General features: G+C 36.8%; 4 protein-coding genes and 1 long non-coding RNA gene across 7 annotated transcripts; 2 read left to right on the plus strand and 3 right to left on the minus strand.

The window, feature by feature from the left end:
• Nucleotides 1–6,719: 6,719 nt before the first annotated feature.
• Nucleotides 6,720–12,986, minus strand: LOC131022926 (uncharacterized). Its single transcript, XM_057952467.1, has 14 exons — nucleotides 12,756–12,986; nucleotides 12,427–12,477; nucleotides 12,086–12,162; nucleotides 11,663–11,750; nucleotides 11,221–11,496; nucleotides 10,860–11,108; nucleotides 10,669–10,752; nucleotides 9,909–10,109; nucleotides 9,464–9,514; nucleotides 8,630–8,706; nucleotides 8,406–8,493; nucleotides 7,912–8,187; nucleotides 7,500–7,748; nucleotides 6,720–6,977 (listed from the first exon to the last, which is right to left on the minus strand). Exons 1-14 carry the CDS (start codon nucleotides 12,873–12,875, stop codon nucleotides 6,891–6,893), a joined length of 1,974 nt encoding a protein of 657 aa, XP_057808450.1. The 5' UTR covers nucleotides 12,876–12,986; the 3' UTR covers nucleotides 6,720–6,890.
• Nucleotides 12,987–16,330: 3,344 nt separating this feature from the next.
• Nucleotides 16,331–18,584, minus strand: LOC131022540 (NADPH-dependent aldo-keto reductase, chloroplastic-like). The gene is made up of 7 exons (XM_057952048.1): nucleotides 18,375–18,584; nucleotides 17,953–18,003; nucleotides 17,721–17,797; nucleotides 17,543–17,630; nucleotides 17,171–17,446; nucleotides 16,825–17,067; nucleotides 16,331–16,620 (listed from the first exon to the last, which is right to left on the minus strand). Exons 1-7 carry the CDS (start codon nucleotides 18,492–18,494, stop codon nucleotides 16,534–16,536), a joined length of 942 nt encoding a protein of 313 aa, XP_057808031.1. The 5' UTR covers nucleotides 18,495–18,584; the 3' UTR covers nucleotides 16,331–16,533.
• LOC131022541 (uncharacterized) lies at nucleotides 16,919–17,926 on the plus strand. The gene is made up of 2 exons (XR_009101328.1): nucleotides 16,919–17,057; nucleotides 17,199–17,926. It is a non-coding gene; the product is annotated as an uncharacterized LOC131022541 (long non-coding RNA).
• Nucleotides 18,585–38,343: 19,759 nt separating the features above from the next.
• Nucleotides 38,344–44,015, plus strand: LOC131022543 (CASP-like protein 5B2). 3 transcript variants are annotated; one of them, XR_009101329.1, is made up of 5 exons: nucleotides 38,383–38,889; nucleotides 39,664–39,796; nucleotides 40,263–40,523; nucleotides 40,783–41,848; nucleotides 42,911–44,015. XR_009101329.1 is itself a non-coding variant. In XM_057952050.1 (3 exons), exons 1-3 carry the CDS (start codon nucleotides 38,759–38,761, stop codon nucleotides 40,461–40,463), a joined length of 465 nt encoding a protein of 154 aa, XP_057808033.1. In that variant the 5' UTR covers nucleotides 38,344–38,758; the 3' UTR covers nucleotides 40,464–40,694. The 3 variants fall into 3 exon arrangements, 1 of the variants encoding a protein (XP_057808033.1); XR_009101330.1 differs by lacking the exon at nucleotides 40,783–41,848; XM_057952050.1 differs by lacking the exons at nucleotides 40,783–41,848; nucleotides 42,911–44,015 and having other exon boundaries at nucleotides 38,344–38,889; nucleotides 40,263–40,694.
• Nucleotides 40,713–43,664, minus strand: LOC131022542 (wall-associated receptor kinase-like 20). Its single transcript, XM_057952049.1, has 3 exons — nucleotides 42,890–43,664; nucleotides 42,699–42,755; nucleotides 40,713–41,838 (listed from the first exon to the last, which is right to left on the minus strand). The coding sequence occupies exons 1-3, from the start codon at nucleotides 43,662–43,664 to the stop codon at nucleotides 40,769–40,771; spliced, it is 1,902 nt and encodes a 633-aa protein (XP_057808032.1). The 3' UTR covers nucleotides 40,713–40,768.
• Nucleotides 44,016–72,089: the final 28,074 nt, after the last annotated feature.

A 72,089-nucleotide genomic window follows, 5' to 3' on the forward strand; every position in this document is an offset into this window, starting at 1 on the left:
ATGATTTTTGGTATCATCAAAACAAGGGTTAGGATATTCCACAAGGTTCCCAACAGTTGGGAACTTAATGAAATATCCTAGCCCTAGTTTTGATGATACCAAAATCCTTAAGTCTTCTTTGTAATAGACTAGAACATTTCGAACTCAAGTGTTGAAGTTTCTTTTCTAGTTTAGCTAGTGTTCTGAAGACTGAAAACCGGAGGAATGAAGAATGAAGACCGAAGGACTGAAGACTGAAGATTGAATAACTCAACTGTTGTTCGCAATTAAAGGCAGAAGTCAAATACTGATATTTGACTAGAACGAGTTTCTCAACTAAAGAATCAGTTATGACTGATTCATCTAATGCTGGCTACGTGGAATCAGCGAACTGATACTAAAGTCAAGTATCAGTTGACATTCTTCCTCGGAGTGAACCTCCAATGTTAAAAGGAAGCCACACAATCAAAGTACAGCCGCATTAAATGCAGAGATACAGAGGATCGTCATTTCTCTGCAGAGCATTCCTTTTTGGTGATTACCGTTTCAGAGGCGCCTTACCTTCTATACCTGAGTAGCCGTTTCTCACCAAACAAGGAACCTCGAAGATTGAAGCCTCAGCAAAATTCGAATTACTCTCCAACGGATGAACTCTTGAAGACCATCGCCGCCAACGGATCTATTCAAGGCCTCTCCTATAAATAGAGCACGAGGATCACTTCAATCTTCACCGATTTAAATACACAAGCTGAAACGCTGCCGAAATTGCAACTCAGCCAATCAAAGCCTTCCAAAGTTTGAATCGAAGAAGAGAATCACAAAGCCAAAATCAATCCATTGTTGATTACATATATTCTCTTAGAACCTTAGGCAAATATTGTTTATCCAAATCCTAAGTTACTGATTACAGAGAGTCTGTTCTCTGTGATCTAGTTGGTAGTTTTCGAACCTCCTTTCAACTGAGCGAAAAGAGTGTTTGAAGTTGTGTGGAGTTCAGACCAGTGTTCTGACTCCAAAGAGATCTTAGTGCCCAGTGCGCGCTAAGTGTGTTTGAGAAACCAACCCAGTGTGTTGGTGCTGAAACGTGTGGTTTCAGTTCAAGCTTTGTTGTGCACCCGTAAGCATAAGCCCAGAGTGTTTGTCAGTGTGATCTACTGACCGTGGATATAGGAATTGGATTCCGAACCACGTAAAAATCCCTTTTATCGTTTATCGCTTTCAGTATTTATGTAACACCCCGCATTTTTTTACCTGATTATAAATTTTTTTTGAGATTTATTTTTAAGAGCACCAAGATATAAAAATAAGTTATTGATGAGATGAGATTTCTAATAGGTTGAGCTATTATATTTTCGATGATAAGATTGGAGAATGAAATACTTTGAGGAATTAAAGATGTATAGAGATGTTGTTTGAACTTTGAAGAAGTTAAAATTTTTCTTTTCTTTCTTTAGTAGGTGGCAGCTCTGGCGAGCCGAGCTATGGCGTATCCGAGATCTGCTCTGGAAGCAGAGCTGATGTTGAGCCTAGCTCTGCTCTGGAGACGGAGCTGAAAACCCGAGCTCTGCTCTGATGACAGAGCTAAAATTTGAGCTCTGCTCTAGCCGAGTCAGTTAGCTCTGCTCTGGCCGAGTCAGTTAGCTCTGCTCTGCCGAGTCAGTTAGCTCTGCTCTGGCCGAGTCAGTTAACTCTGCTCTGCTGAGTCAGTCAGCTCTGCTCTGGCAGCAGAGCTAAAACCGAGCTCTGCTCTGGAGGCAGAGCTGAAGTCGAGCTCTGCTCTGGAGGCAGAGCTGATGACGAGCTCTGCTCTGGAGACAGAGCTGAAGACGAGCTCTGCTCTGGAGGCAGAGCTGAGTCGAGCTCTGCTCTGGAGGCAGAGCTGAAGTCGAGCTCTGCTTTGGAGGCAGAGCTGAGTCGAGCTCTGCTCTGGAGGCAGAGCTGATGACGAGCTCTACTCTGGAGGCAGAGCTGAAGACGAGCTCTGCTCTGGAGGCAGAGCTGAAGTTGAGCTCTGCTCTGGAGGCAGAGCTGAGTTGAGCTCTGCTCTGGTGCGGAAGAAGTCAAAGCAAGTGGATAGATGGATAAGATATTTATGCAAGTGGATAATTAAGCATGTGTTATTATCCAATACTTGATGGCTAAGTAAATGAGGTTATATATGTATAATACCTTTCTCTTTCATCCTCACCATAGCAGCAGTCCCTTTCATCTCACTTTTCTCTCTCTTTCTCCATCAACACCTTCCATTGTTGGGCATAACCAAAGCTCCATAGATCAATTCTACACCATAGAAAGCTCTTAAATCATGCTCAAAACATCATTATCTCCATAAATCAAAAGCTTGAGTGTGATAGAAAGCTTGGTTTCAAGAAGGAGGAGCTATACTTTTCCTCTTCAAAAATCATAGAGTAAGCTTCTAAACACATGAACCTTTTTTTTTAAGCTTGATAAACATGTAAATGGAGGATCAAAGCATGAAAACACCACCTTATCTTTTCTTTGTAATTTTCGAAAATACTAGGGTTGGAAGTCTTCTAAAATTTTGTCGTCTTCTAACTAGTATATGCATGCTATTGAGGTGTTAATTATTGGTCTTTGAGTGAAAATCATGATTTGATTTTAAGATATGGTTTATAATGTGTGATGTTGGAAAGTTGAAATTCATGAAGAAAGTAAGGGCTAGAGTATAAAAAAATGAGCTTATGAGATTGTAGCTATGATTGTTGATGGATTAAAATGATGATTGATAAAGATTATGATGAATTGGTTTGATAAGAAATAAAGTATGCTTAGCTATATGTTTAGGGTGGACTAGTTGATAAGTGAATTGGCTAGCTTATTTAAGCTACTGACTTGATTGATTTCGACGGGGTTTTCGATACCCAAAAATCTTGAAAATTTTATGGTAAGTATATATAAGTGTTAGGAACGTTCATGTAAAATTTGAAGTCTTTTGGACATCGTTTGATACCCTTTTAAATTATGAAACTCCGACTGCAACTTTCTACCGAAAGTGTGGAAGAAACAGATACAAGAGCCACTTTTCTAATAGTTTTCCGTGAGTTTATGGTTTCCAAATTTTTATATGAGCACGATGAGCATGTTATCTAGCTAGCCATAAAATTTTAAGTCTTTTTAACAAGATCTACTAGTTTTCTAAAATCAAATATTTCAGTTGCACAAAACTGTCGAAAATGGTAAACTGTAGGAAAATGGTCATATCTCTTAAACCACTTAGAGTTTTGCAACCTAATTTTTTTTTAAATGAAACTAGACGTCAAGAGGTTTCAAACGGTATGAGTCCCAAACCCAGGAGAGTTCCGAGGTAAAGCAGTTTATTGCTTGAAGTTGGGACAGAGTATATGAAGTCAAGTATGTTTTTTCACAAAGTACACCTACCTTTGAATTAGTAAATTGCATGTGTTAATAACGATAACTATACACCTTAATAGTTCATAAAAATGCTAATGGGATACATATATATATATATATATATATATATATATATATATATATGTGTGTTTATATATATATATATACCATTTTTTTTTCCGAGTTTAATTTACTTAACCAAATTGGTTCTCTTGAGATATTAAACCACTTAGTAATATCATTAAGCATTATGTGAATTATCGAGTATATATTAAAGAATGTGATATAACCTCATAACTTTAGTTTGTGATTGCTAAAGGTTATATGGGTTTGTGTATTTAGAAGTCTTTCCTTAATGAACAGATTAACTTAAAACTTTGGTATGTAGTTGATAAAGGAATCAATGAATAATTAGGAAGTATTATTATAAAAGTGTTTTGGTTATGAAGAGTGATTAGTTACAAGGAAGCAATGAGAAGGGAAGACTAGTACTTAGATGAGAATAGTAAACCTAGTGAGGATTTGTCTGATTGACGTTTATTTTACATGAATCGTCTATGCCAATGATGATATCTGAAGACACGAGTCAAGGGCATAAGTAGGATTTCTCCGAAGTACGAGGACCAAAGCTAAGATTTCCAGGTGGGCATTACTTTCTAATACCTCTATTACAGGCTTTCTAAATAATGATTTTGATGATGTCTATAAGTTTTAAGATGATTTGATGATAAATTGATGTTTGAACTAATTAACTTGCTGAATTTTGATGACGACGAGCCTGTATGTTACCCTCTACGGATGAAACGATTTCGGGTCCTGCCAAAGGCGGGATTGTGTACACGGAGGTAACTGTGAGCTGTATACCGGGTTGGCCGGTCAGAAATGACCGTGAGCCGACTGTCAGGTCGGCCGGTTACGGTGCTTGAGAAGGAGGCCTACTTATCAGTACCATGATGATGATAAGTTGTAGAAGTGGTACTACATGCTAAGTATTTATGACTGCAATCTATTTTTCATTACTTTATGATGCTTATAATTTATCAATTGCTTACACAGGTTCTTTTAAAGAAAAACTCCTGTGTGATGTATAAATGGCAAGTTAATTGTATAGCTCTAAGAGCGAGCTTGTTTATTTTCGGCTTATGTCCACTGAGTATTTTATACTCAGCCCTGCATGTATTTCTAAATGTGCAGGATAAGCAAGGAGAGAGATTGGGGGATCGCTGGAGGGCTGTTGTTCATCGACGACCTTTCTAGTACCGTATTTCACTCCTATACGGTAGTGTGATTAGTTGAAGACTAGCTATGAACTTAATTAGGATTGTTACTCTCAGCTATATGTCTTCATACATATAGTCTGATCACGTTATGCTGTGCTACCCTGAACATTATAAATCATTGTAAATATTTAACTATACTCCCTTTGTTTTCGTTGACTAGAACCTTGACACATTTGAATGTATGAAGCCGACCATGTTTCTATTTAGTTTGATGATATTTTATTGCTTTAACTTGAATTATTAGTAACTTCCGCTTGATGAGTCTTCTAGTTCGCTTGTTTTTACCCTATCTTTTTATTAGTCGTATCGATACCCAATCTACGCTATCACTGGCTAGATGACGGGCTGCGACAATTTACTTTCTTATTTGTGCAAAATCTTTTTGTTAACTGAAACTGACTAACTGCAAAGTGAAACTAAATCTTGACAAAGTGCTTAATCACAAACGCTATTTCTAAAGAAAAGTTTTCCGCTGCCAAGTGTTATTTGTCTGACTGATTTATCTTTGGATAGTTAGGAGGATTCTTTACACTTCTCTGTTTTACAAACTAGATTGAAGCCTAACGCATATCAGTTAAGTCTTGGACTTAACTGATATCTCTTTACTGAAGAGAGATTCAGTATCAGTCTTCAACCTTTGGAACCAAAGTTTTCCTTAACTATTTCTTTAACAAAAAAGGTTGTGCTTATTGTTTGACAAAAATAGTCTATAGGTGTATTCCCCTCATACACCTATTCTAGACCTTCCGGGACCCAACAAATAATGCCTAGCACTCAGCTCCGATATTTCAAGCTCCAAATGAGTGATGCTTAGAACCCGGCTCCGGTCTCTCAAATTATAGACAAATTTTATATAACAAGCTTCATATAAGATAATGATTAGAAGTTCGACGTACAAAAGTCAAATGTGATATTGCAAGCTACAGACAAGACGATTGTGATGCCCGGGGGCGAAGTACGGAGTGATCGCCGGTGCAAAAAGAGGCACGGACAAGGAGCGACTCCGATTAAGACTTTCAAGCAGAGGGGTACAGGGATAAACTGGAACACACCCGAACGAAAGGGATTTTGAGAATATGCAGGTATGAGACTGCATATTCAAGGAGAGCTTAAATAATTTGATAGGTGCTACTCATATCAACAAGATGCATTTTCTTTTTCTGGTGCCCATGTGGAAGAAACTTCAAGGTTAAGCGTGCTTGGCTTGGAGCAATTTCAAGATGGGTGACCCTCTGGGAAGTTTCTCGGGAAGCGTGCAAGTGAAGACAAAGCACGCTAGAAAAGACTCGTGTTGGTCTGTGGGGACAACCGTCAAGTTTGGAACCGGGTTGTTACAACGATACTCAAAAGTCTTGTAAAGTTCAAGATGATGTTCATATATAAGACGTAGCTTAAATTTTGTTTATCAATTTATAAAAATTATACTCCTATAAATTAGTAAATCTTTCCTATATACGATTAACAAAAAATACGATGTGTCAATCCTTCATCATATCATATGTCAAATATGCCTAAATCTTTTTCTTCTTATTTTTCTAAAATCTCCAACCTCACATCAATTTTTTTATGAAATTTCAACAAATAAAAATTTATATAAAAAGGCAATCTATTTTAACTCTTAAAAAAATAGCATATAACTGACAAAAAATATTGAGATATTATAACTTGAACTGTACAAGTAATTATTTTGGTCAAATAAAATTAAAATTTAAAAATAATTTATATAAAAATCATTTCATATGCTATAATAAAAAATAATGTACAATGATAATTACAATATAAAGTGATTCCTCGTCGAATTTCAACGAGTTACACCCTGGTATAGTATATAGATATAGATTTAAAGTTAAAACCATAAAATTTGAATCTACTTGCAATATTATTTATTTGGATATACGCGCTGTTACGGCTAACTTCAATATTTATAAACCTTCTTTCGATATATTTAATTCTAAATTTATATCACACTGATAGTCGAGTAAGCCCTCCCTATAAGGTGCAATAGATGTTCAAACTTGTCTTCAATTGTAATTATGTGAGCAAAATAGCATCATATACCTAGGAATGAATTTGAAGTGAAACACAATCTACACAAAATAAAATGGAGCAAAGCCAATTGGTCGTTAAATTGTTATAATTTCAGGCCAGCAGACTATAACGTTTAGACAAGCCCAGTTCATGACCATACTTCCTCCCCTAAATATGGAGTAATTAAAACATGACACAATCATAAATCTTCGCAAATCAACTACAGCTCACTCAGATCTCTCCATCCCACAGTTCTTCAACTGTTTTGTACTGGCTGAGGGTTTCATGGACACAAAAAGTGCCTCTGACCAATCTCGCCTGCAAATTAGAAAACAACGATGATTATGTTAGTAATTAGATGTCGTACAACATAGTTTAAACGATAGATCGAGTTCATGTAAGGTATCTAAGCAAGAAGGATCCAAGAAACCAAGGAAAACATTTACGGCACATCACATGCACAAATAGAGAATGACTTAATATGTACAACATTTAAGAGTATGTTCTCTTTGGTTGTAAAGTTATTATCTCTTTGAATCTCTCCTTTTTTCTCCTCATTTTCTATAATTCACCCTCTCTCTGAAAAGGAGGAATAAGAACATGTGAAATTTTCTTTTGTAGAAAATGGTGTAAAAGAAATGAGGGATCTAAAGGGAGATATTTTTTTATCCCTCGTTTTCTCATGATAAATTTACAACAAAGAACAACACTCTAAATCATATTCTGTCACATTCGAGCAATGAATTGGGCAATAAGTATTTCAACAACAGTGCATCGCCAAAACTAGTATAAAGATTTGGAAGTTATATAGAAGTTGGAACAGAAAATTTGAGAACTTGCCTGCTCGATTTCAGAGAATTTGGAAAATAATTCATCTGGTATGGACCAGCTAAAAATGTCGAAATTCTCTTTGATCCTTGATTCGTTAGTGCTTTTGGGGAGTACGCTGTGACCCATCTGCAAACCCCATCGCAGAGCAATCTGTGCAGGAGTCTTACCTAGTTTTTTAGCAACAGAAACTAAAACAGGGTGCTGGAGCACTTCGCTCTTGAGCCACGAAGTGCCAGGAGAACCCAACGGCGAATATCCCTGAAAAGATATAACGAGCAGAAGATTCAAGGTCACAGTAGGTGACTAAAATCAAATATAGCATAGTAGCTCAATAATGAATAAAATTTCAGTCCCACAAGGCTACCAAATGAAGTAAACGTCAACAATTGTGAACAACCAATTCATCAAGTAATCAACTCACAGATAGGTGAACTCCTTTGGATTTACAAAATTCCCTCAATTTGGCCTGCTGCCATGAAGGATGGCATTCCACCTGGTCAACAGCAGGGGGAATACGGGCAACATCCAACAGATCACCCAGCTTTTTTGATGAGAAATTGCTAACTCCAATAGCCCGGGCCTTACCGGAATCATAGAGCGCTTCCATCGCCTTCCATGTGCCAGGTATATCAGTAGGTAAAAAGTTTTCGGGAGCAAGGCCAACGGAATCCTTCTTACACCGCAGTGGCCAATGAATCTGCAAATCAACCAGTTTATTTATCAACTCTAAGAAGCATAATAGTCACACATTCACTGACAGCGACAGATGACATAAGTCAATAACATCATTTCAAAGTGGCATAATATGATCATTCTGTTGATCTATACCTTAAAAACAATTGATCATGAACACCCCCATTTTCTTCAGTATAGAATGGAAAGAACTTGATAAACATTACTGTTAAAATTACATACGAGGTACAAATCAACATAGTTAAGCTGCAATTCTTCCAGCGTTTTGTTCAGTGCCACAGGTACGTCTTCAGGAGCATGGTCTTTAGACCTGCAATTATAAGAGTGTTTAATCAAGAATACATTGGTCTATATACAAAACTTCACCATCTCGTTTCACATTGAAAGAACAAGAAAAAAATATTCAAAACAAATCCCAAAAATATTGTTTATCTGGACATGTTTACCAGAGTTTGGAGGTAATAAACAAATCCTCCCTCTTCACAACTCCATCATCAAACAGCTTCTTCAGAACCAACCCAATCTGAGAAGGAAAAAACATAGATGAAGTATCCCCATTTATTACAAAAAATTAATTACTTTCATAGACTTGTGTATGTTATTGTGTTCTATGTTTCCATAAGCATTATTCCTGAACAAAAAGGGACCATGTCCAGATGTCTTAATAAATGCTTAGATAACTATATGGCTGCGTTTACTTTGATGGATAAATTTATCCATGGAAAATGATGGATAACAAGAAATATCCACCCTTGAAGTGATAATAAGGAAGGAAAAATGCTCTTGTGTCAAATGTTGGAAAAAAAGGAGATATTTAAAGGCATAAATTCTTGTTATCCATCATTTTTCATGGATAAATTTATCCATCAAAGTAAACGCAGCCTATGAGAACATAGGTATTTATTTTCTCTGTTTTCTTCAAAGTAGACTTTCATTGAAGACCGAGTAAAATTGTAGCAACAAGCAAAGCAAGGACCACATCCTTAACAGATGATTTCTTATATATGCAGTTATAAACATATTGTGTCTAGAAGCAAAAAAGACTCACACTAATTCTTGAATACTTAAAAAATAAAAAAGAATCTGTGTCCTTTCCTAAAAAAAAAAAATGTGTCATTTCCTTTGCATATCACCATTAAATGCCAGCATAATTCTTTGCCCATGACAAGTCACTTGCACAGAAAATTAGCTATTATGAATATTTTGAATAATGAATCTTCCCCGACAATCATAAAAGCTGATCTTGATTGTTAAATAGGCAGTAGAACAAATTTCCTTACCTCTTTCTCATTGTTATAAGCTCGAGCACAGTCAATGTGACGGTATCCATTCTGCAAATAGAAATTGAAAGACATCAAAGAATGGTAATTTCCATAAAATGAAGAAGAGACATTTTCACTATTTCGACCAGAGTCAAACTTAGCAGTCACACCATAGCTGATAACATCATTTCTTAAATTACACAAAACTTTAAAATATCTCCACAAAATAATTATCAAATCTCATCTTTCACGCGGTAGGGCAGATCGTAGACATAGGAATATATTCTGAATTTCTGATGCACAGTCAGTAAAAGACTTCTTCGATACTTATTTCACAGTCTCTTCCTTTAGGCAATTAGGAACAGAACAATAAACACCACACACGATTCAGAAATTTCGGAAAGCCATCAAAAGAAATCAAGTTCAATCTAAACAAAAAAAGTTGACCTAAAAAAGTCTCTACCTTGATTGCTGCTTCAACAGCTTGACCGACGAGGCCGGGTTCGGACTGCCACGTGCCAAGCCCGACCGACGGAATTTTAGCTCCGGTGTTCAATTCCAAGTATCGAATCTCTTGAACCATTCTCGACTTCTCTTTGTTTTTCCTCTTCTTTTTCTTTAAGTTTCTGATTTTATAGAGGGAAATCGGATGCTGAATGCTGAAATGTCAGTATCTAAGCGAGTGTGAAAATGAAAACCAGAAACGACAAGAGAAAGCGGCACCTTTGTTTATTGTAAATTTTTTTTTATTTTTTTTAAGAAGATCAATAATAGTTCTCCATTTATCTTCCATTATTTTAGTAGGAGGGAGAAGAATTAGTTTCTTCTGCAATCTGTCCAAAGCAGGCGGGCCTGGTTATTTCCTTTCCGGAAAATAAGTAAGGGGACTTTTGTTTTTTATTTCTATTTTTATTTTTAAGTGCTTTAAATAGATTGAAACAACAATGCCTTCTTTTTCGCATTTGTATTTTAATGGAGCTAACTGGATTGATAGGAAGGAGACATTAAGGTCTTCCTTTTTCTTAAAATTAAGTGCAAAATATTGTTGTTATGTAATATGTTCTCCAATAGCTTCCATTATTTCACATGTCATGTATGGATCTTTTTATTGAGATTTCTAATGGCACTGAGGCGGTGTGATAGCAAGATATCTTGATAATTATTGTGCAGCATCAATTAACAGGGGGATAGAAATGCAAGAAATGATATGAAAGAATGCTTTAGATCTCTCCATCCCAAAGATCTTCAAAGCTTTTGTATTCACTGAGTGTCTCGTGGACGAACCCGGAACCCCTAAGCAATCTTGCCTGCAAATACAAAAATCACAGAAATTCCCAATGTAAGTTGGGGTTGAAAATTGCAAGTGCTTAAATGCATCCAAGTGTAATTTAAACAGATAATGAGCATAACTTGCCTGCTGAATTTCAGAGAACTTGACAAACAAATCATCTGGTATGGACCAATTGAAAACATCAAAGTTCTCCTTAATCCTTGATTCGTTCGTGCTCTTTGGAAGTATGCTATGACCCATTTGCAGTCCCCAACGAAGAGCAACCTGAGCTGGAGTCTTGCCCAACTTCTTTGCACTAGCAACTAGAACATGATGCTTGAGGACTTCGCTTTTGAGCCATGTCGAGCCGGGAGAACCCAGTGGTGAATAACCCTAAGAGTTATGGAAGTTCTAGTTATACGACATCCAGCTCAATCCATGGACAATAGAAATTCTACAAGTCATAAACTGAATGAAGAAGTCAATGAAGATTTTGAAAACTCACAGATAGGTGAACTCCCTTGGATTTACAGAACTCATGCAATTTAGGCTGCTGCCATGAGGGATGGCACTCAACTTGGTTGACAGCTGGAGGAATGCGTGCTACACTCAATAGATCACCCAGCTTTTTTACAGAGAAATTGCTAACCCCAATAGCTCGGGCCTTCCCAGAATCATAGAGTGCTTCCATAGCCTTCCATGTGCTAGGTATATCCGAAGGAACAAGGTTTTCAGGTGCAAAGCCAACAGAGCCCTTTTTCATCCTAACAGGCCAATGAATCTGCAAAATCATATAGTTGTAGTTTTATCCATAAACCACTCACTGGCAATAATTTTCTACCAACTTTTAGAAAAAGATCAGAGTATCACAATAGTTACGATTAATAGTTTCCACTTTTCCATTATCACTGAGTTGGCACGTACAATTAGTTTGATTTAAAACCTACCAGGTATAAATCAACATATTCAAGTTGCAATTCTTCCAGTGTTTTTCCTAATGCCACAGGTACATCTTCTGGTGCATGGTCATTACACCTACAGAATTTGGAAGGTCAAGTTATTGACCTCAGAGATTGACAGCTTAAAATCAAGAGATTGATGCAAAAACAGAATTATAAAACTACCACCAAATAGAAGTTGCCAAAGTAAGAATGCAACTTCACAATATTATATCATATTCTTAAGCTCAATCTCAATTTTAAAAACAATTAATTATAATCATCCTGATCGAATCAGCATATTTGGCATATCACCTTCACATATAGCCATAGAGTATTCAATACACAACAATAACAATGCGGGCATTAAATCACTAAGTAACTGTACAAATTGTACATAGGCATTAACTCTACAGAAATAAAATTTATTACCAGAGCTTGGAGGTAATAAACAAGTCCTCCCTCTTCACAACTCCATCATCAAACAACTTCTTAAGAACACCACCAATCTGGAAAGGAAAATTGGATAAGTCTATATTATATTATATACACATAATTATTGTCCCCTTGAACTTGTTTTTGTATGTATTCATCATTTTGTATGTCATGGTTCAGGTTAATGAGAACATCACTTATTTCCAAGCCATTCTCACATCAGAAACAACACATCAGTGCTCTCGTTTTGTAGTTTATGTCTAAGTGCAACAGCCTATAACTCAAATAACATTAATCTTTCTATCACAAATCAGAGAGTGCGTAGTATATATATATACCTCCTTCTCATTGTTATAAGCTCGAGCGCAATCGATGTGGCGATACCCAATCTGCAACAAAGAAGTAGTACATGAAATTGAATGACGCTACACTGAAAAGCTCATGAATCACATATGTACACTATCTCGTAACCATGAGTCCATGACTGATGTTGCACAAATAAATGGAAACCGTACCCATGAGTCCAAGACTAATTTACTCAAACAACACTGAATTACATTTTTCACGACTTAGATCAACGAAACGCAGATGAGATCTGATTCGATTCAAAAGCTAATTAGAACTAGATAAATTGAAATTGAACTGACAGAGCTCATGCAGGCAATACCTTAATGGCAGCTTCAACAGCTTGACCGACAACGCCGGGCTCCGACTGCCACGTACCAAGTCCAACCGATGGAATTTTGGCACCTGTGTTCAACTCGAAGTATAATATCTCCTTCGGCATCTTTCGTTCTACTCTCTACTCTCTAGATCAGACAGAAAAAATGGGATGAAAATGGCGAGAACTATCGAGAAAACAAAATGAAACTGCAGTGTGAAGAGTGATGATGGTTGGCACTTACCACCAACCAACCTTTAAATATGAGAGTCGAGAAGCCAAAATTATATTTTCCTCTGTCACAACGGTGTCGTTTCGACGCGGACCCGTTTCTGTGGACTGGAACGGCAGTTCGAAGATTCGTTTTACAGGCCCATTAGGCAAATTACTGATTTTGTGGGGTCGCTTCATCAGATATTTATATATTTATTTATAGACATTTTTTTTTGAGGAAACTTTATTTATAGACATTGGTTAATGGTTACAATGATTAGGAATATATTTAAATTAATGAGATACTACTATTTATTACATTGTTGACTAGAGATGTATGCGTTATGAAGGACAGCGACAAATTAAAGCTCCAAAATGTACATAATGACTCGCAACCAAATTTATTGGACGACTTGCAACGATTTTATTAAATACACAATTTAAGAGCACAAAATCATCCGGACACCCGAATAGTATCCTATTCGAATCTTGACCCGAATTTGATTTAATTGGACTATTATATTCGAATGTCAAGTATTGATATCATTTCGATATAGTATTAGTGTCATTTCAATATAGTGTTAGTGTCATTTTCGAAATAGTGTCATTTGTAAAATAAAATAGTGTTAGTGTTATTTTCGTAATAGTGTCATTTGTAAAACAAAATAGTGTTAGTGTTACTCCAAGATTGTGTTAGTGTTAGTGTCATTTTAAGAAAAAATTGGTCAAAATAGTTCAACTTGATCAATTGATCCGAATCGGGTACAAACATGAGACCACCTCATTTAAGAAAAAGGCGATTTTTGTTCATAATTTCTAATAATAATAATAAATAGTAATCAAATTTACTATTTTACTCTTCAGCCATAACCTTCAAAATTAATAATAAACCTTCAAAATTAATAACTAATAAATAATTGGGTGATTATATACATAACTCCATTATTTTCTAATAACCCATAACTTTCAAATTAAATAACTAATAGTAGTAAATAACAATATTCAATGTTATGGTTTCCATTTTGCCTGAGAAAATGACTCTACATAGCTAACCCTTTTTTTCACGGTTGGAGTTTGAGGACAAACATGTGTATTATCTTGTTGTTATGAGATTCAATAAAATTTTAGAACAAAAGGATTATTACCTTACTTATTGTGTTTTAAGAACACTTTCTTATGGTTGTAGATGCCTCAACTGTACATCCATTCATTGTAATCCACTTCTTAATAATTGAGATTAAATTAATTGATAATAGCTCGTGGATTGTTTAGATGTGGAGATTCCTGAGTTTTTATAGTTACTGTTAAAGCTTAGAATGCTATGATAAATTCCGGCCGTTGAAGTTGGCCAAATTATTTTGTGATGGGGTTATATTTTGTAGGGTTATTTATTAAAAAAAATCAGTTGAATTTTGTGAAATAAAATGCGATGTACATTCTTATGGGACAGAGGGAGTTATATATTTATTATTATTATTATTATATTATATTTTTTTATATATATGGGCCACATAGGCAATAACGAGTAAAATGGAAGCTAGGTATAAAATCACGTCCACTAAGAAAAAGATTATTGGTGCCTAAATACATTAACTTTGGGCTTACTTTGGTTTTTTTCACAAACTTTAAAATTTGTTAAAAAATACACGAATTTTAACTCATTTTGTTTCTTTCCACGAACTTTGAGAATTATCAAAAAATACACGAACTTTAGCTCATTTTATTTTTTCCCACAAAATATATTGTTATAAAAAAATGATTTAAATAATTCTTTTATAATTAACAATAAATACCGCTTCACTTGAGATTAGACATTGAAAAGATTCTCAATCACATGATCATGTGATGAACATTACATACCATCTATGTTGCATAGGTACGGGGGTGCTGATGCAGGGGCGATACGATACGAGTATGCGGATACGAGTTTTTAAAAATTATAGGGTGCGATTCGGCAAGGATACATCTAATTATTAAAATTTTATGATATATAATGCTTATAAAATATATATAATTTAAATTTTCTTAAACTAATTATATGTAATTTACATTTTATTTTACCCAAAAGTTAAGCATTTTCAATTATATAAGTTAATTGAGCAACAATATAACGATTCAAATATTATTAGTCCAATATATAAGTCATAATTGAAAATAAAATTATCAAAATAACCTTGTGTAGGCCTTTCGTGCACGAGATACGTGAATTTTACCTATGGAATTTGCGAATTCGATTTATTTTTATAAATTATTTTAAAAGATACGCCACATAGCGGATCGGGTGCGAATCCAACGAGAATCCGAGAGAATCGCACCCTAAAAGAATACGATTCGCCGTACATGCTAATTTTTGAAGAATCCGTGCATCATAGCATACCATTAATTGGATTGAAAAATGCTAATTAGCATTATATAATTGAGCGATAGGTAATTATACACTCATTATGTCTCATTATCTTTTCACTAGCTATCTTAATGAATTTAATTAATGATAGATGACAATTATTCATGGGAGACATGATTTTTTCTAAAATAAAATAAAATACATTTTGTAATAAAAAACGAAGCCATTTTAATTAGAGTCGTGTTACGTCAACGTCATTTTAGATTCAATTATGACTTAAATTTTATGATTACCTATTGTCATTTTAGATTCAATTATGACTTAAATTTTATGATTACCTATTGTCATTTTAGATTCAATTATGACTTAAATTTTATGATTACCTATTGCCCAACTGTATAACTCTAGTTAGCATTTCCCCATCCAATTAATGACATGAAATATTCATCACATGATTATGTGATTGAGAAACTTTTGAATGCCTAATCTCAAGTGAAGCGGTGTTTGTTGTTAATTACTAAAAATTATAACAATATATTTTGTGGGAAAAAATAAAATGAGCCAAAGTTCGTGTATTTTTTGATAATTTTCAAAATTTGTGGGAAGAAATAAAATGAATCAAAGTTCGTGTATTTTTTTACAACTTTCAAAATTTGTAGAAACTAAAATGACCCAAAGTTTAAAGTTTATATATTTAGGCGTCAACAATTCTTAAGAAATATAGTTAATTTAAGCATTTATTATGCAGTTGAGACGTACATTTTTTATAAATATGTGATTCGAAGGATGTTAAGAAAAGTCGTTCCAAGAGGGAAAATTGTTTGGCTATATTGTGAAGTGAAGTGCTCAATTTGTACAACGAGTATTTGAATCACACAACCGGAATATAATTTTGAACATATGATTATATTTCTTTATATTTAAATATGTCATCACAGCATAATTCCCATTACCAAACAAAATAGAAACCGAAATTTTGAAGATTATATAAATAAAAGACTAAACTACTTCAACCGATACCATAAAACATAAATATAAATTCTCTGTAGATTTCGCTGAACATCCAACTAAAACATTACGATATTGAGTGAGCTAATAAAATACTACTATCATTTAAAAATAAACTGTTGCCAACATAAAAAGATAGTAAGAAATAGTCACCTTTATTATTTTAACCCATAATTCACACGCTCTCTCTCAATTGTGAAATTATATAGCACTTCCCTCTCAGATTTCACCATCCCAGAGCTCTTCTATTGTTTTGTAGTAACCCAACGTCTCATGCACAAATGTATTCCCCGTGATTAACTTCACCTGCAAAGAGAGTCATCAGTCATCACTAGCTCCAAATTTCGTTTAAACGCAGCTTTTGTTTTCTAGTCACGGGAATCTTTTGGTAGTCAAGCAACATAGTAATTTTTTTATCAAAATATATTACTAAAATTTTCAAAATGTACCTCCCCACCTACTGTTGCAATAGAAAATGTGATTTATGAATGTATTTGGTGGCGACTTTACCTGCTCTATTTCAGTAAACTTGTCACACAAATCTTGAGGAATGCACCAATCAAACACATCAAAGTTGTCTTTAATCCTCTTCTCATTAGTGCTCTTTGGGAGCACACTGTGGCCCATCTGCAAACCCCAGCGCAGAGCAACTTGTGCAGGAGTCTTCCCCAATCTCTCACCAACCAAATTCAGTACTGGATTTTTAAGCATATTACTTCCATGATTGCTAGAGGAGCCAAGAGGTGAATATCCCTAAACAAAACAACATAGAAAATCATATTGTTACAAAACAGAATATATCAAGAGCTGATGATAATTACTGTGCCACCAGATATATATATATATATATACTAACAGATAGATGAACTCCTTTTGATTCACAGAAGCTATGCAGCTGCTGCTGTTGCCAACCCGGGTGGCATTCCACCTGGTTGACAGCTGGAGGAATACGTGCAATGCCTAGCAAGTCCCCGAGCTTCTTGGACGAGAAATTGCTCACACCAATCGCTCGGGCCTTGCCAGCATCACAGAGTGATTCCATTGCCATCCACGTACTTGGTATGTCGACGCTAGTGAGATTCTCCGGTTCAAATGCTACCGATCCTTTCTTCATGCTAACAGGCCAGTGCATCTTCATATGCACCCGGCCACGGACAAGATTAGCACCATCACTACTCAAATTGGAAGCCATATATAACTAACAGAATATTAGCCTTAGCATATATACCAGATAAAGATCAACATAGTCAAGCTGCAAATCTCCCAAGGTTCTGTTTAAGGCCAAAGGCACATCTTCTGGAGCATGATCAGAACACCTGCAGATTTGGGATTTAAGAAGAGTGGTTCATCTTTGATCAGTTACTGATCAAGATAGATAATTGCAACAATTTTCAATCATGGCAAACCAGAGTTTAGAAGTAATCCATAGTTCGTCGCGCTTCACTACTCCTTCTTCAAACAGCTTCTTGAGGGTGTTACCAATCTACAACAAGGTGTCATAAACTCATAATTGAGATACAAGAAAAAGAAGTTTTAATCTATTTGTGTTATATAGTTGCACAAGTTGCTTGTACGAGGATTGAATATCTATAAAATATACATTTTACATGAATAATGGAGAATGATTGGGAACAGTACCTCTTTCTCATTGCCATATCTTTGAGCACAATCAATATGCCGATATCCTGCCTGAATTTTCACGACGTATTCATAACAAAAAATTGAACAAATCATGAATTTCTAATGTCAATATGTATTACGAATTTCAGGATCTGAACAAGTAATCCCTTCATAGTACTGCATAAATTTATACATTTTCAACCCCAAAGTGTTCTATTAAATTTTTCATTTGAATTTGCATGCTGCGTTCTCAAACAAAAGCAACGGATCGATATGCCCGGAGGTTTTCATACTACATCAAAACCAAATTAAAACTTAATTCGACTTTGGTTTGCTAAAATAAACGAGAAAAGGTGCATCTAGCCACAGCTACATTCTAGTATAGGATAGTCGTGACGAGTTGCGAGAAAAAATGTAAAACGATGTGAGTCCACAGAAACCTTAATTGCGGCGGTGATGGCGTCGCCGACGACGCCGTGATCGGCCTTCCACGTGCCGAGCCCGACCGATGGGATTTTGGCGCCGTTATTCAGCCGGAAAAGTCGAATCTGTTTCGCCATTGGGATTTATAAATAAATATTTAGTTGCAGATTTTAGGCCGTCTTGTTTGCTACTATTTGTGCATTTGGAATCCTATTCCTCCATTTCCAATTTTAGTGTGCGTTTCATTACATGCATCATTATCGATTTATTAATTTTTTTTTTAATTTTAATATATTGTGAATCAGTTTAATTTTACAAGTATTAGCTCACCCTAGGGATGGCAATGAATCCTGGACCCGGTCCAGATCCGTGGATCCAGATCCGTTTTTAGGGATCTGGATCTCATTTTTTTGGACCCGACGGATCTGGGTCGGATCTGGATCTCATTTTTTAAAACGGATCTGGATCTGGATCTTAAAATTTTAGATCCGGATCCGACCCAGATCCGACCCGTGGACCCATTTATTTAAATATATATTATTTATTTTTTATATTTAATTTAGTAATAATATTAAATATATTAAAAATTAATGATAATACACAAATAAGAGCTACAAACCCTACTTTCTATTTTCTCCAATTCTCTCGGTCCTCCCTCTCCACTCCAGCCGCCAGGTCGCCGCCCTCCCTCACCAGCCTCCCTCCAGTTCGTCGGCCTCTCCACTCCAGCTGCCAGGTCGCCGCCCTCCCTCTCAATCCAGTTCGCCGGCGAAGGCGAAGTTACAACCTTCCTCCAGTTCGTTTTAGCCTCCCTCACCCTGCGTCCCTGCCCATCTCCCTCCCAGCCTCCCTCCAGTCCGCCGGCCTCACCCTGCCGGCCTCCCTCGTAATCCAGTTCGCCGGCGAAGTTACAGGTCGCCGCTCTCTCTTCGAAACCCCATAACCACAATACAAAGAAGACTTGCCTTGAGATTGCCGTTAAAAGCTTGAGCAACGCTTGAGCTTCTTCCTCTGATGACCGCAATATGCAGCCGAAGCGAGAATTTTCGGTAACTACTACAAAGATTTCAGCTTCGCGGAGAGAGAGAAATGAGTAGGGAGTGCTTCTGAGCATTTGTGTATTTTATTTCGCCGTCGGCCGTATGTTGATTTTCACCACAGGATGCTCAGAATTTATGGTTAGCCATTGATGTGTTCGAAATTTGTTAGATTGAGGCATTGATGTATTTGAAATTCAACCATTTTGTTAGATAAATTGTTAGATTTATGACTATATTTGAAACTTATTGTTAGATTTGTTAATTTGGCAGCCATTAAATTGTTAGTTTTGTTAGATAAATTGTTGATTTCAGCCATTGTCGACAGATTCAACCATGTTTATGTGAATTTTTGATTTTTTTTAAATTTAATTTAAAAATAGTAGATCCATGGATCTGGACCCGCGGACCCGCGGATCTGACGGATCTAGATCTGGATCCAAAAATTTTAGATCCGTGGATCTGGATCCGGATCTGGATCTGATAGATAAAAACGGATCTGGATCTGGGATTGATGAGATCCGGTCCAGATCCGGCCCGTTGCCATCCCTAGTTCACCCTTACCAGTTCACCCATCCAATTTAGGTTTATAATTTATTTTTATATTTAATATGTAATTTTGTAGCTTAAAAATAATTATTTAGGTTTATTTTTTTTAAATTAGGGTATATTATTTTTTTAATTTCATTTTTTTGTAACAAATATTAATTGGAGTTTATAATACAATAGTAAAATTTTATTTTATAACAATAAATATTAAAAAAAATAATGGGACAGGATAACGTGACATAGAGTTTGGAATAGAGAATTTCATCCAGTATTTGTGTTCACGTGACCGTATTTCGTGATAATAATCTACTCCCTCTGTCCCTGAAATAAGTTCCTCTTTTTCCATTTTGGGACGTCCCCCAAATAAGTTCCTCTTTTTTTCTTTTTATTTTTGGACAACTACCCCACCACTAATAATACTTTATTTATTCTTACTTTTCACTTTTTCACCACTCCCAATACTAATTATACCACTTTTTCACATTTTCACCACTCTCAATATTAATTATAACATATTTTTCTCCACTATCAATACACTTTACCATTTTCCTTAAAACCTGTGTTGTCCCCAAAGAGGAACTTATTTTGGGGACGGAGGGAGTATATAATATATAAAAGTGCAGTTTAACGGTTAATTTTTGCCGCCAATTTTTTAAAGAGTAGTGATAAACGGACACCAGGTGTACTGAACACCTGGTAAAAAATCGGTTTTTTTGGTGGATAGAGAGTGGGCCGGTTTTAGGGATTTATTGGTTTTACTGTTTTATCCCTTGATTTTTTCCATGTATATATATCTGAAATTAGTCTCTCTCCCTTGATTTTTTCGTCCATTTTCTTTCCTTATTTTTCGTCCATTTTCTTTCCTTTTTTTCAGCTAATTTGTTTCTAATTTTCACAAAATCTTCCATTTTGTTTCCTTAATTTTTGAAGACTTTGTTTCCTTATTTTTATGTTTTTATTTCAGAAAATTTTATAAATTATATAATTCGAATATATTTTTTTTTTCGGTTTTGTTATTGATTTATTTGTTTTTAAATTTTATTATTCATTTGTTACCAATAATTTAGTGTTTCTTGTTATAATAATTCTAGATTTGTTTCCGAATTTTTTTTTTAAATTAATATTATTTATTTATTTTTCAAAAATTATTACTCCTAAATTTTGTGTTTATTTGTTTTTTATTAATTTGTTTCAATTGATTTTGTGTTTCTCCTTAAAAAAAATAAGTACTAGATTTGTTTTCGGATATTATTTTTAAATTTTTTGAAAATTAGATTTTTTTATAAGATAAAAATAATTTTTTATCTAATATTAAATTATGTTATTATTTTGGATATTTATATTGCTAAAATTTTGTTATTTTTATTTGTTTCCACTAATTATCCGTTGATAAATATACTCAATATATTGTTTCCAATATATTTGGTGATTCTTCTAAAAATAATAGATTTGTTTTCACTAATTTAGATATTCTCATTCTCCACAAAAAAATGTAACACATTCAAAAAATATATATGTTATACAGTTTTTTCACACGATTTCCCTACGTATGAATCACTGAGTAATTGTATTTCTACTTTGCTATTCACACTAATTTATTTCAATTATATTATGCAACTTGATTACATTGAGTATAGTTATACGAGTTCATTAGACACACTATAGTAGTTCTCCGAGCAAAATTCCATCGTATGATTCATGAATATTAATTTTTATTTCAAAGTCACTACATTATTTCATTTAATTAATTCAACTTTATTTCATTGAGTTTTAATTATTTCTTATTATTATACCGGGTTTAATTAATAATATAATTTTTATTATTATTTCAATTATATAATTAAACTTGATGAATGTTGAGTTTAATTATTTCGACTATAATACTATATTATAATATATGGTCTTTAAGTATATCGTTATATTGTTATATAATTTCAACTAATAAATTAAATTTGATTTCATTGAATATAATAATTTCGACTTCGTTACTCAGTCAATTGTAGTTCATTTTGCTATTACCACATCGATTACAATACTTGCTTATATTATATTCAAATAAAGAATATGCTATATAGGTTTACGATCAAAATACCTGCATATGATTTATCTTATTTAATTTTTTCTCATTACTCACCCTATAGTATTTCATTTTCTTATTATTATGTCGCTTTTAATAAAGTATACGTTATATATACTTTTTTCTAGCAAAATCCCATCATATGATTCATTCTTTTTTATTACAAATTCACTAATTAATTTCAACTATCAATTAAACTTGTTTGCATTGAGTTTAATTATTTTGACTTCGTTACTCACACAATCGTAGTTCATTTTTTTTTTACGATTAAGCAAGACATATAAGCTTATTTTTTATGATTCATGGTTGATTTTATTTAATTTTTAATTTCCAAATTAACTAATTTATTTCAATTAATTAATTCAACTTTATTACATTGAGTATAATTATTCATTATTATTATATCGCGTTTCATACTAAATTATAATTCAAGTATATGATTCTTTGAGATTAACTATTTGGACTTTTCTATTCACACTGTCACTATGGTAGTCAATTTTCTTGTTATTGTATTAATTACAATACTATAACATACTACTTTGTCTTCAAGTGTATGTTATAAAGTTTACCGCGCAACCTCCCTATTTTTTCTTTTCTTTCAAAATCACTAATTCTTTAAACTTTATTTCATTGCGTATACTTTATTTTTAAAAAATTCAAAACTTTATTTCAATTATATTATTCAACTTTATTACATTGTATATAGTTATTACATTGCACATTGATTGAGTTATTGAGGTAAAAGTTCCTCTCTCCTGAGCGGAGCTGCGAAGACTTTTTTCCGCCGGGCCACCGCGCCACTTCCCACCTGAGCGCCACCCGCCTCTTCCCATCGGAGTGCCGCCGAGCTAGACCCAGACGCAGACGCGAGACGCTCGGTCGCGGCCCAGACACCGAGCAGCCCTTGCCTTTGCTCGCCTCCGTTTCCAAGCTCCGGCGTCCGCAGTCCCTTCTCCGTGAGCAGCGGCGTGACCAGCAGAGCAGTTGCAGCAGCCGGCGTGAGCAGATCTCCTCCGTTGCAGCAAGCAGCAACAGCAGTCGGCGTCGTCTCTCCGGTCCCGTTGCAGCAGAGCAGAATAATCTGCACAAGTCGTTGACCTTCATCGACGCCTGACCAGTCCGACCGTTCCTGATCGCCGGTCGCCGCGCTACTGCTGCTGGATCTGCACCGGTCGCCACGCTGCCTGCTGCTGGAGCTGCTGCTGGATCGTGAGCTGCTGGATCGTGAGCTGCTGCTGCTGGTTCGTCATTCGCCCATCCGCGCACTGGAACCAGATCGGAGTCCTCGCCTGCCGATCCAGACTCCCCACCGCGAGGGCTCTTCTTCGACCGGCCGCGACTCCAGACTCTCCACCGGCGCTCAAGGCTCAGCTGCTCAGGTAAAGTGGCGATCTGAAGGGGATCTGCTCGCCCTCGGATCCCGTCGAGTATACACGTTCTGGTGGGTGTTGGCTGGTGTTTCTGGTGGCCCGATCTGGTGGCTCCGCCACCCGGCGTTCGCCACCTCCGCCTCCGCCCTGCAGCCATTGGTGAAGGTCCGCTCCCTTCAGGAAAATGGATTTCTTTGCTGAGATCGCCGGCACGCCGTCGAACGACCAACCGATGCCGCTAACGTCGACGAGCAAGTCATCGACGCCAACCATGCAAATCAACCAACAACAGTTGTCGATATTGGTTGATAAGTCAGGGCTGAATCTGCCGAAAGTTTCCAATAATTTCTCTAGTCATAGCCATGGAGAATGTCACGACAAAGAGAAATTTGCTGCTGAATCTACTAAGGGTGTGGCTGAGGAATCTACGCCGACGACATCGAATACTAGGGTTCCGAATTTGATCAATGAAAACAATACTAAGAATGCATCGGCGACGGAGCTTCATCGGCCGAGCACCACTTCTTTTGCTTCGCTTCTGAGGAGACCCCGACAAATTGAACGTACGCCGGATGTGCTTGTTCATCGCTTCACTTCGCTGCAACCGGATTTCTCTGGTGAAATACCAACACTTAGGGTGCCAAAAGAGCATCTGCTGCCCAAGATAAATCAATTTGAGCATGCTTTAATTGGTCGTCTTCTCCTTAGGAAAGGAGAGAAGCCGCGTCTCCTCACGGATCTTAAACGTGATCTTCAGGTGGCTTGGAATTTTGACAATGATTGGCAAATCATCCCCATGGGAAAGAGCTTCTACACTATTAAATTTAATACCGCTGAAGACAAGGCGTTAGTTCAGAAAAGCACCTCTTGGGAGTTACCTTTCGGAACCATGCGTTTACGCGAATGGGTAAGATTCTTCGATCCCTATAAAGAAATTTCCTCACTTTGTGAAGTTTGGATGCGCATTTATTATTTGCCCTTAGAATTTTGGACTCTGGATGTCATTACGGGTATTGGAAGGGCGATGGGATCGCCTATTAAAGTTGATGGGGCTTCTGCACGTGGTGCTGCTGGTCATTATGCTAGAATTTTGTTGGAAATTGATCTCTCGCGTCCTCTTCCGGAGGCTTTGCTGGTTGACGGGGAAGAACGTTCCTTTCACGTCGAATTTGAATTCGAACAACTCCCGGCCTTCTGCTCTAAGTGTAAGATCACTGGACATTCTATTGATAACTGCAATAGAATGAAGAACAATTACAAGGAGGACAGCAGGAAGGGGAAGGCCAAAGACATGCCGCTGGGTAAAGACAATGAAATAATTAATAAGGGAGCTGCCAAGGATGTTAGGGCACCTAACTGGAAGCCTAAATCTTGGGACCAGAATAGGACTGCCCAAGCTCACAGACCGCAGATTATCACTGAAAATCAGTTTGGGGTTTTGGAACAGGTGGCTGTCGAAGAAGAGCAGATTATAAATCAGTTGGGGGTTTTGGAACAGGTTGCTGTTGAAGAAGAGCAGATTCAGACACCGCGGGGAACAAAGAACCACAATCAGTCGTTGGCTTTAATTGATAGGAATATTGATTTTGAGGAGGTCAATGGAGATAGATTGACATCGGGTCCGGATATCTTACAGGCGATCACTATGCCGGTTTTGGAAGAGAGAGATTGGGGAGACGAGTCTGATGGGCAGTCGGATGTTGGCAATACACTGCCTGAAGCAAATTCACAACAGATCGTTATTTATGAAAGTTCGGACAATCAGGATAAAAATTGGGAGAAACAGGAAAGGATGATGGAAAGCGCTATCAAAGCTCAGCGGATAGTGGAAACTTTCAGGAATTGCGAGGCGGAGGCGCAGGTGAAAAAAAGGGGGAGACCGCCGAAAGATTTGGCGGCAAAGAAACCGATGATTCGTGGGGAAGATAGTATCAAGAGTCGTCTCCGAAAGTCGGTGGAGCAGCAACCTAACCAGCAACCTAACCAACAGGCTGAAGATTTCATCAAAAATAAACTTTACAAAGCTTGGGAAGCAGGAGATAAACCTCGAGATTTCATTATTACGTCAGGGAGCTCGAAGAATGATAGAGCCCTGAATAATGTGGCGGCCAAGAGTTGGGCAGCTGAAGTGGAATCGGGTGAAAACCCGAACACGAATTCTCAGTCTTTATGATGAATGTCCTCGTATGGAATGTCCGGGGCCTTACGGACGAGTCCAAACGAGTTTTAAAGGAGCATTGCGACTCCTTCTCCCCTGTGATTGTTGGGATTATTGAGCCTAAGACGAATCTCAAGAAGACTTATTCAAGATTTTGGCGTTCTCTGAATCTTATTCCTTGTTTTCAAAATTCAAGACACAACATGAGTTCGAATATTTGGGTTTTTTCTCATCCTTCTGTTACTCATGATGTGATTTTCTCCTCGGAGCAGGTGGTTATCATGAACTGCAGATGGTCGACGTGGAATTTTAAAATCGCGGTGGTGCATGGCGTTAACACGTATGCTGGCAGACGTCGTTTGTGGTTGGATCTTCTGGATCATATTGATGGTAATGTTGTCTTTATTGGCGATTTCAATGCGGTGAAAGGCGCCCATGAAAGAAGTAGTGACTGTATGCCTAACTCTACTTCTTGTGCGGAGTTCTGTGATTTCATTGAAGCCTCCGGTTTCATTGAGGCGCCTACGGTTGGTCTGCATTATACGTGGTCTGGTCGTAGATTTATGCCAACCCATGTGGAGTCTCGTCTGGATAGAGCGATTTATGCTGACTCTTTTGCGAATCTCTGGAGTTCGGTTTTTGTTCAAGCTCTTCCACGTATTACCTCGGATCATTCGCCGCTTGTTCTTCATTGCATGGTGGATGATCCTCCTCGCCATCGTTTCTTTAAGTTCCTTAACATGTGGACCTTACATCCGGATTTTCTCAATACGGTGGAAGGGTCCTGGCATATGGATACCGAGATTGGTTGCCCGATTTTTAAAGTTATGCATAAATTAAAGCGTCTTCGGCAGGTTCTTCGCGAGTGGAATCGGAATGTTTTTGGAAATGTGGATTCTTGTATCATGAATACTCAACAAGAGCTTTTGGAGATTCAAGATCAGATTGCCAGGGATGGTTACACGGAGGATCTATTTGATAAAGAAGTGGAGGCCCAAGCTAAGATCAACGTTGTGCTTTCCAGGCAGAGCTCGCTTTTACAGCAAAAAAGTCGGGTGTCTTGGCTTCAAGACGGAGACAGGAACACGAAGTTCTTTCATGCAATGCTTAGGTTTCGTCGTAAACCTCACATCGTTTCTCACATGGAGATCAATGGTGTTATGAATTATGATCAGACGGCTATTGGAGATCATATCGTGGATTTTTTCTCTTCTTTGTTTTCGACTAGCAGCCATACTAATACTGATATTACGGCAGTGGAGGCGGTTATTGAGGAGATGGTTGAAAATCGTTATAATAATTCGCTCATTCGTTTGCCGGATGAAGAGGAAATTTCTGCTGTGGTTTTTCAGATGGAGCCGAACAGCTCACCAGGGCCAGATGGTTTCTCGGGTAAGTTCTTTCAGCATTGTTGGTCGATTATTAAAGTGGATATTTGGTGTGCTGTTCAAGCTTTTTTCAGGAATTCTTATCTTCCTCAAGGCTGTAATTCTAATACCTTGGTGTTGATCCCTAAGAAAGATGTCGTCAATTCGGTCTCGGATCTGAGACCGATTGTTTTGTCCAACTTTCTTTACAAGATTATTACTAAGGTGTTGGCGTCTAGACTGAGTCAGGTTGCTGCTGTTTATGTTTCCCGTCATCAGTTTGGTTTTATTAGCGGCCGTTCCATTCACGATTGTATTTTGATTGGGTCGGAAGGAGTGAACTGTATGCATCGTACGAGCCGTGGTCAAAACATGGCTTGCAAGATTGACATCAAAAAAGCTTTTGATACTCTTAACTGTGACTTTCTGCTTAACGTTCTTCGTGTTGCTGGCTATGATCCAAAGTTCATTAGTTGGATTGAGATTCTGCTTCATTCGGCTAGGATTTCTATTCTGTACAATGGTCAGCTTAAAGGCTATTTTGCGTGTTCAAGGGGTGTTCGTCAGGGCGATCCTCTTTCTCCGATTCTTTTTGGAATCGCCGAGGATATTCTTGGTAGGCTCTTTGCAAATTGTGTTAGCGCGGGCACCCTTACACCGATGCAAATGAGACAGGGAATTAATTTTCCCACTCATCTTTTATATGCGGATGATATTCTGGTTTTCTGTCATGCCACGGTCACGAACGCTCATACCATTCAGAAAATTATGGAGTATTATGGTCAAATTTCTGATCAAATTGTTAGCCAGGATAAGTCACAAATTTTTTTTACGAGCAAAGTTCCATCTCAGACCTGCAGGGCTATACGAAGCATATTGAGGTTTTCTCAAGGCAATTTTCCGATTTCTTACCTTGGGGTTCCTATCTTTAAGGGCCGTGTGCGTGCTTCATATCTTCGACCGATACATGATCGTGTGATCAACAAGTTCGCGAGATGGAAGGGATTACAGTTGTCGATGGCTGGGAGGATGTGCCTGATCAGGTCGGTTATCCAAAGCTCCCTGACGCACTCCATGATGGTTTATAGATGGCCGACAGCTCTTATTAAGGAGCTCGATGCGTGCTGCCGTAATTTTCTTTGGACTGGCAACATCAAGCAAACGCCGTCTTGTTCTGTGAGTTGGAAAAGGGTCTGCTCGATTAAGGAGGAGGGCGGTCTCGGGGTAAGGTCGTTCGAGCTCATGAATAAGAGCTATCTCATGAAAATGGCGTGGAAGGTGGTTGGTGGGCGTGAGTTCGGATATGATTTAATTAAAGATAGATATCTCGATCGCTTTGGGCGTAGTAAATCTCTGGTGGCTGCTTCTACTATCTGGATGAGCTTACGTGAGGAAATTGATGGTTTGGTGGCGGATTCGTACTCGTATATTGGTGATGGCGCTTCTACTTCGTTCTGGTATGACGACTGGCTTGGGTATAATCTTTTGAATAAATGCGGTATTCCACATTTCATGCTTCCGTTTCTTACTCAATCGGTGGCAGATTACTTCTATGATGGGGTCTGGCATTTCACGCAAGCCTTTGTTAATGCTTTTCCTGAGATAGTGTGTGATATTTTGCTCACTCCTCTGGGCACTGACGAAGATGTGCGTTTCTGGAAACCCTCGTTGCACGGGAATGTCACTACTGCGCTGGCCTTCAACAAGCATTGTCATCATTTTCCGAAGGTGTCTTGGGGTTCTTGGCTTTGGGAATCCTTTGTTCCGATTCGACGTTCCTTGATATGTTGGCGTCTTCTTCATAATAGAATGCCGACTTATGATCGCCTTATCCGCTACGGTATGATCACGCCTAACGTTTGTTTGCTTTGCTTAAAAGGAAGTGAGTCTCAGGATCACCTTTTCTGGAATTGTGAGCGTGTGAAGAATATTTGGGTAACGTTCCTTGGGTGGTTCAATTTCAATCAAGGGTTGCAAGAGAGTGATATTCATAGTTTTTTGGTGGTAGCTTGGCAGTATAAACTTAGTCCCCTCATCGGTAATTTCTGGAAAGCGGGTATCATCACGGTCATCTGGGCCATTTGGATGCAGAGAAACAATTGTATCTTTGATAATCAAAAGTTCGAAGCACGTCGTGTCATCCACACTGTGAAAGTAGCTTTCAAAGAGATTGATAATAACTTTGCTAAATTAGGCTACATGTGGAATTCTTGGTCGGATTATCTGATTCTCCGGGCAGTGGGTGTTAATACCAGGAGTGCTCCTCCTCCGGAGTTTGTGGAGGTACATTGGTGGCCACCGGTGGCGCCGTGGATCAAAGTGAATACTGATGGTTCAGCGACGGGAACTCCGGGCACTATTGCTGCAGGTGGGGTGTTTAGAGATAACTGGAATGTGGTGCGTGGTTGTTTTCACTTCAAAGGTGGCTCGGGTTTTGCCTTTGAAGCAGAGCTACTGGCAGTTATCTCGGCGATTCAAATTGCTCACAATCGTGGATGGCACAGACTTTGGATTGAAGCCGATTCCACCTACGTGATACTCATTCTTAATTCTCGTTCTTTGAATGTGCCTTGGCGTTTTAAGGCGGCGTGGAATAGGATTTTAAAGATGTTAGATGATTTCTCGCTGCAGGTTTCTCACATCTTTAGAGAAGGAAACAAGGCGGCCGATTTAATGGCTAACCAACAACGTTCGGAAGGGTGGTGGCCGCACGAGATTGAGGAGATTAGGGCTGCGGTTCGTCTTGACATGGATTCGCATAGCCATCTGCGTAAGAAACGGTAGTTGGGGCTGATGTGTGGCTGTTTGGTTCTAACCGCCCGTTTAGTTTTTTTCGTGGGGTGAGAGCCGGGCTAGTTTGGGGACGATGGTTACGCCGGAGTTCCGGAAACTTTCCCTTCCGCTCTTCCCTACTTTCTTTTTGTGTTTAGACGAGTACTCTTTTTCCTTTTCACGGTTTTTCCCTCTGGGTTTTCAGTGAAAATGTTTTAATGAGGTTCGGCCCTTAGTCTGCTCCTTCTGTGCTTTCAAGGGTTTTTTTTTTAGGTTTTTTCTTTCCTTTTTTTATATAAAAGCGTCATTTAATAATTAAAATAGTTATTACATTGCAAAAAATTATTATTATATCGTGCTTAATACTATATTATAATACATTGTCTTCAAATATTTGTTATATAGTTCTCCGACCAAAATACCACCGTATGATTCATTTTTATTTTTATTTTGATTTTTTCAAATTCACTAATTTATTTCAATTAATTAATACAACTAAATTTCATTTACTATAATTATTTCTTATTATTTTATCTCATTTAATACTATATTATAATTCATTGTATTCAACTATATGTTATATAGATTCCAATAAAAATCTTTGCATACGATTGACTATACTTTATTTTTGATTCCAACTTTAATAATATTTCAATTATATAATTAAATTTGATGAATGTTGAGTTTAATTATTTCGACTTTAATATTATATTATAATTTATGGTCTTCAAGTATATTGTTATATAATTTCAACTAATTAATTAATTTTTTTTTCATTGAGTATAACTATTTCGACTTCGTTACTCACACGATCGTGGTTCAATTTGTTATCATCATATCGATTACAATACTTTATTATAATATAAAGTATATGTAATATAGTTTTAATTTTTTTTTTCAAATTCACTAATTTGTTTCAATTAATTAATTCAACTCTATTTCATTGACTATAATTATTTGTTATTATTATATCGCGTTTAATACTAAATTATAATACATTGTCTAAAATGTATATAGTTTTCCAACCAAAATCACATCATATTCACATTTTTTTCCAACCTTCACTAATTTATTTCTATTAATTAATTAAAATTTATTTCCTATTATTATACCGCGTTTACTGCATTATTATAATACATTTAATCCAAGTATATGTTATTTATTTTTTCGACCGATGCCCCATTATATTGTTTTCAAAATGAACAAATGTATATTTGTACATACAATTCAAAAAATACAAAATAATTATCGAAAAATAAAATATATGTTGAAAGGATTATTGATTGGAGAATGAAAATCAATAAATTAGTGGAAACAAATTCATGATTGTTTTAGGAGAATATCTAAATTAATGGAAACAAATCTAGGACTATTTTTAGAAGAATATCCAAATTAGTGGAAACAAATAAATAAAAAAAATCGAATCAATAAAAAAAAATATGTGGAAACAAAAATAGGATTATTTTTAAGAGAATCATAAAATAAGTGGAAACAAATAAATAAAACATAATTTTCGAATAAAAATAAATAATTTAATAATCAATAAAAATAAATAATATTAATTTCGAAAAAAAAACTGGAAACAAAAAAACCAAAAAATAAGGAACTATCTATAAATTTCGAGAATTAAAAAACAGAAAATACAATACAATAACAATAGGAAACTTAATGAGGGATAAATAAGTAAATACACAGATCAATTAAAACCGGCTCATTTTGGCTAATTACCCGGTTTTGACCGAGTGTATTGGACACTCGGTGTTCAAATCACATTTCCGTTTTTTAAAATTCTGTTCCTTTTTTTCAACAATAATGATTTTGAGACACCTAAGTGTCTAGACACCTAGGTGTTAACCGGGTTTTTTATGATTTTTTAATTGAACCGGTTTTTTGTTAATTGATGATTTTACTAAAGTATCCAACCTAATTTTACTCTATTTTTTTTCCGGTTGTTTTCCAGCTTTTTCGTTTTTAATTGTTTCCTTAATTATAGGTTTTGTTGTTACCTTATTTATCTATTATTTATTTTCAAAAATTTTATAAATCATATAATAATTCGAATTTATGAGTTTTAATTGCAGATTTTTTTTATTTATTTGTTTCAAGATTTTATTATTTAGTTTTCGAAATTAATATTTATTTGTTTCAAATTTTTAGTATTATTTATTTTTCGGATTTGTTTTTTTTGCAATTGATATTTTTTCGAAATTAATATTTTTTATTATTTTTCGAAAATTATGTTATTTTTATTTATTTTCACTAATTTAGAGATTATCCTAAAATAATCCTAGATTTGATTCCACTAATTTAGAGATTTTAATTTCTCCAAATAATAATCTCAGATTTGATTCCACTAATTTAGGGATTCTCCTAAAATAATCCTAGATTTGTTTTCATTTATATATTTTTTTTCGAATATTAAAAAAAAAACATTTCGAAAATGATTTAAAAAACAAAGAACCAAAATAACAAGAAAAAGGTGTTTCATTTATAAATTTTTTTTCGAATATTTTAAAAAAAAATCGTTTTCATTTATATAATTTTTTCGAATATTTAAAAAAATTCGTTTTCATTCGTATAATTTTTTCGAATATTTAAAAAAAAATCGAAAATGATTTAAAAAACAAAGAACCAAAATAACAAGAAAAAGGTGTTTCATTTATAAATTTGTTTCGAATTTTTTTTTTAAATCGTTTTCATTTATATAATTTTTTCGAATTAAAAAAAATAGAAATAACAAGAAAAAGGGTGCTTGGGGGGATTTGAACCTGATACCTCAATAATATGTGAGTGATACTTTGCCACCTTCTCCGATAGTGGCAACCGCATTACTCAACCGTTAGAAATAATAATAAACTGGATCATACAAAGGGGCATTGTTCGAAAGAATAAATAACATATAATTTACTAAACGTGATATAATAATTATAAACTGAATCATACAAAGGTTATATTTGTCTTTTACTATTTACTTAATTAAACCTAGATGATTAGTTAGTCGTGTGTTAATAATTCCTTTATTATTTACAAGTATTAATCGTACTTAATTATTAGTGGAGAAAAATTAAAAAATCACCATTTTTGAAAAAAATAAATAATAGAATTTTCAAGAAAAATAATACATATGGAAAACAATCTACAATTATTTTTAAGAGAATCCTAAAATAAATATAAAAAAATGAATAAAATATAGTCGAAAAATATAAATAATAGTATAAATTTTGGAACATATAATATGTGTGGAAACAAATTTAATTGTTTTTTAGGAGAATCCTCATATTAAAGGAAACAAAAAAAATAATAATAATATTCCCTCCGTCTCACAAAAACATGAACATTTTGTTATTTTGGGGTGTCTCACAAAAACATGAACATTTTCATTTTTATACATTATTTCCTTATTTTTTATCCCTACTTTTCATACTTATTCACAAAAAAACCATCATGGCCCACCACTACTTTTCCTCAATTAACTTATTACTCTCAAAACACTTTATAAAGTAGGACCCATTTTCCATTCACAATAATATTTAACTAACATTTCTTAAGACCCGTGCCACTTCCATTTGTTCATGTTTTTGTGAGACGGAGGGAGTAATACAATTTTCGAAAAAATAAAATAAAATTACAGAAGAAAAAATAACAGAAAGAATTAAAATCGAATATAATACTAAAAACGGATAAGATCATTTTGGAAAGGATATTCTAATGGAAACAAATCAAAAAGATTAAAACAATTTTCGGAAGAAAAAAAAATTGGCTGAAAATAGAACCCTCAACAATCGAACAAATTTAAAAGAAAACATAGTCAATTCATAAATTTTCGAAAAAAATAAAATAAAATTCGAAAAACAAATGATATAAATTAAAAAAAAATATTTTCGAAAAAAAAATTATTTTCTGAACAATAAAAAAATAATATATGCAAAAATAATTACTATAGGATTATGTTTACAACAATTCATAATTTCATCGAAAAAAAATAAATCTCAGAAATAAATAAATAAATAAAAATTTGAAAAAAATAATAAAAGTAGTTGAGGAATTTAAACAAAAAAATAGGGAAAAAAACTAAAATACTAAATAAATAGGATAAGATTAAAAGTAGTTGAGGGATTTAAAAAATAATATTTTAATATAAAAATAACAAAATTCGAAAAAAACAATTAAAATAATATATATTTTTCAAGAAAAAAACATTTGGCAAAAAAAACGGCAAACAATACTGAAAAGAACAAAAATACAAAAAAAATTAGAGTAGATTATAAATATTTGAGAAATATAAGGAAAGGATATTTTAGTAAAACCATAAATTAGCAAAAAACCGGTTCAATCAAAAATCCACATAAAAACCGGTTAAAACCTAGGTGTCTAGACACCTTGGTGTCTAAAAATCACTACTCTTTTTTCAATTTCAATATCCTATTTTTTCACTATAATACGGTAACTTCAATTTTTATATTTTTCTTTCCACCACTCTTCCTAATTTTTCGGCTCAATATTTAGTTATTTACCCACGATCTTCCACCAAATCTTCCAACAATCTTTTTCACTTAGAGAGAAGATTTGTTTTTATTTTTCTTCTAGCTTAATTTCAAAAACATTGTAAAATGCGGAAGAAAAAAAAAACAGCCATGCTCCCTGAAATTCATAGAATAATAATGGAAAATTCAATTCACATGTTGAAATATAAAAAAGAAATCTCCACCAATTATATATATATATATATATATATATATATATATATATATATATGAAAGGGAGATGGAAAAAAAATATTTTAATAAAAAAAAACTTCTTTTTCCTTTTAATAAAATCTTATTTTAATAATAATAATATAATAATATATATATATATATATATATATATATATATGTGTGAAAATATAGTTTTTAACAAAAATAATTTGCGCCAAAAGTTAGTTTTATTTCAAAAGAGCGTGCATCTATTTACATCAGCAAAACAATAATGTTTTCAGTTTTTAGTTGAATTTGACAGAATTTCTCTCTTTATTTTTTTAATTGTTTTTTTCTCTTCCTTGATTTTCCACTTTAATTTATTTTCTCTTTTTCAGTTTCTTTTTTGCTTTCAGAATTTTTGTTTTAAAATATTGTGCAATTTGATTACTAATTAAATATTTAATATGCGTATCAAATTAAAAATCGTCACAAAAACTTTAATTTGATATATAATATATAAAAATATATTTAAATTAAGCAAATTATGCAAATTTACAGTAAACATTTTTTTCTCTTTCCTCTCTCTTATTTTATACAAGTTAGTTTTATTGAAGTTTAATTTTCAATTTTGTTTTCTTTTTGTTATTTACTTGGAGTGTTTGTGAAATCATTGAAGCATAATTATGGAAATTTTATTGTGCAATACTGGAATTATTTGCACTATTTCCTTTCCTCTCACTTGGAGCGTGTATCAAATGAGTTTCTATTTTATTTTTTTCACTACTTTCAGGTTTTAATTTTTTTATCAGGTATTAATAATTTCTTTTTGTGTTATTTATATATTTTTTTCATTATAGAGAGATAGTGCACTTAATTGTTATCGTATGTTTCGTCGTATGTTTGAATCGTTAATAATTTATTTCATATTAGTTCTATTTGAAAATCTAAAATTAAATGTTATACAATTTTGAATTTTACATAATTTGTAATTGTAAATATTTTTAAAATCAACTAAGGTGTAGAAAATTATATTGGTTCATTAATTTTAGAACTCTTTAATCTAATAAAATAAATAAATATAATATTTGAATTAATTATTTTTTAATGCTAATTTATCTATTATTAAATATTTTTCAATTGTTTAATATACTATAATTATCATTACACTTTATATAAAGTTGAAATTTACGTTTTCAAATTCGAATTTTTATTCAGTAATTGATGTGGATTATTTTATTTTATTTTGTAAAATATATTTACAAATGGTTATATTTTAATTTTGTTTAATATTTATATTTATTTATTTAAACATGTCTCTTAATTTCAATGCTCGCCGTGCATCGAACGGGAGGATTTACTAGTTATAGAAAATTAATGGAAGATGGTTTCAAAGGAATATGCAAGTTGGTGACGAAGGGTCTTTTTCCTTTTGGAATCATTGCTGGATAGGGGATAAGCGCCTTAGGGACAGATTTCCAAGATTATTTCGCCTCAACACTAATCAGGATGGAACAATTCGGAGCATGGGGAATTGGCTGGAAGGAATCTGGAGATGATCATTGCAATGGAGCCGCGAACTGCTTGATAGAGAGAAGGGGCAGGTGGAAGAACTCTTTTCAATCATCAACACTTTCTTGGTCTCTGAAGGTAAACCCGACGGCTGGAAATGGAAAGCAAATCCAACGGGAACCTTCTCGGTCAAATCAGCATACCAAAGTTTCGTGAAAGATCTAAGGCCAACTGGAGGTAGGAACAACGGTTTGGACCTCAACATTATCTGGAAAGCTCCGGCAGCGCACAAAGCTAAAACGACAGCGTGGAGGATCATGAATGGAAAAATGGCGACAATGGACAACCTTTTGAAAAGACAGGTGCCTTTTCCGAACCAAGATCAACTCTGTGTTTTTTGTCAAGAGCAGCCCGAAGATATCAGTCACATTTTCTTCTCCTGCCAAAGATCGACTGAAATCTGGTACGATCTTCTCTCCTAGCTTGGAAAATGGTCGGCTCTTCATTCAAAAGCGAAAGACCATTTCTTGGCCTTCACGAATCTTGGTAACAAAAAAGACACTAATTTTTTGGTTGGAGTGTGGATCTGTGCAGTTTGGAGTATCTGGAATGAAAGGAATGATCACCGGTTTAATGACGGTAAGTGGGATAAAGGAAAACTCTTGGCAGCAATTAAATCGAGAATGTGGAGTTGGAAACAGGCATATAACTTGACCACTGCATCTGAGGATTTTAGCTCTTGGTTCATCGTTGCTAATCTCGAGAACTGACGCTCTCGTTTTTGAGAATGTTGCTCCTCGTTGTTTTTTCCTTGTTTTCGTTGTCTCTGTAACTTGCTGGTACTACTGGTACCACCATCTTTCTCTTTATAATATCCCTCTTTTTCCTGATCAAAAAAAAAAAAGTTATAGAAAATTAATTACATCTCAGTTTTTTTTAGATACACCTCAGAGATTTTGGAAAAGATTAATTACACCCCAATTAAAGAGACTGCGTCAGTATTCTCTTACCAAAATAAAAGATGTCAAACCCAATCTTTAGGTTGGGCTGGGCCATGCTTCTTGAGGCCTAATTTAGGAGTAGTTATGATATCTCAATGAAGCCATGCTTTTGACAATCATTTTATGTTTATTCTCAAAAAAACAATCATTTTATATTTTAGATAAGGATTTTATTTTCAACCACACACTTAAAAATTTATTAATGGGGATTGGGAAGTTCATACGACTTCGATGAAATTTAGAATTCGAATTCGTGTTTTTTTATGATTGAATGAAGGTCAAAATACAATTTATGATATTACACGATTAAATTAATAAAGACGTAATTATTACTCCCTCCGTCCCGGTCAAAGTGGTGCACTTCTTTTGGGCACTTGATTTAAGGAGAATAAGATTGTAGTGTAAAGGTGTGTAAATGTGTGTGGGGTCACATTGTTTGTAGTGTAAAATTATTACCAAAAAAAAAATGCAACACCTTCGGTGGGACAACTCAAAAAGGAATACACACCACTTTCGATGGGACGGAGGGAGTATAATATTTTATTTTTCGTGCAGTACAAATATCAAAACTCATATGTCAACAAAAACAAACACAAATTACGACATATATGGTCAAATATATAATGGAAATCAAATTCAAACACCACATTACTTTCAAATAATTCATTTCAAAATAATTCAATCAAAAGGTGATGCATAGTTGAGTAGGGAAAGGGTGCAGCAAAGGCCAGGAGGGCGGAGAATTAAGATGTAAGATGAAAGCGGATACGTTGTTATACTCCTTCCGTCCGCGATATCGTTTTCACATTGTGAACGATGCGAGTTTTAAGAAAAGTGGTGAATAATAGTAGATAATAGTGGATATTGTAGTGAGTGAAGTTTGAGCCCCATAATAAAAGTATTTTTTGATGAAAATATAAGGGTAAGAAAATAAAGTGTTATGTGAATCCCACAATTATAAATGAAAGTGGAAACGATATCGCGGACGGATCGAAATGACAAATATGAAAACGATATCGCAGACGAAGGGAGTATTTTATATTTGTAGGTTAAAAGAATTACTCCTACTATACAAAATTGACTAATTTTTCATATTGTCACCAAAATGACATGAACTTGCGTACCCCTCATCATTTTATATATTACCCAATTAGTGTAAAGAATCATAATGATAATATTGCTTAGGGACACATCTTATAAGTTGGGTTCATATATGAAATTAGAGTTGGAGTGTTGAGTGCCTTTTTTTTTTTTTTTCTCTCTTCTTTTCTTTCGAGATAGAGTGTTATTTGGTGATGTGGACATATATCCGAAATGGCACAAAAAGATTCGGTGCGGACAAGACGACACTCAAGTAGGTTCCGACAATTAAACTACCAAAATTTAGAAAGAAAAATAAAAATGAAAAACGTTCGTTCAAACGTCATTAAAGATGTCCACGTAGGAATTAATGTCGGGGTCACATCGTGCAATTATTATAAATCCCACTCACAGCCTTCCGTTGCTGCTAATCCACTGATTAAACAAACAAACTCCCCATCATAATCTACTTCCTTCAAAAATTATTATTATAAATCCTCCAAAAGAAATTTTTTTACACGACCCTTTTTCAGCTCAACGGTTCAGCTGGCTGCGTGGTTGAGCGAGTGTTCGATTCAATCTCGGTTAAACACGTCCAAATCGACTCAGTCTGCGCGAAGAAGTCCTTTGAATTTATACCGTTGAAGATTCGCTCGAACGTGATAGTGGGCACAGTGAGTTTTTGAGATTTGCATTGGCAGGGGTGAAAAATGGGGAAAATAGATGGAATCTAGGGATTTGAAGGGGGCCCTTTTTTGAATTTGGGGAAAAGGGCCCAGAGTTTTGAGGGAGAGGAAGAAAAATGAAGGATTTACTGGGTAGCCCTGGAACTGTGTGTGGATTGATGTTGAGGATTGGGCAATGTTTGTTTGCAGCTGGTTCCATTGGAGTTATGGTTTCTGCTGCTGGGTTTTCTAATTTCACTGCTTATTGGTATGTATTCACTTTCATTTTATCTTTTCATTCTTCGTTTTAGTTTAATGCCATTTATTTGTGGTTGGTGCGTTTTGTGCAATAAAAATGGTTGGTATCCATTTGTATCTGAAATTAATTGGGAATTCTATGTATGGCAATTAATTAAATCAAAATAATTTATTTGGATTGAATTATTGGTTTTATGGTGGATCTATAACTGCATGAGTTATCCTTTTCTTGAATTTGGAGGTTTTGGAAGGATGAATCTGATTCTGTTTAGTTTCGGATTTGGATATTGTTGGATTTGAAATTTGTTAGATTTAGATTTTGGGAATTTTCTTTTCTCAGTTGGTCAGGAAATGGTTCTTGTTGATAAATTAACACTTGAATCAAGTGGGATGCATTTAATATTCATATGGAAAATTTTATGCTTGTTAATGGGGACATTCTTTGCTAGGAAAGTATACTTTTTGGCTTAGAGAATATGCTTATGTGTTTACATCTTCCTCTAAGTGCCTGATATTTCTTGCTAGTTCCCGATTTAGATTAATCTAATATCTCAAAATCTGGATAATGGTCTGAGTTAGTAAGCTACTTAGCAGGCAATTAGCATATAGCATCATGCAGACTCTTTGAAAATAGATATTCTGTTGATCTGGTGTTTCTTTTGCCTTTTTATTCATATGCAAATATGTTGCACGCCTGTTCGATCGTGGGCAATTAACTGTTGTCATAATCGATGTCAAGCGTGTTTTATAAAGTCTCTATTGACACCATAGTTTTTGGATTCAGTTACCTTATTGCATCAATGGGGCTTCAAGTGTTATGGAGCTTTGGACTTGCATGTCTTGATATCTATGCTTTGCGGATAAAAAGAGACCTCCGCAATCCAGTCCTAGTTAGCCTGTTTGTTGTTGGTGATTGGGTAATTCCTCTAACTCTTGCTTTTATTTGCTCTCCCTATTATCTGCAAATGTGTGGTATGATGCTACGACAGTTATATCTGCAACTCTTTCTGCTCAAATTGAAAATGGCTGTTGGATAGTCCAGTGAACTTTTCATCCAAGTACAACTTATGCAATTTTGTTTGTCGATTTCTGCATTTGACACTGTTATTCTCATGTAAGATTATGTCTAGTAACTTGATCTGGATGTTTGGATGTGGCTGTAGATTTTTCTCATTTTTGTCGAAGTTTACTTTCTAAACTATTAGCTACTACTGCTCATCTCAAACCTGAGGCTTAGCCATCTGACATCCATCAAGTTTTCAAATTTATCTTTCTGATGAGGCCAGATATCTCTATGTTGTTCAGCTTCCTGTTTAAACCTCATGACTTGAATTGTAGCTCTTTTTGCCCGATTTTACTCAAAGTATCATATACCGAATGCAGGTGACAGCTACCTTATCACTTGCTGCTGCATGCTCGTCAGCTGGGATAGCAGTTTTGTATGCAAAAGACTTAAAATTTTGTACAGGTCCAACGCATCTCCCATGCCACAGATTTGAACTGGCCATAGCTATGGCGTTCGTTACGTGGTTCCTCATCGCCATGTCGTCTCATATCATGTTCTGGATATTAGCATCAGTTTAAAATCTTTTCTTTCAGATTCAAGTTTTTCTCCCCCATTTCTCTCCCCAGCAATTTTCACAGGTAAATCTGAACTGCAGTCATCATCTTGGAATAGTTTTTTAATGTCCTTATTCTGATTTTAGATTTTGTCGCCTTAAATTAATATCTGTATTTTGTTCCCATCAAGTTTGGCCTGTAAACTATTTCATGTGTAATATTCCCATTTTAAGGAATTCGAGATTCATTTTCAAATCCTTGGAAATTAATTCAGACAAAACTAGCAGTATATTTAAGAAAAAAACACAAAATAAAACACCTGAAATTGACTACATTTTGGAAGCATCATCGCCGGTGATAATGCTGATAACACACTCGATCTCGTCTGCAACCTCCTTCATGGAAGGGCGATTCTGCCGTCGTTCGTCCAAGCAAGCTGCAGCCAGATTCCCGATTGCCTTCATCGTCTCGAGCTCCACCTCCGTCGCCCCTTGCTTGATCGCTGGATCGAGCACGGCCATCAGGTTGTCCTCATCAAACATCCTCTTCATGTAAACCACCAGGTTCACATTCTCCTCCTCTCTATTGAAATCAATAGCTCTCTTGCAAGTCAGCAGCTCCAGCAGCACGACGCCGAAGCTGTACACGTCGCTCCGATCCGTGAGCTGCATGTTCACGTAGTACTCGGGATCGAGGTACCCGAGCGTCCCCTGAGCTGAGGTGTTGATGTGGGTGCAGTCCCTCTCGCTTAGCTCGACCAACCTCGACAGCCCAAAATCCGACACCTTAGCGTCGAGGTTCTCATCTAGGAGTATGTTGCTCGTCTTCACGTCCCGGTGGTAGATGGGGGGCACAGCGGACGAGTGGAGGTAGGCAAGGCCGTCGGCCGCGTGGTGGGCGATGAAGAGGCGCCTCAGCCAGCCCAGGGGCGGAGTCTGGCGCGCCTCCGCCCTGTGCAGGTGCTCGAAGAGGGTCCCCCTCGCGACGTACTCGTATATCAAGAGGGGCTGCTCGAGCTCCACGCAGCAGCCGATCATCCTCACCAGGCTCCGATGGTTGACCTGGCAGAGGATCCTGACCTCGTTGAGGACCTGGGCCGTGCCCGCGGCGTTCCCCGGCTTCGCCCTCTTCACGGCTATCTCGGTCCGGTCGTCTAAGGTACCTTTGAAAACCTCCCCGAATCCGCCGGTGCCGAGCAGGTTCTCTTTAGAGAAGTCGTTGGTTGCTTTCTTGATCTCTTTGCCTGAGAAAATCTTGGCTGATTTGCCGCTGTTGTGAGAATTTAAGATATGCTCTCTTTGCTTGATTAGTGTCTTTCTTGCCGCGTTCTTTGTGTATTGACGCTGTCTGTACACGAGGAATGCGGTCAGAAGCAGGAGAAGGAATACGCCCGTAGTCGCTGCAGAGAGGTAACCATTTTATTCAATATAGGGAGCATTTGCTTTTGAGTATTAACCTAGATAGTTAAACATAGTATATGCTAATTCGTATGCAAAATAAGCTCCTAAACAACTTATAAGCTCCCAAAATAAGCCCCAAGAGCTTATAAGCTCTCCAAAAAATAAGTTTCTCTACCCCAACTTATTTTTTTATAATCTCATATGCAACAATCTTTTTACAAATATTTTTCAACTATAATTTATTATTTTCATCATATATCATTCAAGTTCATTTTTCTTCGATTTTCTCTCTCTAAAAAAATATTTCTCTCTTTAGCAAAAAAATTATCTCTCTAGCTTATAAGTTCAATTATCCAAATACTTTAATAGCTTATAAGTTCTTAAAAATTACATCTTATAAGCTCTTGAAACATCTTATAAGCTCCAAGAGCTTATAAGCTCTTTAAAATAAGCTTAGCCAAACACCCTCTTAGAGGGTGGCTGTGCTTATAAGTTCATTTAAAGTGTTTGACAAAATAAGCTTCTAAAGAGCTTATAAACTGTAAAAGTAAGCTCTGATAGCTTATAAGCTCCCCAAAAATAAGTCCATCTACCCCAACTTATTTTGTCATTATGTTATAAGCAACACTCATTTTATAAAAATAACTCAATTATGACTTTATTTTCATCATATATCATTATAATTTCATCTCTCTTCTATTTTCTCTCTCTAGCTTATAAGCTCAATTATCCAAAAACTTTGACAACTTATAAGTTCTTAAGAAACTATATTTTATAAGCTCTTGAAACATCTTATAAGCTCCACAAGCTTATAAGCTCTTTAAAATAAGCTTAGCCAAACACTCTCTTAGTGACTCACCTCCAATAGCAGGAGTGTGATTGATATGTATCTTGCAGCCTGTACCATGTCGGCACTCTGTAAACACAACAACAAATGCAGGTGGTTACAACATTCTAATTCGTGGATAAAAGTAGTTATAAACAGTTATAAGAGAATAAATTAAAATGAAAAAAATTGGTGAAAAATCAGAAAAGATGGAAGTGACCTACTTTGGCAATATCCTGTTGCAGGATCCCAGTAGCGCCCCTTCTTGCAGAGGCACCTCCTGCGGCCACCGTCGACGGAATCGGCCAAGCACTTCGAGAAGGGCAGCTCACGGCAGCCCAACGTAGTGTTGCAGGGCGGCTCCAACGGGGAGACGTACATGAGCTCCAGCCCGGGCGCCGGCCACTTGGCAAACGGGAGGCTGGGATCGAAGTTCACGTAGCTGTGGTACGCCATACATCCGTCCGCGTGGACACGGATGATGTACGCATTCTGCGATCCCCCCGTCCGGAACGAGCAGCAGAGCTTCTGCTTATTGCAGACGCCTGCCGAAGGAGTGTTGTCGATGTAGGTGTGGCAAGGGCAGTTTGAGGAGCAGTTGATAGGCACCTGCAGATGCAACATGTTGTCGGTGCAGTTGAAGAGGAGTATGGTGTTGCTGCTGCTGATGTTGAAGGGGAGCGAGTCGTCGATTTGGAAGCCCTCGCTGCTGAAGTCCTCGGAGAAGCACGTGCCCGGGAGCACGGACGGGGGGCGGATCACCATCCGTTGGGACCTCGTGTCGATGGATGTGATCGGGTAGAGCCTCCCGGGCTTTGAGATGAAATGCAGGGTGCCTGTGTTTGGATCACACTTGATCTTGTAGGCCTGGTCGCCGCAGCTCGGGCTGATGCTCATCGGGTAGGGCACTGGGGTCTTGCCGCACTGCCCGCAGTGCATGACGGCGGCTGCCAAAGGAGGAAATATTATTGCTAGGAGGAGAAATGGAGAAGTCACCATTGGAGCTCAAGTAGAGTAGTATGTGGTGTGGTTAGTTACTTAGTTATATTTTTCATGGTGATGGAGGTTTTTGTCTGTTTCAACCTCGTACGGATCAAGAGGGATGCGTAGGAATTTGATGTTTGGGATTTTCCATGCATTGATATGTGCAGATGAATTTTAAAGATATGATTTTGGACAGGAGTCTTGAATGTCAACTTGTAGAATTCAAATGTTTATAGGGCTTCTTAGAAACCAGACAGCGATTTTTGGGGAAGCTTGTGTGATCAGAATGTAATGATGAATAACACTAACATAGCTCTTTCATGTGTTGGGCTCACTATTTTTATATCTTTCTTTTTCTTTGGGATTGATCATGAATTTCTAGGGATTGGTAAATGGCAACTAGTTAGTTATCGTCAATTGGAACTTGTAGAAATAAGATCCAATTTATTTAGCTTTGTTTTTTTGGGTTTTCGAAGCTGGACTGGAATCCTCTACCTCAGTCATCATTTGGTTTAATTTGAATATGTAATTTTTCACATCCCAAAAATAAATATTGTGTAGCACTTCATGAGGAGTGGTTTAAATAAAAACCACTATATAAAATGCTATGTTGCATAGGTACGGGGTGCGGATGCGGGGGCGATACGATACGAGTACGGGGATACGAATTTTTAAAAATTATAGGGTGCGATTCGGCAAGGATACATCTAATTATTAAAATTTTATGATATATAAACTAATTATAAACTATATACAATTTAAATTTTCTTAAATTAATTATATGTAATTTACATTTTATTTTACTCAAAAGTTAAGCATTTTCAATTATATAAGTTAATTGAGCAACAATATAACGATTCAAATATTATTAGTCCAATATATAAGTCATAACTGAAAATAAAATTATCAAAATTAATAACCTTGTGTAGGCCTTTCGTGCACGAGATACGTGAATTTCGCCTATGAAATTTGCGAATCCGGTTTATTTTTATAAATTGTTTTAAAAGATACGTCATGTGGCGAATCGGGTGCGAATCCGACGAGAATCCGAGAGAATCGCACCCTAAAAGAATCCGATTCGCCGTACATGCTAATTTTTGAAGAATCTGTGCATCATAGATAAAATGAGAACAGAAATTATTTTTAGTTTTTTGATATCATTAAGGTTCGAATTTTGGAGGAAACAATTTTTTCTTTCTTTCTTGAGTACATTAATTCTAACGACCGATGCATCAATTTTTATAGCAAATGCAATAATTTTAATAGTTCTCACGTTTTTATGAAAAATGCAATTTTTATTATAAGATCACATTGCACTGTGTATCCAAGTATTCTTGATCACTATTTTAGCACTTCAATGTTGTGTAGAATTTGTACTTAAATAAATTGTGAGAAAATTTGCAATATTTAAAAGTTTAGCTAAACTTACTAATTATCCCAAAACGCCAAAACTTGACTTTTTCTTAGGTAATTTAGTCTAAAGTATTAATAAAACTATAAGTTATCCGGAAACGAAGTTTGAATTTTAAGAGCAAAGATAATTAAAGTCTGGATTAAGTGGCTTGATGATGATGATGATAATGATTGTGGATGTTAATTAATTGTTTTTTAGTCGATATCAATTTTCATTTGATTAAATGTAGCTAATACACCAAAAACCTTACATCTTTACTGTTTCAAGTTTATTATATTTGGCAAGTCATACTATTTTACATTTTACTTGGCGCAAAATGAAAATAAGAATTAGGGTATAAGAGAATCTTGCCCTCTTAATGCGATTCTCCTTCATTGCGAAATTCATTATATATAGAGTCAATATTCCTAGACGTTTAACGTTGACTATTGCAAATTTGCAAAAGCCGTAATAAATGAAAATAACCCCAAAAGAAGAAAATAATTAAAATAAGTGAACACATTTATCGGTTGGATAGACCACTAGTCATTTTCAGTTTCATCACCAATGACTAAAATGCCTTGATTAAAGCATACTAACTATCGATTTAACAATGATATACTATGTATTAATCTATGTATTTTGTTATTAGTTTTCCTTCTTATTACATAAAATCGCTACTGAAAATTGACTTTTCAAAGAAGTTTTTAGCAATTTCGTTTGACTGAGACCTTAAATTTTAAGAGAACCATTAGGTTTTATCTGAACCCATGCTAATAATTCCAAATTTTATCGATAAGTTCGTTGAACTTGGCTTACGAATTTCATATTAGAATGAATTTAAATTCTTATTTACTACTACAAAGACAAAGACGTGTGCCGCTGTCTGCAAGCTTCGACGGTTTTTAATGGAGTAATTATAATTAGTTAAAATTTTAATTACGGTGAAATTTCTTAGCGAATGTAATTTCATCGAAAAACTAGATAAAATGAAATGCTAGTTATATTTTTTATTTTAATAATTACTAAGTTTGTATAAATATTCTGGCCTTCCAATCATTAATTTACCATCCCATAAACTCAAATTGTTCATTACAAGTTGAGTAGATCATGTGTGTTCTATAGCTACTTGTAAAATTTAATTACTTTTTATAATATTTAAAAAATACAGTATGCATTATCTATAGAACAAAACACGTCAATAAGGACTTTCATGAGTACTTAAATTCTCAATTTTAGTACTTAACTAATTTTATGACGTTCTCTCCTTAAATCTGTTAAAACGGTGTCATCCAAAATATTTGTCCAAATTAGACACATTAAAAAAAATTTAAAAATTAAAAAGAACAAGAACAAGAGAACAAAATTCCAATCTATAATTATTTTTGGGAAACCGACCAATCTAGAATTCTTAATATCAAAATGGTTTCATCATCTCTCACGCATGTAAACTCACTAATTTAAAACGGAAGTAAAATAGTACCTTACAAATAAATAAATCAAAATCTACGTATTGACGTTGAATTATACATTACTGATGGCTTCAACACATTCGACAATATTCAAATTAAAATCATTTAAGTAGTAAACATCCTTCTTTTTTCCTTCCAGAAGCACAAACATGCATCATATACAATTTTGCTTTCTTACACGAAACACACAGTTTATGGACCCTTTCATTAGGTTTTCCACAAACCAATTTTTTTGTTTTTTTGCACAGACGATTTACACCCCAACTTATCAAACTTGGCAAGACACGAACGGAATCAACAAATTTAAAGAAAGAAATAAAAGATTTGCTTAATTTTTTTTACTTCATTTACCACACCTACCAAACTTAATTTGACGTGTCCTCGCCTTTGTTTTGGGCACGTTAAAAAGTTGTCGGGGCGGCTTCATGACTTGATCAAATGGTGGTTGCCCGCGGCGGATACGGCCCTCTCTGCGGCGGAGTGAGGCGGCGAGCAGGCGGAGGAGAAGCCGTAGTCTTGCCGGAAAATCTGGATATCGGAAGCCGCGGCGAAGCGCCCCGAGTCGCCGGGAAGCCTCATGTAGGCAGGCGATTGCGTGTCGTGATCTAGCCACGTTCCGATCATCCCTCCTCCATTTCTGTATTGCACTATTGCTTTGTACACTAATGGAATCAAGCCCTCCATCTCTCTCTGCAGTTAGTTTGTTTTAGAGAGGGAGACAGTGTTAATTGGACTTGGTTTAAAAAGGGGGGAGGTTGGTTGATGACGTGGCGTAGTGGATTGGGTTGGGGTTGGAGCCCAGCTGTTTACGCTAAGATATAAGCAGCTCACAATATTAAGCAAGCATTGACACTTGAGCACGAACCTTTGAAACCATTCTTTGAAAACTATACCTTAACTACATTCTCACTACATCTCACCAAACCCCAAATACTAGTATATCTTTTTCTGGGATTATATAAAACTACGCAATTATTCAAAACTATCTATTAAAATATCTACTTTATAAATTTCTACATTTTATATCTACCTATATCTATATCTATTTAATATATAAAACCACAATTTTAAGCGATTATTTTTTCTCGACAAATACTTTATCTCTCCTAACTCATTCCATCATACACGACCATCTCTCTTCTTCTTTTAAATTTCTCTATCTATTTCTACCAATTTTTTCTCTGTTTTTTATTAAATTTTCCTCTTTTTTTATTTAGATCCTTTTTAAAAAATTGTCAAATTAGATTGATAAAAATATCCAATATTCATTTTAAATGAAGATCGTTACAAAATCTTTAATTTGGTATAAAAATAAAATAATAATATTTAAATCAACAAAAAACAGTTTTTAATATTTTGAAATTTTTATACTCTCTTCATCCTATTACAAATGTTTCATTCCCTTTTTGGTAATTAATTAAAGGAATTTAATGGGCCCACCTACCATATTCTCTATCTATACCTATTTTTAAAATCTAATATTTAAACAATTTTCATCAACTCACTTTATCTACTAATTATTACACCTTCCTTAATCTCCATATCCAAAAGTAATGAGACATTTATAATGAGACGGATGAAGTATAATTTAAAATTATAAAATAAGTTTTTGTTTGTGCATCACACGAAGAGCGTATTTGCTACCATGTGTGTACTTTTGCTCCATAAAGTACAAATGTCATAAAAAATTTTTTTTGACTCAATTTATTTCTTCCAACTACTTGTAATTGAATAACATAATGTACGCACATAAATTCTTAGCCCAAGGCGCATAAATTATATTATGCGCATAAAATTATAAAGGCACATGAAATCTATTATGTGCATAAATGGTATAATAATCAATAATTTTATTATGCGCATAACTGAAATAATAATCAACAATTTTTATATGCATTATAATTTTATTATGCGCAATAATTTTATTAGGCGCATAACTGGTAAGAATTGGTATAATAATTAATATTCATTTTAATTATGCGCATAAATGCGCAAAATTGGTATAATAATTCTATTATGCGCATAAATGTGCAAGTCTCATTTGCGTATAATTGTAAGAATAAGCTATAATTTTTTTTTATTTAAACAATACGCATAATTATATGCTTATAAATAAATGTCAATGATGTCTAGCTAAAGTAACAAAGTTGAGGCACCGTATAATTGTAAGAATAAGCAATAATTTTTTTTTTATTTAAACAATACGCATAATTATATGTGCATAAGTGTCAATGATGCCTAGCTGAAGTAATAAAGTTGATGCACTAAAAGACTCTCCTTTGTGACTTGTGAGAGGTCTTGGGTTCAATCCGACTTGCGTGCGGTGTAATTTTCTCACCTATGTGTGGTAGTGGTCCCTCTTGATTTTGGTTATTTTCCACTTTTGTGTGGTATAAAGGTATCGCCTGTGTGCAAGTGATTTTATTTGATTATATAATAAATACCTCTTATATATATATATATATATATATATATATAGGGGAGGGCTAGAATAAAAACACTCTTAAGTGTATAAAATATAAATGATTTTCAGCCCTTAGATCATCAAGATCTACGGTTGATTCGTAACCCTGTTGGATGAATTCGTGATCCTGAGTTCGAATCCCAAAGGTAGCAAAAAATTATTTTTCGCAATTCGTAACCATGTTTGATGAATTCGTAACCCTGTTGGATAAAATTCGTACATTAAAAAACGTTTATATTTATATTTTAAGAAGTGTTTTCACCGTAGCCCTCCCCTATATATATATATATATATATATATATATATATATATATATATATATGCGCACAAATACTTTTATGTGCATAATACTAATTTCACCGCAAAATTATATGCACATAAATTCTTTCATCAAGGCGCATCAATTGTAAGAAGCAAGGCTCATTTGCACATAAATTGTAACAATAATAAACTTCTTTATATATATATATATATATATATATATATATATAGGGAGAGGTTCAAATAAGAACCACTAATAAAATAAGAACGGAGAACCATTTTAAGCCATTCGATCATCAAGATCTACGGTGGATGCATCATCTTGGTGGATGGATGCATGTGCTGGGTTCGAATCCTGAAGGGAGCAAAATAATTATTTTTTTCGGATGCATTAAATTTAATAGCGGATGCATTAATTTGTATAGCAGATGTAGTAATTTTATTGGTTCTTATGTTCTCACGATAATTGTAACCGCACCCTATATATATATATATATATATATATATATATATATATATATATATATATATATAGGGGAAGGTTAAAATAAGAACGCTTCTTAAAATATAAATTAGGAATCATTTTCAGCCCTTAGATCATCAAGATCTACGGTTGATTCATCACCTTATTGGATAAATTCATGGTCTTGAGTTCGAATCCCAAAGGTAGCAAAAAATTATTTTTCGCAATTCATGCCTTTATACAGTTTATTCATGCGTGTTATACATAAAATTCATGCATTTTTGCTGGTTCGTAATTCTTAAAATAAGGATGGTTTATTGAATAACCGCCCCCTATATATATATATATATATATATATATATATATATATATATATATATATATATATAAGGCGCATAAATACTATTATGTGCATAATAATACTTTCACCGCGTAATTATACTACCCGCATACATACTTTGCCTGCGAATAAAACAAATGAGAGAATATAAGTATAATGCAGATTCTAAAATAATAATCAAAAGATTTGTACTCTGTATGACACAAAACACCTTTTAAATTCCAAACAAATATATACTACTAAAAAATGAAGGTGAACATAGGATGTAGCAAATGAAAAAAGTGGGTAAATTTGGCACATATATTTATAAAGTTGGGTAGTTTAGAAAATCTCTATTTTTTTATTTATATAATATGGGTATAATGCTGGTTAATTAGTTATTGGAAATAAAACAATATTTGTATGTTGAAATCATCCAATTTGTCCAACATCTACTTGATAAAGGTCCTATTGTCAGTGGCAGAGCCAACATGGTACCACCAATTTTTTTATATATTTATTTTTTGTAAAAGAAAAAACATTGCTAGTACGCGTAAATTAAAAAAGTCCTTCTATTTTTTTATTTGTTACCCTTATGCATGTCTTTTGGTGAAACTTGTTGAAACAAATAGAGATGATTTATCCTTTAGTGATTTTACTCATGTCAATTGCTATAAATAATAAATTGCTACTTAATTAGTAATATTTTTCAAAATGACTTATGTCAATAATAAATTGCAAAATAGCATGAGTAATCAACATTTAAATGATTATTTGGTTATTTAATTAGATATATGTTTTCTAGTTTTTAATATTACGTGTATGTTTATGTAAATATTTATCGCACCTCTCCAAGTATAAATTTTGAATCCATCATTAGCTATTGTCAATATATTACTTTGGAGTTTAGAGTATCCTCTTCCTTATCAGACATTTTAAGGAGAAAATGATCTCAATATTATAATATTATTTGAATTTATAATTTTCATATAACTTGTAAGACGTTGTAACTACAATGCAACCTCAATTATTTTGCTGACCGCCAACCTTTTTCTTCTAGCAAAGTTTGTACAATTTGCATCCTGAGACGATTTTGTTTTACAGATGTAACAATATAGCTTTATTATTGAAAAAAAAAATGAAGAGCGTTGTAATTGCTAAAACAAAAATCTGGTGTTATAATAATTACAACGTTTTAATTACTTGTTGCGCGGAAATTGCAAACTCTAATAAATATTGTGTAATTCGTGTTATTTTCAGTAGACACCCTTGAATTGATTAACATTAATTGAACATATATAGCCGATTTAGTGGGGAACTATATAGAAACATCCAAAAGAAAATTAGAAGTTATATAAGAATTTATATCTCAAACATTAATAAACATATATAGTGTGGTTAATTTCATGTGGGGCTACCAATGCTCTTTTCTTAGTCCCTATATTTTATTGGTTGCTCTAATCTTCTCCTAGCCACATATTGGTCGATTAAGGATGTATAAAACTGTTTAACGTGTACTCAATATTAATTTAATTAAAAATTACAATCCTCACTTTTCGTGCTTGCTTAGGCAACTAATTAATTTAATAATCCCAGCAAGTTCACCACATTGATTAAATTATATACCTTTCACAAATAAATAAATAAGTGAAAACAATAGGCGGCCACACGTATGGTGAGGAGTTTAACACCTAATGCTTTATTACTTTCTGGATTACAAATATTTTATAGCTAAAAGTGTCGAGCAAAATCGGTTTAAGTTAGCTAACGCGTTATTTTCTTCATGTTTTGCACGTACAAGACTTTCACCATTTATTTCATATTATTAGAAGACAAACATATCTTTTGTTGATGTGCTTATGCTATATTAAATTTATTCCTAAGTATATAGTTAGAATTTGTTTTTAGGCCATACAAAGTAAGAAATTTAATTGTGAATTATTCCAGACTCATCCCTTAAATCTAAGAAACACTCAAAAAAATTGAATGAAAAGCTTTAATGTTGGGTTTGTAAGACGTTATATATTTGAATATTGTAATGAATCAAAACGAGCGAGCAAATATATCAACCATGGCAACTATAATATGTGGTCGATATATATGGTAATACTATGAGTAGATGTGGTTCGGATTTGGTTATAGTAGTAAAATCTGTTTTTTCGTAAAAATTATAAATTTTACATTTATTTATAGAGCAAGTGCATTTAACATATAAATAATTTGTAGTTTTGTGGTACTATAATTGTGCTTCATATATGAGATTCAAACTCGGGACCATAAAAGTGTAGCTACTTTATATGTTAAGTATAATTAAATAATTCGTAGTTTTTATTTAATTTTAATCCTATATAGTGCAATGATAAAATTAATAAATTGATGAAATACTAAAACATGCACTAATTATGAATATATATTATGCTTAGAATATCGAAATTGAGGCAATACATATGATCAAGTTGATGAGTTACATCAAAGAGGTAGTACGTGCCTTAAGCTATAAAATTTTGTGACAATGAGTTTCCACCTAATGACTAGTCATCTTCTATCCATGATTGTAATTTAGTTAGCCTGCTTTTAGTACATCTGCCGTTTTATGTTCAAATTGTAATAGCAGATTAAAATGTTAATAGGTAAAGGATCAAGTAAGAACTGTGTGCTGCTACTTCTAATTTTGACGCTGAGTTAGCTGCCATGTTCGAGGGTATTAGATTGACTATCACCTTCTCTATTCATATCTGGGTTGAGATGGATGGGGCGGCGATCGTGTTGCTCATGTCTGCTGGGCGTCACGGTCATGCTAGTATTCGGCGTATTTTTGCTTGGATCTGACTGCTTAATCAGCTTCGACGAGTCCGTTTCATTCACATCCTTCGCGAGGAAAATCGACCAAGTGATTTTATGATGAGGAGAGGGGATCAGGTTCAAACACTGACTACTTTTGACTGTTCTTCTGCTCCTCGGCAATTTCTTGCTCTAGTTAGGATTGATCAACTTGACTATCATAATTTTAGATTCAGTTTTCATATTGATAGCTAGTTTGTTTTGACTTGTTTCCTTTCTAATTTCGTTTCTTTTATCTTGTGGATGCAGTCATTTTTGGGTTATGTCTCTGTATGTTTTTGTTCGGTCTATTTTTTGTTTCTCCTTATTGCTTCCGTTTGGCGTTGTCACTTTTGGGCAACGTTATGTATGAGACACTGGTTGATGATTTATCTATAGGTTATGGGTCTGCCTAACCCCTTGCCCCCTTGGGTGTTGTTTTTTATTAAAAAAAAAAGATCAAGTGAAAACCGCATCTTTTCGTGAGAACGGAGAATTATGAACAAATAATAAAATATATGAACAAGAGACAGTAATATCGTGAACAGTCAAATATATATATATATATATAGGGGAAAGTTATATGATAACACAAAGTTAGATGGAGAAAGGAGACGCAATCTGGTTCGTTAGATCAATCTTGATCAAAGGCTGAGATTAAAAGTCAATATAATTAAAATTGGTAAGATTCATATATCCCTAAAATTACTCATTTCCATTTTCTCTCTCCCTCATCTCTCTCTCTCTCACGATCTGCCCGTCCTCTCTCTCCTCTCTCATTCTCTCTCTCTCCTTTTCCCTGTCACCGTGAACCCCAAACCCGCGCCACCGCCTTTTCCACTATCTCTTCTTATCCCTCTTTGCCGCCCCCTGTCACCGTGAACGCCCCAACCCGCGCCGCCTAGGGTTCGAATCCCTCAGCGCGGCGCCGCCTCGACCGCCGTCTTCCTCCGTCATCTCTTTGTTCTCCACACCACCACCGCCGCCTTCGACTGCCGCCTCCCTTCGTCCTCTCTCTGTTCAGAGCCACCGCCGCCCAAGTTCAGCCCGCAAGTTCAGAGCCACCGCCGCCCCAGTTCAGCCCCCAAGTTCAGAGCCACCGCCGCCTCAAGTTCAGAGCCACCGCCGCCTTCGAACCCCCTCAAGTTCAGCCACCGCCGCCGCCTTCGAACGCCCCAAGTTCAGCCACCACCGCCGCCTTTTGAACTCCGGCCGCCGCCCCCTTCTCCGTGCATTGAACATTCGTCGGAGAAGAGGAAGGGGGCGGCAGATTTTGTAAATAATTTTATTGAACTTATACGTATAATTCTGTGAACTTTTGAATTTGTGGTATTGAACTTATGAACTTGTGTTGAACTTGTCTTGAATGGTGTTGAAGTTTTCTGGTGTTTAATGGGGGAAAATCGCGAGAGAGAAAGAGGTAGATGGGAGAGTAGGATTGAACTTGCAGATATAGTTTTATGAACTTGCAAATACAGTTTTACGAACTTTCAGATATAGTTTCATGTAGGGGTGGGAATCGGGTCGGGTTCGGGTACCCGAGGGTACCCGAACCCGAAAATCGACCAAAACACCTACCCGATCCCGAACCCGATTTTGAAATCGGGTAGCCTAATACCCGATTCGGGTACCCGAATCGGGTATTCGGGTACCCTAAATTACCCGACCAAGATGAATATGAAATACGCTGCCAGAAATTGGAAAATTCACTCCACTGTCAAAATTCAAAAAAACGTAAATCCCTAAATCGGAAATGAATCTATGAATTCATATAATACAGAGACTTCATCTACATCATAAATGGAGAAACATTTACCAAAAATTCTGTAAATCGAAATCTGTATGAAAAAAAAAGAAGAAGAAGAAGAAGAAGAAGCTCGGCTGTCGACGGTCGTCGGAGCTCGGAGGCGGCACAGCTGCTGTGGGGCGACAAGCTCGGCGACGGAACGAGGGCTCGACTGTGCGAGGGTCGCGGTGGGACTGGCGATTTGTGAACGGCGGCGACGGCGGGCGGGCGAGGGGCTACCGCTGGGTCGCCAGAGACGGGAACGACTTCTGGAGTGGGGTCGCCACTGGGATTGGAATTGGAATTTGGGATTGAAATTTGGGGTCGCCGCTGGGATTCCAATTCCAAATGGAAATGGGAACTTGTCAACTTGGGAAATGGGAACATTGGGAAGGGCCGAACCGCCGAAGGGAACATGAGTACATGACAGCTGTTTTATAAGTATTAAATATAATTAAATATATTAAAATATATTAAATAAATTTTCTGGTGTATACCCGATACCCGATTTTCTAACACCCTAAATACCCGAACCCGAACCTGAATCCGAATTTTTCGGGTATAGGGTACCCGATACCCGATTTTTTCGGGTCGGGTAATCGGGTACCCGATACCCGAGCCCGAACTTTCCAGCCCTAGTTTCATGAACTTAATTATGTATTTTGATTTTAAGAGAGAGAGAGAGAGAGAGTAGAGAGGGGACGAGAGAGAGAGAGAGAGGAGAGAGGTGAGGGGTGACGGGAGATAGAGAGAGGAGAGAGGAGAGAGGAGAGAGGAGAGAGAAGGGAGTAAATTAAGGGATATTATGAATCTTACCAATTTTAATTATATTAACTTCTAATCTCAGCCTTTGATCAAGATTGATCTGACGAACCAACGTCTCCATTCTCCATCTAATATTGTGTCTCCATAGAATTTGACCATATATATATATATATATATATATATATATATATATATATATATATATATATGTATATATATATGGGTGGGCTACCGTGAGAGCACATCTTAAAATAAGAAATAAGAGCAATTTTTAATGTATGAATTTTATGTAGAACACGTATGAATTCGCTGTATAAAGCTATGAATTGTGAAAAATAATTTTTTGCTACCTTTGGGATTCGAACTCAGGACCATAAATTTATCCTACAGGATTACGAATCAACCGTAGATCTTGATGATCTAAGAGCTGAAAATGATTCTTATTTTATATCTTAATAAATGCTCTTATTTTAGCCCTTCCATATATATATATATATATAGGAAAAAGTTCAATTGAAAAATGCAAATATTGTTAGAATTGAGAAATAATCTCAACCATCAAATTCTCTCTATCAAACGGACAACATTTAACTATAATTCATGCGTCCAAATGTTAAGAAAGAATAAGTTAGTCATTTACTTTACATGATTATTCGTTTACTACCCTAAATACTCATAATCAAATCCATTTTATTTTAGGAAGATAAGATTCTAATTATTATTCAATTATTTGCGGTACATATTAATGACTTTATGTCTCTTATACTCCTAAACTGAGTTCTTCACGAAAAGTTTATGAATTATCTAGCGTATTGAACGTGTATCACAAAGTAACGAACAACTCTTAAAGGCTGAAAATTGTTCCTGTTTTATATTCTATGAGGTGTTTTTATTTTAGCCCACCCATATATAGGGAAGCGCTCCAATGAGACCCCCTATTTTTAGTGAGATCTGAGACACGATCTCATGCATTTATTTTATCAATCTTATGGTTGATATTGTATCTAGAGTGCGAATATTTTTCTCAGGTTTCGAATCCTGGAGGAAGTGAAATATTTTAAATTTTGTTATTCATCAGTATATACTGGCTTGTTCATCAGTATATATGTCTTATTCATTGAAATATAAGGGTCTCAGTATCTCACAAAAAAATAAGGGTCTCATTGGAGGGCACCTAATAATAATAATAATAATAATAATAATAATAATAATAATAATAATAATAATAATAATAATAATAATAATAATACCCAAACTTTGATCCCATGATGTCTTTTTAACATGAAATTTCAGATATTACAAATATGTATAATCACTACTTATCTTAGTTCTTTACAAATATGTATAATCACTACTTATCTTAGTTCTTCCCTTATAACATCCACAATCGTGAGTCCTTCAAGGGGCTCTTAAATGGTCTCCATTTTTTCCAAGCTCATTTTTCACTATGAGGCTCTCTACATTCGGACTATTAATTTTTTTATTTTATCTTTATTTTTAATGTACTTTTCAATTAAATTAAAATTTAGCATTATACTCCATCCGTCCCATTAGGCTTGTCCTATTTCTTTTGGACACAATTATTAAGGAGAGTTAAATTAGTGTAGTAAATTTAATACGAATACTATATTTTATTTTATTCATATATGTTGTTAATTTAGTGTGGAGATTGAGCACTCCCAGCAGATCACCTAAATGCATCACTAACTCTAAATTTAGGCTAAAACAATTGAAAATGAGATAAAAAATGCATCCAGCAGATCCCCTAAATTGGATGGGGCCCACAAAAAATTTTACACCTACCTAAATTCAATCTTAAATTTACACCCACCCTAAATTTATTTTAAGCTTATAATTAGTAGGGCCCACACATAATTATTGTTTTTATGTAGAAAATAGGAGATCTGGTGTATGCATTTATAAAATCGAGATCCTAAAATTAAATAGGGAAACTTTAAGGAAGAATATAGGAGCATAATTTTGGGATTTTTGCTGGGAGTGGGGCAAAAACGATGGAGCGTTTAAGATTTAAGAAGTTAAGCTCTTCCAATGGAACCAGATCCTATCTAAACCCCCGCCTCCAGCCTACCATCCAGCGACCCAGAGGCGCGCCGGCGTCCCTCGCCCTCCCGCGCCTCCACTCGCTGACGGCTCCCCCCTCTGCGGCTGTCCCTCTTCGCGCCTCCAAGCTCCGAGCTCCGACAGCACAACAACACTCCAGGCCTCCACCGGCCACCGCGCGTCAGCACGCCTCCGAGCTCCGACAGCACAGCAGGCAAAACGCCAACCACCGCAAGTTTGAATGGAGGCCGGCGGCGAATGGAGAGTGGTGAGAAGAAGAAGGGTTGGTCCAAACCGTTCCGAGCGTCCCCCGGTGAGGAAAACAAAACAACCCATATCTAGGGTTTTCCCCACTTCCGAGCAAGCTGGTCACAGGATTGGAGCAGAAAACAATGACGTTGGAGTCACTTTTTTCTTCAATAATTTCCCCGAAGGAACCTGGTTCCAAACGCTGGAGAGACGATTCAAAGCTATAGGGAAAGTCATTGACATTTTTCGCCCACACAAACGAGACATCAAAGGAAAGCCTTTCGGGTTCGTTCGGTTTGAAGAATGTTCGGATAGAGAAGCGCTTCTGAGAGAGATGAATAATATCTGGTTTGGGAGCTTTAAACTCAGAGCTTATTCTCCCAGATTTGAAAGACAACAAAGAGAAGACAGTAATAATGGGACTCGCACTGATAGCGGAGTTAGAAGAGGCAATTCCAACCTACGTGCCACTGTCAACGGAGGAAGGAGGTTTACGATTCAAGTTCCAGATAACAAAAGGAAAAAAGGTAAAACCTTTGTAGAAGCTCTTCGAGGGACGACCAACAAAAACGATGACCTTCCGGCTGATGAAATGCTTGGATTTCAGCCAAATGAGGAGGAGATGGAATGGGCGAGGAAATCTTTCACAGGTTATGTTAAACCGGAATTTGAATGGGACGAGTTCGAAGATGAGATTAACAGTGAATGTGCTGGAATCCTCAAAGTCTCAACGTTGGGAGGAAACTTGGTTCTTCTACAAAGTTTAAATAAAAACCCGGTGAAAGATCTCCTGTTGGATTTTGACGAATGGTCAAAATTTTGGTTTGAGTGGATCCGACCGTGGTCGTATGTCGACGTCTGCTCACAAAGAACAGTTTGGACGAAATGGATTGGAGTCCCGTTGCAAGCATGGAATTCCAGATTCTTTGAATACGTGGGAGCTCGGATGGGAATGGTCTTGAAAGTTCATGAAAAAACTTCTTCTAGAAGTCGATTGGATGTGGCATGGATCCAAATGTCTACTGGACTGGAGACGCTAAATAGAGTGGTTGAATGTAGAATAGCAGGAGCCCACTTCAAGATTAGAATTGAAGAATCGGTGGAGCTTATGGCTGAGGGCGACACTCTTTTTTCAGAAGTTAACTCGGATTGTTCTGATGAAAGTTCGCCGGAGGATGTAGAGGACGTCGACCACGTTTTTCCGACGAAGGCTCAGATCGGAGATGAACACGACAACGTCTCTGAGTCGAAGTCAATCCAAAAACCAGAAAATTCTTCATTTTCGCCGAAAGGAGCAGAAAAGTCTTCGGTTCCGCCGAAAGGCGCAGACATAGAGGATTCCCCCGACGAGGTTTGCACGCGGACTCTACCCTCTCAATCACTCGTTTCCTTGGTTCCAGAGACAGCCGCATCAATTTCTTTGATGTCTAGGGCCCCACTCGAAATTGTCCACAAAATTAATTCTCCACTTGGCCCATCAGAGACTTTTCAGCCCATTACTTCCTATTCGTGTCCTAACATGCCCAATGGATCCGTTGAGTATGAAGAGGAAGGACCCCAGCGTGATTGGCTATCACAATCGGCCCTATCTCCTACCAAAAGTCAAACAGAAGAGGGCCCGCGGTTAGAGTCATTTGTTTGCTTTCCTCCTGGCAGCAGAAGACCCACTGAAGCTTTAGCTAAAGAAAATAATAAAATTTTGGGGGAAAGGTTCAACCATTCTAGGCGAAAAAAGGGGGCTGATGTTCCTCTAAAGCTGGGGCTCCACCGATTTCTCCACCAAAGAAAAAAGAAAACTTCCCACAAAACTCAGCTCACCATTGCAATAAGGACTTCAGAACCGAGGAACTCAATTTCTGGGGAAACTTCGAACGCGGAAAGGAGAAGCTCCCCGAGACTGGAGATTCAAGAAACGGGAAGGGTTAATCTCTCTACGCCGAATCAAGCCCCTGATGAAGGCCTTAAAATTTGGGAGTTTGGGAAAAAAATTGGGTTGTATAGTCACCTTGAGGATGCAGAGATGGCCAAACATTTGCTGGAAGAGTCAGATTCTAAGAAGGGCGAGGAGATTGCTGAACCGAGTTCCCCATGAAGATGATTTCTTATAATATTAGAGGGCTTGGGAGTAGAATCAAAAAGAGAGAACTGAGGGAGATCATACAGAAACAGGAAATTGACTGCTGTTTTGTTCAAGAAACAAAGATGGAAAAGCTCAGTGAAGGCGATTTGAGAGGCCTTTGGGGCTCTGAAAATTTTGGGTTTGCAAGCCGAAAAGCAGAGGGAAGATCTGGTGGAATTTTGACCATATGGAATTCAGAATTTTTCTCTTGTTCGAGTACTTGGGACGTCCCGGGCGCCCTTATTGTGAATGGTAAGTGGCTTTCTTCTAATCTTCATGGTTGTCTGATTAACGTTTATGCGCCCCAAAGTCTGAGCGAAAGAAAGGTTCTTTGGGACTGTCTTGGCATGGTTATTAATCAGTATCGTGATTCTTGTGTTTGTGTGGCTGGGGATTTTAATTCTATTCGACATGAATCTGAAAGAGTGGGTAGGGGAACGCAATTTGAACCTAGAGATGTTGTAGCTTTCGATTGTTTCATTAAGGTGAATGATCTGGTGGATGTTAGGCTACAAGGAAGATCATTTACTTGGTATCAACCAAATGGGCATTGTAAATCAAAATTGGATCGTTTTCTTGTGAATGGAAAATGGCTGGAGACATGGACGCAATCAAAAGTGATTGGCTTGCAACGGACAGTATCCGACCACTGCCATTTGGTTTTGGAAACAAAGACGATTGATTGGGGCCCTAAACCGTTCAGATTTTTAAATGCCTGGATCAGTCATAACGACTTTCAGAAGGTGGTGAAGGAATCGTGGGAAAGGCCTGGTATTTCGGGGTGGAAAATTTTTGTGTTTAAAGAAAAGTTGAAGAGATTGAAGATTGACCTCAAGAAGTGGAACCAATCATCTTTCGGCTCAATTGAGGCGAATATCACAAAGCTTAAGCAAGATATTCAAAAGTGGGATGTAATCGACGATACTCTCGGGTTAGAAGAAGGAGAGCTCATCTGCAGGAATGAAGATACAGCTAATTTGATCATTCAATTGAAGAACAGGGACAGCCTTCTTGCCCAAAAATCAAGAAACCGCTGGCTTGTTGATGGAGATATTAATAGCAGTTTTTTTCACAAGGTCATTAACGGAAGGAGAAGTAAGAACGAGATGGTTGGTCTTTGGGAGAATAACCGCTGGATCGAAGAGCCGTCAGAGGTTAAAAGATTGGCCAAAACTCACTTCCAATCACAGTTTCGAAGCAGATCGCGAGTCAAGCCTTGTCTTCCTAATGATTTTGTTCTGAAAAGAATTCCACACGAACTCAAGGATTGGCTTGACTTGCCGTTTACGGAGGACGAAGTCAAGAGTGCTGTGTGGAACTGCGACGGGGGGAAGAGTCCGGGACCCGACGGATTCAATTTCAATTTTCTGAAGACAAGCTGGGGGATTATTAAGGAAGACCTTGTGGGTGCTTTGAAAGAGTTTCACATTCACGGAAGTCTGGTTAGAGGAAGTAATCCGTCTTTCATCACTCTTATTCCGAAGAAAGAAGGAGCGGTACATCTGAAAGATTTTCGGCCAATATCCCTAATTAACTGTCTTTACAAAGTCATCGCAAAAGTGCTCGCAACTAGATTGAGAAGAGTAATGCCCAACATTATTTCAGACTGTCAAAGTGCCTTTGTTGAGGGGCGTTACATTCTTGATGGGGTGGTGATCCTTAATGAAGTCCTTGAAGATGCAAAGAGGAGGAAGAGGGGTATCTCGTTGTTCAAAATTGACTTTGCTAAAGCTTACGACTCCGTTGATTGGGATTTCCTAGATTTAATGCTCGAAAAGATGAATTTTAGCTCGCGATGGAGAAGGTGGATCGCGAGCTGTATTAGATCGGCTACGGCAAATGTTTTGGTGAACGGCAGTCCCTCTGGAGAGTTCCAACTCGAAAGAGGCCTTCGTCAAGGTGACCCCCTTTCCCCTTTTCTCTTCCTTATTGTAGCCGAAGGGCTTCACTTGCTGGTTGAGAGGGCTGTTTCCAAAAGGCTACTGGAACCGGCTACTGTTGGTGATGGAGATACTTGTATCTCTCACCTGCAGTATGCCGATGACACGGTGTTTGTTGCAACTGGAAATATTGAAAACGCTTGGGCTTTCAAAAGCATTCTTAAATTGTTTGAGTCTCTGTCGGGATTAAAAGTAAACTTCGACAAAAGTCAGCTGGTAGGAATCGGAATTGATGAGAATATCAGTAACAGTATGGCAAGAATTCTCGACTGCCAGTCGGGGTGTGCACCAGTTAAGTACCTCGGAGTGAAGATCGGAGCTTACCTTTCTCGTTCGGCAGATTGGAGATTTGTGGTGGAAAAGGTTAGAAGTAAAATTGAAAGGTGGAAAAATAGAAAAATCTCATTTGCAGGGAGACTCACTCTTATCCGTTCAGTCTTGACGTCTATCCCAATTTATCACCTGTCCTTTAACTTGATGAATAAAAGTGTAATGTCTCAAATCCGATCTCTTTTGGCAAAATTCCTTTGGGGGGAGGGAGTGGATCCAGAGGTCAGAAAGATCCATTGGGTCAAGTGGGAGGATCTCTGTAGGGAGGTTGGTCTTGGGGGACTTGGCATCAAAGATCTTGGGTGGTCCAATAAGGCACTTATGGCCAAATGGCTGTGGCGATTCCTCTCGGAGCGTGAATCTCTTTGGGCAAGGGTGGTTAGAGAGTGCTGGGGGAACGTGTCTTGGGATGAGAATGGATTCAAATTACAAGATAATAAATCCTTAAAATCGGGATGGTGGAAGAGGGTGCTGGATTTGAGTCGGGGAGAAAATGGGAAATGGTTGAGAGATAGTTTGGCTACCCAGATTGGGGAGGGAGACGGCTTCCTGTTCTGGCACCACGTCTGGACTGGGGGACAGAGTCTGAGAGAGGGGTTCCCAAGGTTGTTCAGACTTAGTAGATCGCAAGGTGGGCTTATCAAAGATATGGGAGAGTGGGTGGAGGGGCGTTGGGGTTGGAAGTTGAATTGGATAAGGGAGCTAAGGGGTAGGGATTTGGATAACCTGTCTAATCTTGAATCTATACTTCAAATTGTTGTTGTCTCGGCAGGTAAACCAGACGGATGGAGATGGAGCTTGGAGCCGAACGGCAATTTCACGGTTAAGTCGGCGTACAAGGCGCTTAGTTTGGCAGTAGGAAGTAACAGTTGCGGAGGTCAAGAGGCGGATTTTTTAACAGTCTGGAAAGCACAAGTGCCGCTCAAGGCCAAAACAACAGCATGGAGAATATTGAAGGGAAGGATGGCAACGTGCGATAATCTACAAAGACGAAAAGTGATAAATTCCAATGATGATGCCACCTGTATTCTTTGTAAGGAAGAGATCGAAACCTCAGATCATGTGTTCTTCTCATGTAAATTGACCTCAAATCTCTGGTACGCCATCCTCAAATGGGTTGGAAAACAATCGGTACTTCCACACAGAGCAAAGGATCATATGGAGGCTTTCAGGAATTTGGGGAAAAAGCAGGACACTTTTCTCTTGAATACTATCTGGCTCTGCTTTGTCTGGTGCGTGTGGAAGTGGAGAAATGTGTGCAAGTTTGAACAGGAAGAATGGAAGGATGAAAAAGTTCTGGCAGAAATCAAAACAAGAACGTGGGGTTGGGTCTCGATTTTGTCCAAGCAGCCGAACCCAAGGGACTTCAGGAGTTGGTTTTTAGATGCGAAAATTTAGTTTGTCTAGATTTTCCCTTCTGTCCTATTTTGGTGGTGAGGGACACCTGTCGCTCCTTCGGTGGAGTGTGTTACTGTAAATTTTTTTTGGGTGTGGGCATCTCTGGTGCCGGCTCCTTTTTGCTTATTTATAATATGGATCTTTTCCCGATAAAAAAAAAATCAATCGACGAAAGGGGGGAGATTTGCACAAAAATAAGGTGGCAAATCTTGCTAGACACGATATGGAATATGATTAGCATTAATTAAGTGATAAGAGTTGAAAAGCGCATTATATCTTTGACAACTACCTCATACAGTTGTACCACAATGTGTTTTTATTCGTCATTTGATCTGATATGGTACGCAATCTCTTGTGTTTTTATTTTATTAAGGTCACATCATATTTCTAAAAATTAAGTATTATTATTGTAAATATGGTAATAAAGAACATAATAATTAAGGAGTTGGGTAGCCTCGACTTGTTGGGAAGAATAATATTGCTAATATAAATTATACGTGATCGTTGGGATCCAATAACTTCTTCTGGGTTCAATATAAATTTTTGTGTGCTGACTAAAACTTAAATTAAATTATTAGTTCTTATAGGAGTGAGTAAAATATGTAAAATCTGAATATTCGATCTAAATTAAATTAAAATTAAAATTTGGTTCGAAATTTTTGAATTTTCTAGTTGAATCGAATTGATTTTTAAGTAAATTTCGAATCGGATCTGATCGGATTGATAATTTTAAAATTTGAAAAAATCCGAAATTTGAATTATATTTATAATATAAAAATTATTATATATAATATTATATATATTATATATATATACACACACACACACACATATATTAGTTCTTAAATAAATATTTCTAAATTCTAATCATACATTCTCATCTTGGTTGAGTAGAAATAATGGTTTGTTAATTAGGACTTTAATTGAATCTTAATCATCTAATTGGTTAGGTTGATATGTGTTTGATTTTTTTTTTCGATTTTTTTTTCACATTATAAAATTTTCGGTTCGGATCGGATTTTGTACGAAATCTTTCGTATTTTTTAATTTCAATTCCGGATAATATGGTTCGTATCAAATTGAATTATAGGAAAAAAATTTATTTTCGAATCAAATCGAATTAGGCAAAAATTCGATCTGAAATCCGAATGCTCTCTCCCCTAAGTTCTTATATGATTTACCGTTGTCATAAAGTATGCATTAACTATATCAAAATAGTTAAAAGAACCAATATTGTATACACATGAAAGGATTTGAATAAGAACTATAATTATTGTAAAAATGGAGAACCATTTTTAGTCACTCGATCTCAAATATTTATGGTGAATGTATCATTTTGTTGAATGAAGCATCACCATGAGGGGTGATTTCTTTTAGCGAATTAAATTTAACATCGAATGTACAAACTTTATACATTCAGTGCATTGTTTAAACGTTCTCATGAAAAATATACTTTTCACGATAATCAATTTGAAGCAGCTTCGTTAGCTACTGAGTGGAAGCCTCCAGTTAGGACTGGTTGAACCCACTGGCGCAATGAACTAAGATGAAATTGCGGGAGTTTAAAACTAAAATTGGCACAATATCGAGAAGTAGCCACCTTTGCTCAATTTGGAGAATAAATATAGGGAAGGCGTGGATTGATAGCTTTCAAGAATGACAAACATGGTTTTCGTACCTCAATATCGCATGAATTGTTATCATTTTTCCCCCATGAATTGATTGTGAATAAGTGTTTGTATCCCAATTTTGAGTTTTGTTGAGATTTTTAGAGTGATTTCAGGGAAAATCAAAGATCAATTTGAGAATTTTGATAACATGAGGTTGAAGTACATCTCGAGAGGAATCCGTGAGCACAAACGGCGACCAAATCAGAGTTCGGATGAGGGAGAACGGAGCCGAACAAGCGGATTGCGCACAGAGCCCAGGACCCCGCGGTCCCGGTAGTGGCCACGGGCCCGACCACGGGCCTCTGCTCCAAAATGTCTAGAATGTACAAATTTAAATTGAAGTTAATTTAAATTCATTTCTCACAATTTAAACGTCAAATGTTCAGCTAACAAAGAAATATCGAACGATAAAGGAACGTCTGCTAATATACAAAAATCAATTTCTTGTAAATCTTTACAAATCATTATCTATAAGGAATGCGAGCAAATCGTGCAATTCGATTCTATAATAAAATCTGACGAATTTTAATTTTACCAGAATAACCTTTTGGAATAAATTATGCCTTCTAAAATAGGTTTTATTATTTGGTAAATCATAAATTTATGTCTAATCTTGACCGTCGATTAGCAAATAGCAATAAATCAATGGTATTGATTTATTCTTATTTCTAACTCTAAGGGCCTGTGGCCACGGTTCGGCTCCCGGTTCGAACCGGAATCGGAACCGCCGGTTCCCGGTTCCAAAAATTGGAACCAGAACCGAACCGAAAAATAACCCTCACGGTTTCGGTTCCGAACCGTGAACCGGCGGTTCCGGTTCCGATTCCAAACCGCCGGTTCCGGTTCGGACCGTTAGAACCGTTCGATTTTTTTTTTATGTAATTTGTATTATTTTATGTATTGTTGTGTAAAATTTAATGAAATTTGCTTTAATAAAATAAATGGCACAAGAAAATATAAAGTCCATATACATTATTTTCTAAATTGAACTTATAATTCAAAGTTACACCTTACAACTCTTATAAATAAAATTTACAATTACAACATTTGAATGCTAAAATAAAATTAAGGCAATTTAATTTACTTTTTACAACTAAAATTACAAGTTTTCATGAGTAAAAATAACAATTATCGTGAAAAAAACTAATAATTTTGAAATATTATATTTCTTCATATGAATAATTAATTTTTATTAAGTCAATAATTACTCTTTTTCTATTTTTTTTACATTTTTAAAAAATATTACATTTATTAATATCAATGATTATTTTTTTTACAACTATAATTACTTGACCAAATCATTAAAATTACAAGTTTTCATGACTAAAAATAACAATTTTCGTGAAAAAAGTAATAATTTTGAAATATTAAATTTCTTCATGTGAATAATTACTTATTACAATAATTACTTTTAATAAGCATAAAGACCACGGTTCCACGGTTCTACGGTTCCACGGTTCTAACCGTGGAACCTTTGGTTCACGGTTCCAAGGCGGTTCTGGCACGGTTCCATTCCGGTTCCCGGTTCCACGATTCGGTTCCGGTTTGGAACCGGGAACCGGCGGTTTAAGAAATCCGAACCGGCCGAGCACGGTTTCGGTTTCGGTTCGGAACCGTGTATCACGGTTCCGGTTCCAGAACCGTCCCGGACGGTCCGATTTTCCGGTTCGGTTCCCTGTTCCGGTTTTTTTGGCCACATCTACCTTTCTCTATTGAATTGGACCACATATATATATATATATATATATATATATATATATATATATATATATATATATAGCTTCTATGGAGACCACTCCCCTACATAAAGAATAAAGACCAAATCCTGTGCGTCGATCTTGCTTAATCTAACGGTTCATATAATTTCCTGATTTGATTTTTAATGTAATTGGTGAGGAGCAATACATGCAGAGTAGGGAGAGAGTACAAATCAGAGGAACCACTCTCATCAGAGGAGCCGTATGGGTCAGAAGAACCATTTATACCAGAAGGATTTCATCCATCAGAGGAATGACTCTAGCCAGATGAGTCATCCGCACCAGAGAAGTCATTCTTGACAGAGGAGCCCTCTCCTCCAGAGAAATCATCCGCGCCAGAAAAGTCAAACTCCATCAGGGAAGTCATTACCGCCAGAGGAGACGCCCTTGCCAGAGAAGACGTGTTTTCCAGGGAAGTTCTTCATGCCAGAGATGTCAATATCACCAGAGAAGACGCCTTCGCCAGAGAAGACACTTCCATCAGAGGAGCCAATAAACGCGCGGGAAGGTCTCCCGCGTATTATCGAAATTACCAACGTACCCTTCCACCACGCAGGACGCATGCACCGAAGATGTTTTTACTATTTTACCCCTCCGCTTGTAAATCTATAAATAGGGCCCGAGCTCGTGTATTATTTTTTACGCTATCTCATATTTTCAAATACAACAGTCAGTTTTTCTCTTGGGCTCCAGTTTTCCGATTGCTTTACTTCACTCTTTCCGATCATCTCTAGGTATAGCTTTTACTTTTCATATTATAGTTTAGGTGTTGGTTCCGTAAACACCAACTGGCGCCGTCTGTGGGAAAGCTACTGAATTAAGACGTGAGGTTACGGTCGCCGGCGTACGCAGATCTGTAAATCCAATCGGATTTGTGGGCGTCGGCACCGATGGGTCCGATAATCGGGACAACTAGTTGTTTTTGATTGTTTAAATTGTGTTTTCCGGGTCAATATGTCATTAATTTTCTTTAATCTGCGCTGATTTATGTTTTGAGTGCATGAGGAAAGGTGGCGACGGGTATGAAACATGAATCGGGGGAAATTTACGTTTATTTACCGTTGATCCGGACTAGTTGTCCGTAAATAAGGGATTCTCTCGTAGAATTGACGTTTTCTTCACCGATCCAGTGTTTTGCATGAAGAAATTATAATTTGGTGCTCTGTTCCAATTATGTTCGTCGTTTTCTTATGGATCTTCGATATCTTGAGTATATGCCACTTGTGCATGGGTGTTTTACGTGTCAATGTGATAATTGTGGGCGATTTACGTGTTTCCTCCGATAATCTTAGAATTATACTAGGGATTTACCGAATGTTGTACTGTTTTCAGTCAAGCGTGTGGCTATTACTGTTAATCCATGGGTCTGCATCGATAATACGTCGATTAGTACTTTACTTCTGCTGTGTTTGGGTTCATGCTGTTAAATCCGTGGGTCTTCTTTACTGGGGTTCGATAATTACCGTTACTTCCTTTGTCTGAATGATAAATCTTTGTTCTATATCGTTGGATTGGAATTGATGCTTTGTTCTTGCTATGTTGGCTCTGTGCCGGGGGTTTATAGACGTTTTTTCGTTTAAGGGAGGGGTTTTATGGGTGTTTTTCGTGATTTTCGTGGTTGATCTTCGATTCCGATGATGGAGTGGGGAAATTATGTTCTGTTCCTGGCATATTGGGGTTTTTTACTGCGGATCTATGGGTTTTCGTGGCTAATCTTCGATTTCGAGGGTATTTACCGGCATGGATGCGTATTTGTTGTGGTGAGATTTGCATTGTTGTTTTGGGGACGGTCTTCACTTATGGGAAATGATTATTTATGCTTTCCATGTTTTCCCTGACTAATCTTCATATTATAGTAGCATTTTACATAATTCCTTCTGTTATCATGTTTAATGAAGCGTGCTAACATGTCTTCTGATGGTTGCTCTGCTTGTACTTGTCTCTGGGTATCTTGCATCTGCTGGATTTTACTGAGGGCTCTGTTTCCTCAAACTATACTCTGGGTTTATTTCTCAGAGTGTAGGGTTACTTGGAAGGGAATATTCTAACGGTCTTCGTACCGGTGATTGGGATTTTTTATTGGGTTTCTTATACCGGAATTCCCGTCGGTAGCGGAGGGTTTTGTTCTTTCGTCCTCGATATCATTTCTCACTTTGTTTACATGTAGGTACCATGGGATCATCAGATGCTCACCGCAACCTAGAAAGGGAGTTCGACTCCGCTGCTCTCACCACGGAGATGCCACCTTCATTGTTCCCGGGCCTCCAGGGCAATGCTACCTTCACTGCCCCACCAGGGTTTCAGGCTATCCCCGCCACTCCGTTGACAGGGTTGAATGCAAGTCTCCAGAGATCTGCTTTGGTGACTCCAGGATCTGACATGCCATGCTTAACTCCCGCGTCTGGAGCGGGACAAATCACGTTTGGATCGATGGAACAGATGATGGCGCTGCTTCACTACTCCGCTGTGCGTCAGGCACTAGGAACTCCCATGTTGTCCGCTGTTCCCACTGTAGCTCCACTGGTGGGAACGGCTACTCTGCAGGGCGCTGAGGCCCCACCTCCCGCTACTCAGGAGGTAAACACTTTAGCAATCAACAAACAAGCTGCGGTGCCTCTGGAAGTACAAGGGGACCCTGCTGACAGGGAAGTGGAAAGAAGACCAGAGGGGAGCCGGGTCAGACTTAACAGTGTGGTGAGAAAGGAGAGGGTTGACGAGTCTGATAGTCAATCCGTCTCTTTGGTGTTCGAGGAAGAGAGACCGAGGGAGAAAGCTCGGCTAAAAAACCAAGTGTCTCAGCTAAAACATCAACTCCAGGATCTGGAGGAATCACTGAGGGAGAAATCCCGAAGGGAGGACAGGGAACAAAGGTCAGGAAAATCGCACCGGGTGGAAAAGTCCCATCGATCGGAAAAATCACGCTACACAGAGAGGTCAGAGGAAAGAGAGCCGGAGTATTCCTCTGGCAGACATGAATATAGAGTCCACAAGCGCCACGCTCATGAAGTACCCAGGGACAGAAGGGAACAGGGGAGGCATAAGGGGGACAAGAGAGCTAAGACATCGAGGTTCCACCCGATCCACAACCGCAGTCCTTTCTCGGACGATATTTTGGCAGATGCCTTACCTAGGAGCTACAAGCCCATCTCACTGGATTACGATGGCACTACCGATCCGGAGGTACACCTCAATCGGTTTGAGGGGTTGGTTACGTTGCACATGTACACGGAGGGCATCAAGTGCCGGATCTTCTCCACTACCCTTACTGGACCAGCCCAGTTATGGTTTGGGACGCTGCCCCCAAATTCCATTCACTCTTTCGAAGAATTACAGACTCGTTTTTTGCGTCAGTTCGCGAGTTCACGGAGGGTAGGGAAATCAGCCCTTTCGCTGATGGATATTAAGCAGGAGCAGGGAGAAACGCTTCGGGAGTACACAGCAAGGTTTAATCTTGCTGCTCTGGAGGTGCCAGAGGCAGAATCGCAAATTAAAAACTGCGCCTATGTCAGAGGACTCAGGCCAGGAATCTTTTTTGACGAATTACAAATTCGACCAGCAAGGGATTTTGATGACATCATGGCAAGGCTGCCGGGGTATCTACAGTTGGAGGACGCCAAAATGGCGAGGAAGGTGGAAAATGAGAAACACAGAGTCAAGAAAGCTGAGGAAGCACCCGAACGACAAAGACAGCAAGATAGGGCCCCATTCAGAGGGTTGCCTCCTAGGGTACTCCCACCCCAGGGAGGAATGCCATCTAATCAACAGCGCACAGTGAATGAAGTAACGCGGTTTACCGAATACACGCCCTTGATTAAACCACAAGAAGAAATTTTTCATCTAATAAAGGATCAGCCGTTCTTTAGGGCACCGGGGACTTACCGGACTGGGCCGCCGCAGGAAGGGCCTAATAATAAGTTGTGTGAATATCACAATTCCTTCGGGCATTACACGAAATATTGTGGACACCTTAAGCACCAATTGGAGTTATTGGTGCGCCAGGGATGTCTCGACCACTTCATTGACAGGGGAAATGAAGGTCAGAGGAGGACTGATCAGAGGGATCAGCGGGATCAGAGAGATCAGCGAGATCAGAGGGATCAAAGAAATAACCGGGATCAGCGACGAGAGCAGGGGAATAACAACAGAGATCGCAGGCTCGATGATAACCAGGATAATCGCAGAGAAGGGGCAGATAGACAAAATCTTCCTCCCCCCCCATATAGGAGGGAAGTTCACATGATTTGTGGGGAAAACGGGATGCCCACATCAAATAGGGCTAAAAAGCAAGTCGTCAGAGCAGTCAAAGCAGGGTATTATCCTAAAAGGGTCATGGAAATCACCAGCGCGGCAGAGGAGCCGGCAATCACTTTTGGAGTAGAGGATATACGCACATTAATGTATCCACATGATGATGCGCTGGTCATCACGGCGGACATCGCCGGCTGCATTATTCACCGAATTTTCGTGGATTCGGGCAGCGCTGTAAACATCTTGTACAAGGAATGTCTCCAAAATATGGGAATTAACGCTCATGTTGAGCCGACAAATGCTCCTCTGTTTGGGTTTGGAGGAGAGATGGTCATGCCCCTAGGGTATGTAGAGCTGCCGTTGATCCTTGGCAGTACAGTGTCGGGCAATAAAACAAGGATGGTACGTTTCTTAGTGGTGGATATGCCCAAACCCTCATACAATGTCATACTCGGCCGGCCTGCCTTGACGGCATTCAAGGCAGTTATCTCTTTGTTTCACCTAAAAATGAAGTTTCCAATCGAGGGTGGAAGAGTGGGAGAAGTTTGTGGCGATCAGACGACATCAAAAGCATGCCACGTGCAAATGCTCACGCAGTCAGCGGGGCAGAAAAGGGAAAGATGGACAGAGGGATCGAACGCCCGGAAGAGGGGGAAAGTGGGCGAGGTGCATGCCCCAGCAGAGGAACGCCAAGAGTTGGCGGATTTATTAAAAGACAGAGACTCCACAGAGAAAACCGCGCTGGTGTCCACTAGCGATGTTTGCAATATGATAGAGTTATTTCCAGGGAAAGAGGGTTTCCAGACTAAGATTGGATCGGCCATGAGTGATCAAGTCAGAGAAGAGCTCATTGGTTGTCTTCGACGAAATGCGGATGTGTTCGCTTTTAGTACCTCAGATTTGAAGGGAATCGATAGAGGGTTGG

This window comes from Salvia miltiorrhiza, chromosome 4, assembly GCF_028751815.1.
Source record: "Salvia miltiorrhiza cultivar Shanhuang (shh) chromosome 4, IMPLAD_Smil_shh, whole genome shotgun sequence".
Classification (NCBI taxonomy): domain Eukaryota; kingdom Viridiplantae; phylum Streptophyta; class Magnoliopsida; order Lamiales; family Lamiaceae; genus Salvia; species Salvia miltiorrhiza.

Bases quoted from the DNA above. Each gene is read 5' to 3' on its own strand.
- LOC131022926 (XM_057952467.1), bottom strand. From the start codon at position 12,875: ATGCCGAAGGAGATATTATACTTCGAGTTGAACACAGGTGCCAAAATT. The intron at 12,163-12,426 runs GTATATATATAT...TTTCCTTTCCAG, and splicing joins CTTATAACAATGAGAAGGAG to ATTGGTGGTGTTCTTAAGAA. The intron at 11,751-12,085 runs GTAATAAATTTT...CAAATTCTGTAG, and splicing joins TTTATTACCTCCAAGCTCTG to GTGTAATGACCATGCACCAG.
- LOC131022540 (XM_057952048.1), bottom strand. From the start codon at position 18,494: ATGGCGAAACAGATTCGACTTTTCCGGCTGAATAACGGCGCCAAAATC. The intron at 17,798-17,952 runs GTACTGTTCCCA...ACCTTGTTGTAG, and splicing joins GATATGGCAATGAGAAAGAG to ATTGGTAACACCCTCAAGAA. The intron at 17,068-17,170 runs GTTAGTATATAT...TGTTTTGTTTAG, and splicing joins CAAAAGGAGTTCATCTATCT to GGATATTCACCTCTTGGCTC.
- LOC131022543 (XM_057952050.1), top strand. From the start codon at position 38,759: ATGAAGGATTTACTGGGTAGCCCTGGAACTGTGTGTGGATTGATGTTG. The intron at 38,890-39,663 runs GTATGTATTCAC...TTTTGGATTCAG, and splicing joins TCTAATTTCACTGCTTATTG to TTACCTTATTGCATCAATGG. The intron at 39,797-40,262 runs GTAATTCCTCTA...TACCGAATGCAG, and splicing joins TGTTTGTTGTTGGTGATTGG to GTGACAGCTACCTTATCACT.
- LOC131022542 (XM_057952049.1), bottom strand. From the start codon at position 43,664: ATGGTGACTTCTCCATTTCTCCTCCTAGCAATAATATTTCCTCCTTTG. The intron at 42,756-42,889 runs GTAGGTCACTTC...TTGTGTTTACAG, and splicing joins TGCAACAGGATATTGCCAAA to AGTGCCGACATGGTACAGGC. The intron at 41,839-42,698 runs GTGAGTCACTAA...ACCTCTCTGCAG, and splicing joins TCACACTCCTGCTATTGGAG to CGACTACGGGCGTATTCCTT.